The sequence below is a fragment of the Cervus elaphus genome, chromosome 12 (assembly GCF_910594005.1).
Source record: "Cervus elaphus chromosome 12, mCerEla1.1, whole genome shotgun sequence".
Lineage (NCBI taxonomy): Eukaryota > Metazoa > Chordata > Mammalia > Artiodactyla > Cervidae > Cervus > Cervus elaphus.
This window is the reverse complement of record NC_057826.1, coordinates 6,794,729-6,866,817: the sequence shown is the minus strand read 5'-3', so window position 1 is coordinate 6,866,817 and position 72,089 is coordinate 6,794,729. Positions and strand designations below refer to the sequence as shown.

Genomic DNA, 72,089 nt, shown 5'->3' with positions numbered 1-72,089 from the left:
GCTCTTCCCATCAGGTGGGCAAAGTATTGGAGTTTCAGCTTCAGCATCAGTCCTTCCAATGAACACCCAGGACTGATCTCCTTTAGGATGGACTGGTTGGATCTCCTTAAAAATCCCTTAAAGTCTTCTTCTTCACATACCACACACACACACACCCTGTTGGCTCTATTTCTCCGGAGAACCTTGACTGATGTAACTACTTATTACCACCTGCTGTATTATGTGTTCCTTTGTTTGTTATCTTTTCCTACATCGCTAGAATATAAATTTATGAGACAAGAACTTCATTTCTTTGGTGCATTATTCTTCATCTTCTACAAATGTACCAGCAACATAAAAGACCCTCATAAAATGTGTGTTGAATGAATAAGTGAATGTTATTTTGTGAATAACTTAAATCAGGGTAATCAAATCAAAATAAGAGCAAAATAGAACAGACAAGTCACCATGAAGTTACTACCGCATTACCTGTTATGTAACTTTCACAAGCATTTCCAGGAAATGATCTATGTATGTCCACATGCATAGTGTAAAAATAACCAGAAATATCACCTTGTGTATCTTCTTGTTTAGCCCCATAATCTTTAAGTATGTAGCTAATAAGTTCCAAGAATTTTCACATTTGTGACATTTAATATTCATAAACATCATACAAGGTTAGAAATTGTATTGAAATTTAAATATAAGAAAACCCAGACTCAAAATGGGTAATGAGGTGAAACATAATTTTGTTGAAGGGAGGAGTAGAACACTGCATTTAATAAAGAGTCAGATTAAAAAACATAGTTTGTTATTACAGCAAATGTAGATAATCAGAAGAAGCAAGTATTCATCACTTTTATTAAATTTCCAATGCAGTTGCATGTAGTCTGCCATGATTCATCTTGTTACAAAATAATAATAATATTATGGGCTGGGGAGGTTGTAAAGAGTTACTTCATGCAATTTATATGACAGCACCTATAATAATTTATAACAGATGTAGAATTTGAAAATTATCAAGTTTGAATCCTTCAAATTAATTCTTGAATTTAAAAGCCAAAGACATGAATTTTAAACTGACACAAGACTGAAAATGGAATACACTTATGGACATTCTGAGTTGATATACAGACAAGAGCAAAATCTGAAAAATGTTTCTTAGTAGATATCCTGATATCACTAAGAATATAACTAGCCACTGTGCCAAGGTTACTTCATTTGAGATTTATTTGTATTCTATCCTAAAAATGTAAAGTTTATATGAAGTTTTCATGTGACCATCTAACTTTACTACAATGATTTATTGTTATGTATCATTTAAAGCTAAGAAAACAGCTTTAGATATTTTATAGAAATCTCATTCATTCATTTACATTTGTTGTAGAAAGTTCAGTTTTATTCTGCTTAGCCCACTATGAATTCACTGATTATGTTATGATAAACTCAACAAGAATAAAACCTGGTAGTAATACCTATATTCTTTCATGCACCTATTTTTGGAAAAGTTAAAAGGATGATGTGACTTCCCTGCTGATCCAGTGGTTAAAACTCCATATTTCCATTGCAGGGTTTGATCCCTAGTTAGGGAACTAAGATTCCACATGCCACGAGGGGCAGCCAAAAAAGAAAAAACATATATATATTATGGCAATGACATGTCCATAGCCCACCACCAAGTTCTGACTTTTTCCTTGATTGTACCTACCACTTTATGTAGTGGATGCTCAGTAAATGTGAATTAAATGTGAATTACCTCAAAATCTAAGTTCACTGTCTCAAAGGAAAAGATTCATGGTTTAAAAAGAGTCACTTAAATTATGCTTTGTTAGCGTCTATAAAAATAGTACATATATATGAGGGTTTATCTTAATCACCCTGATAATTTTCTTCACATCAGCATTGTAATTTGGATGTGTTTTCAAAAATCCAACTATCCCACTGAAAGAACTGATAGCTTGTTTGACTAGAAATTTGATTGCTTGACATCTTACAAATGATGGTGTTTGGAGTCAGGAATTTATCAAATGGCTGCATTTTCCTCATAAGATCTGAGGATATTTGGAAAACATTTCACCATTTCCACCAATCAAAGGAAAACACTGTGTTTGCCTTTCATGACCAAAGCATTTACTTTTTTGAAAATGTTTTCACCCAAGGAAAAGGTTTTCATTTAGAAATATAAACATTTTGGCTATTAGGGTGGTACTGAATAAAAGATTCCTTGATTGCTGTAAATGAGCCATTTAGAAGTCCTTGCCAATGCAGACACAGTCAGTCAGTATGCCACAATGCGTCAGAGCAGTCCACCTTCACTGGTGCTCTGTAAATCACACCAGGGATTTGGGTAAATTAAATTGGTTTTTTCACTAGAAACCAGATGTTGCACCTCCACTGAGTTTTACTTGGGAAAACAATGCACTATTAAGTGACTATGAGCCATGCAATAAGGAAGAAATATTGCACCTGGCTGTCAAAACGTATACCAAGTTTCAACCTGCAGCTATATAAAGTCTTCAAGGCAATACTCAGTTCCCCCATTGACTGGAATCTGGCACCTAGATTCCAAATTTTCTAAATTCCAATGATGCTTGATAGACTATCAAAAGCAAGTTAGGTCAAAAGCACCCCTAGCAGAGTTAGGAAATAGATTAAAGTGTCTAACATAAAACAGGATGTGTGCATGTGTGTGTGTGTGTGTGTGTGTGTGTGTGTGTGGCAAAAAGCCCATATCAAAAAAAAAAAGAAGAAAAAAAGACTATTGAAATCAAAGATCTAACTCAGCCAGTGCATTCAGATTCTAGATGTAAAAGTAATTAAATTGTAGAATAAAAAAGAGAAAGCAAGAAAAGAAGGGAGTTAGGCAGAGGAAAGAATGAAGGAAAACAAAGATAAGAAGTAAGAGAGGAAGGGTAGGGAGGAGAGGAAAGCAGGGGAGAGAGAGCAAAGAAAGAAGGAAAAAGAACAGATTATGTAGAAGTTCAAAACATATTTATCAAGACTCACGTCAACTACAGATTGCCACTCGCCATCTCCCTATCTACCTCTGCAAGGATTAAGCCACATGCTGCTACAACTACTGACCTTCAATGCCCCTTGAAACGGGGAGCGCATACGTGACAGACTCGGTGCCCAGGGAAAAACTGGCAACACAGGTCCTCAGACACTTGGATGTTTTCATCTCTAACTGACTGTATGAGCCCAGTTCTTCTATCTCCTCAAATCTAGAAAAGTGCTAAAATCCTTCCTGGTGATGAGTGTTTCTTGTGACTAGCAGAAGCTTCATGAGACTAGCAGAAACTTTCTACAAAAAAAAATCTGTGCTTGATTGCATGTACTCCCCCTTCACCCAAATCTTCATATATACCTTTATATGATCTTTATATCTTTATATAATCTTTACGTATATACCATCTTTTCTCCCGACCTCTTTGGAGCAGTTTCTCAGAGCTATCTGAAATGCTGTCTCCCAGGCTGTAGTCTTCATTTTGCCCCAAACAAAATGTAACTTGCAGCTCTTAACGTTGTGCATTTTCTTTAAGTTGACATTAATATATGTCCCAAACCACCCACATTGTGGCTATGAATAACTGCACTTTTCACTCATCCACAGGATTCCAAATTATTTAAGAATACCCCAATTTTTCTAAGCATCCTCAAAAGAGGGTCCCATATGAGCAAATAGCTTGTCCGCTACAGTCACCACACAGCAGCCCAGAGACTGGGCCCTGTTCTTCACCTTTTACTTTTATGTCTCCTTGTCCCCTGATGTGCCTGTGAAGCCAAATGCTGGAGCCTTCCTGCCACTGCCCATTACACGTCCTCCATTTCTTTATCCTAAGGATGCTAACCCAGGTGGCATAAGGCATCTTCCATGTATCCCAAAGTACCTAGAAGTAAAAGAGATTGATGGTTTACAGGAAAGAATAGGAGAATGGCCTCTTCTCTAATTAAGTGTCCTGTTTCATGGGACTTGACACAGACACAGGTGACGATCAGCGTCGCTGACATAATCTTTCTTACATCAGCTTTTGTTCTGCCTTCTCTGCCATATGTAACTGAGCCCTACCCAAGACGGCCATAGAACACAGTTTTCCACATCTTATGCAGGGTTCCTCTACTAGCATCATCTCCCAACCCTGAACTGTTTTCCTTTCCAAATTTGAAAGGAAAACATGTCCTCACATGCCAAATGGAGATACAGGTGAAAAGATGTTCATGGGCCAGCAAGTTTGCACTAATACAACCCTAGGTCAGGTACCTCTTTACATATATGAAAGTGAAAGTGTTAGTCACTCAGTTGGTCTGACTCTTTGCCACCCCATGAACTATAGCTTACGAGGCTCCTCCACTGACGGAATTCTCCAGGCAAGAATGCTGGAGTGGGTAGCCATTCCCTTCTCCAGGGGATCTTCTTGACCAGGGATCATACCAGAGTCTCCTACATTACAGGCAGATTCTTTACTGTCTGAGCCCACCAGGGAAGCCTTTCTTACATATTTAATATATAAATACCTACATATTTTATATCTAACTGTACACGCTTTCCCTGGTGACTCTGGTAAAGAATCTGCCTACCAATGCAGGAGACATGGGTTCAATCTCTGAGTCAGGAATATCCCCTGGAGAAGGAAATGGCAACCCACTCCAGCATTCTTGTCTGGGAAATCTCATGGACAGAGGAACCTGGCAGTCCACAGTCCATAGAGTCACAAGGAGTTGGACACAACTTAGCAACTGAACAACAACAGCAGTACGTGTATTTATATAATGTGCAACCAGATCCCATTCGTTATGTTATAATCTCAGTCATACAATAAGCCTTTTTCCAAATTGCCTATATCATAAAATTTATAATTTCCCTAAAATAAATACCCTTACTACATTTTATAGATGGAAAAGAACATTACAGATGAAAAGACATTTCAGACAAACTACCCATTTTTTTTTTTTTTTAAAGGAAAGGTATTGACAATCAACATTTCAGAAATATTTTTTTTTTTGATAGCTTTACTGAGTTCATTAATTGCTTTGCTGGGTGTACTATCAACTGCTGAATTTTAAAACTGCCCTAAAATTGTACATAATAGTTTAAAATAAACATGTTTTATATTGTACTCTCTGTGTGGTTCGGGAAGTCAGAGGCAATTTTGCTGAGTGGTTGTGGCTTAGATTCTGTCATGACACTGCAGTCAAGATCTTGGTCAGAGCTGCAGTTGTCTAAGGCATGACTAGAACCAGGAGATATGCTTCCAAAATGGTCCATTCACATGGCGGTTGGCAGGAATCCTCCTTTTCTTGCCAAATGTGCTCTGCACTGGACTAGGCCAGCATCCTTGACATCCTTTCAACATGGCACCGGCTTCTCCAGGAGGAATTTAGCCGAAAAAGGACAAGAAGGAAGTCACAATGCTCCTTGTGACTTTGTCTCAGAAGTCACATACCATCATTTCTCTCTCACATCCTCTTTACTAGCTGTCAGTAAGTTACTCAGGCCAGCCTGTGTCTTAAATAGGGGAGTTAAGTTGCACCTCTTGAGAAAAGGAGTATCCAGGACTTCTGTACATGTTTAAAAATCACCTTAAGAGGAATATGTGAGACACTTAGCAAAAGCTCAAGAAAAGATACAGCCAAGATTAGATGAATCTGGGTCCCCTTAAGTGGAGATCCAGACTAAGAAGAAGCTGTTCTTTGAGAGAAAGAGGAAAACATCCTAAGGTATAACAGTATCATTTGACTAATATCTGTTTTGGATCTGTGTAGATTTGAGGCTGTTTTAAGGTCTTCCTATAATTGCAGTAGAGACAGACAGACTTCACTCTCAACCCTTCAGTCCTTTGTATTGTTGTTAATATGTCCACGATTCCTTTTCTAGTAAATGATGGGAAACTCTCTCATTTCAATAGCAGTGCCCGCACTGGCAGATGGCACTTTGGAGTGGACTGGACAAACTGCTTACAAGAGGCACGAGAACGGCAAACACGATTTTCTGATGGGGAAGCCACAACATTACAGCCCGAACCACATTGCCGTTGGCACGGCAGATCAGTACTCAGACGGACTAGAGGAACATTAGAAGACAAGTGAATATGTTACAATAAATTACATTATGATAAAAATCTGCTTCAGCATTACATTTTAGGGATCCTTCAATGTAAGGGCAACACAAAAAAAGCAATTTCATTTTTCCTTTCCTGAGCTTAGCAGTTCAATGTGTAGGTGGCAGGATGGATAATAGACATCTGGTTTAGCAGAAGCAAGCAGCAACAGTGGCAGCACAGGCAGCAAATTTTTATAATATTAGCAATTCAGCTTCAAGTATCAGATTAGCACAGGATTAGAGTCATTCATCGGAATATACTTGGAGGCCAAAACTTTTCTCAGCAAAACTCTCAATGAATTTTAAGCAAAATAATATGGTGTTTGTCACTCTATGTATCAAAATATGCCATCCAATGATATTAAAATCATCTTATGTTCAGCCATAACCCTCATGTAATTTACAAAATCAAAAATTCATTTGAGTCATGGATCAAACAGAACATTCTAAAATGGCAGTCCCACTGCTGTTATCCCAACTTTATACACTCATGGCAAATTTTGTAATGTCAGCATTTAAGAGAAACCCTGGCTTCCATCTATTCTAATTCAACTTCTAAAGTATTTAAATTGTGACCTGTTTTCCATCTGTCACTCAAATACCACCTTTGGGGTATAAAAAAAAATGATTCATTACCCAACTCAACTATACCAAAGCAATGTCTAGTCTTTCTTCTTCTGCCAAACAAGTGAGGCATCTTATTGATAGAGTTTGTAGGAATGTCCATTTTAAAATAACTTCTTTGAGTTTAATATTTATATGGAAGTGGTTATAGTAGGACTAGTTTTTATTTTTCCACAAATCCTCATTATGTTAGCTTTTGCTTTATAACAAATCACACTCAATCCTGGTGAATTAAAACTACCACTGTGTTTGACTCAGAGTTCTTTGGGTTGACTGGATGATTCTTCTGGACTGAGCCAGCTCAGCTGGTACCTCCTGACCATGACCACGTGTCTGTGGTTGCTTGACAGGTCAGCTGGAGGATGAACAATCTAGGATGGTGTCACACCTACACACCTGGCCGTTGACAGCCAGTCACTTGAGACAGCAGGGAGGAGGGTGGAGTCCCTATCTACAGGGATTTCATTTTGCACCCAAGGGAGCAGTATATTAAACACAGGGTGGGAAATGCTTATTGAGGAATATTCATATACTGTTCACCTTCCCACACACACCAGGGATGCTCCATGCACTATTAAAAGATTGTAAGAGTACTTCATGGGGTTATTTTAAGGGAGTCATGACCCATAGCAACACCCATTATATTCCTTCCTTTAAAATTAATTAATGGAAATACATCATAATACACTGTCTAGCACCATGGAAATAATGAAAGAAGGCTTTATAAAATTTAGTCCACTGGCCCCCCTCTCACTCCACTCCCTCTGAACCCTGACAGCCAATCCACCACCCTCCAACTCTCTGTTGTCTCTGGAATCCACACCTCACTATCAGAAACACAAATGTCAGCTTAATCTCTTTATGTTACACATGTGTCCAATATTTCAGGTCACACTTGCCAACATTAGTGTGAAATATCTACTTATGATTACATTTGGAAGATAGGGATTCAATCCTCCTCTGATTATCTATTACAACAGTAGTGTGACTGAAAAACTACATGCCAAGAAAAATTATCTAATTTATGGTGCACATTCAAAGGGAAAAGGAAAACGTTATTATTCCACAAGGAGGATGAGAGCACTTCTACAAAATCATAAAGATCAAAATTTTAATCTGTCTTGGGTAATTATTTTATTTGCATTTTAAAAATGGAGCATATCCCCCATTTTAATTCAGTTTGGCTTGTTTTAAGAAATTGAAAACAGCAACTTTGAGTTTATATTTATAGCCCTGTTACTTTAAGATGAATACATCTCAACGATGAATAAAGACCAGTAAATTTTTGAGCCTTGAATCTTATTTTACACTTCTTGGGAGGCAACAAATGTTCTTTGAACCAAAATTGTTGATGGGGGGAAAAAAAAAAGGAACACTTTTGTCTTCTTTTTACAGTCTCTTTCCCATTGTCTCTACTGTTGTCCCTATAACATTATTTCTTATTCTCCTCCTCACAAAATACCACAAACAAACATGGTATAGAAATTATTCATAATTACACAAACAGATCATTTCCTTCTATTTTTCTGTAGACTAAAATAATAACTCATCAAGAACAGCTTATGCAAGCAGTTCTTTGCAGGGCTCAAAGACTCATGTCTACTAAATGATGATGATTTCACTATATCATGTAGAAATCCATTTCCAATTGTGCAGTGTTGGTATATTAATTAATGGTTGTTCAGTTTTAGAAAAAAAGGAAGCAACCATCAAGTATGCCCAGAATATATTAACGATGTCTCTATGTAATATGTATTTCCATGTTTATTGGCATTTATTCATTTGACAAATATATGTAAGTAGTATTAATCTTGTGCTTAGTCACTCCATTGTGTTCAACTCTTTGTGACCCATTGGGCGGTAGCCTGCTAGGCTTCTCTGTCCATGGGGTTTTCCAAGAATACTGGAGTAGTTGCCAATGCCTTCTCCATGGACTCTTCCAAACCCATGGATTGAAGCCGCGTCTCATGCGCTGCAGGCAGACGCTTTACCTGCTGAACCATCAGGGAAGCCCTGATGTGCCTTGCAATTAATCTCACTATATTCCAAGTACTCTGCTAGAAATTTGGAATGAAACATTATATAAGATACAATAGGAGAGACAGGCTTGTTGAAGAAAACTATGAAGGCAGGAAAGACAAACCACTTTGCTAAGGCTCAGGGGCATCAAAGAAGATCCTACAGGGTGGTGAGTGTAAATAGAGAACAAACGGAAGGTTTAAGGTTTACAAAGAGAGGAATAAACAGTAAATGAAGATAGAACTGTGTCTAAACCCAAAGGTGTGAAAGGTGTTCATGCAACCTGGATCCAGTAAGTGTTTTGATTCTGCAAAATCCTAGGTCCTTGTATAGTTACAGTAGGGAATGAGGTTCAAAACATTCAGTTCAGTTCAGTTCAGTCACTCAGTCATGTCCGACTGCTTGCAACCCCGTGGGCTGCAGCACCCCAGGCTTCCCTGTCCATCACCAACTCTGGAAGCATGCTCAAATTCATGTCCATCAAGTCGGTGATGCCATCCAACCATCTCATCCGCTGTTGTCCCCTTCTCCTCCTGTCTTCAATTTTTCCCATCATCAGGATCTTTTCCAATGAGTCAGTTCTTCGAATCAGGTGGCCAAAGTATTGGAGTTTCAGCTTCAGCATCAGTCCTTCCAATAAATATTCAGGACTAATTTCCTTTAGGATGGACTGGTTGGATCTACTTGCAGTCCAAGGGACTCTCAATATCTTGGCAAGGGCCAATTGCTGAAGAACAGTTTTATGCCAGATTATGACCAACATAGACAGCATATTAAAAAGCAGAGACATTACTTTGCCAACAAAGGTCCATCTAGTCAAAGCTATGGTTTTTCCAGTGGTCATGTAAGGATGCGAGAGTTGACTATAAAGAAAGCTGAGCACCGAAGAATTGATGCTTTTGAACTGTGGTGTTGGAGAAGACTCTTGACAGTCCCTTGGACTGCAAGGAGGTCCAACAAGTCCATCCTAAAAGAGAACAGTCCTGGGTGTTCATTGGAAAGACTGATGTTGAAGGTGAAACTCCAATACTTTGGCCACCTGATACGAAGAGCTGACTCATTGGAAAACATCCTGATGCTGGGAAAGATTGAAGGCAGGAGGAGAAGGGGATGACAGAGGATGAGATGGTTGGATGGCACAATCGACTCAATGGACATGGGTTTGGGTGGACTGCAGGAGTTGGTGATGGACAGGGAGGCCTGGCGTGCTGCAGTTCATGGGGTTGCAAAGAGTCTGACACGACTGAGCAACTGAACTGAACTGAACTGAAAAAAAGAGTGAAAGTATCGAGTATCAATAAGTAGTATTAAGAGAGATGTGGATGAAGAAAATTAATTCAGAAGCAGCATAGAATCTGGACCAATCAATGAAGAGATGACATGGAAAGCTCCCCTAAGTGAACACCAGAATGAATTTTACATTGCAGGAGGGTATAATGGGCTCTACAAACACAGAAAGTAGAACAAACTATGTTCTGAAATAGGAGTCCTAAGAGTTGGACTAGGGAGACCCCTAAATTATAGGGAGACCACAGTGCAAGTTTTATCAGTTTTTACACAACTGTGCCTAAGGCAGTATTATCCAACTTTTAGTCTCCAATTCACAGTCACAAATACAGTCCTTTTAACTTATGAACCATACACAAATCTCCATGTCTCTACATTGCTAACCCCTTGCATATACCTCTATGTTCAGAAGTCTTTATAAAACCATTACCCATAGTCAATGAAATGCACTGGGACATTGCCAATTCTTTCATATCTGTTTCAATTAGAAATGATAGATAAGATCACCTAAACTGGCTGTACAGCCTTCTGCATGGTGATCAGTAATTTCAACAACACTAGTTTAGAAAAGAAGAGAGTTGAATCATTTGAGTTTATGGCTGCCTGTGTCCAGGTCCAGCCAAGTGTATGCTGACTTGAAAGACTGCTATAAAACAGCTCTGGAGCAATTAAGACAGAACTTGCCCAGTCAGCTGCACTTGATACCCAAGAAAAGCTAACAGTTTCTGAATTAATTCTATTCTATCTGTAGCTACTTTATCACCCACTACTAAGGTATCAGTGGTTGCAACAACATATTTTCTGTAACTAATAAATCTTCCCTGGGCATATCTGAGCACTGTATTTTAAAATGGGTTAGCAGTAACTATAGAGCTACTGTTGCATAAATTGGATGGAGTTCTAATTGATCTTTTATCACACACTATTTTTTATTTATATCACTTGAAAAACATCCCCAAATGCATTATATATATGATATTTTCAATACTAAGCAATATATGTCATTATCACTCCCAAAACCACAAAGATTCATTTTTACCAAGCAATCTTACTCCACTGATACTTTCTTATCCTTTTCTTTTTGAAATGTTTCAAATAACACTCTAATATGAATTACTTTCTTCTTGGACCATGAGTTATATTGGAACATTTGGAGACATTTATCCTTTATCCATAGGCTTCCCAGGTGGCGCCAATGTTAAAGAACCTGCCAGCCAATGCCAGAGACTCAAGAGATGCAGGCTGGATCCCTGAGTTGGGAAGATCCTCTGGAGAAGGAAATGGCAACCCACTCCAGTGTTCTTGCCTGGAGAATCCCGGGGACAGGGGAGCCTGGTGGGCTGCCGTCTGGGGTCGCACAGAGTCGGACACGACTGAAGTGACTTAGCAGCAGCAGCAACCCTTCTCAATCCCACCTATCCCCTCATACATATATATTTAGTTGGTTAGCCGATTTGAGAACTTAGTATTTAGATTATGTTTATGATTTAGATTATGTTTATTTCATAAACTGATTTTCTTCTTTTAATTAATATATGGTGTCTCTGTATTATAGCCCTCGTAATTCAGAATATGAATTTGTAATCAGGCCCCTGAAAACTTTATGTCCCAACTTGGCCTAACTTGCTTAGGCTAATTAGTATTAATTTTTAATTTTCTAATTAATGATAAGCTAAATTTCCTTCTTTGTTAAAAACAGAGATAATGAGAGTATCACCTTATGGAGTCATCATGAGACCTGAATAATCCAGAGTGTTACACATAGCAAGGGTTTATTAAATGTGAGCTATAATTATTTCAGCAGAAATGTGTGACCTCAGTGCTTTGACATAATAAGCATCTAACTGCATCACCTCCCATCTTTCAACCTGTGCTCTTAACTTTCCATCTCTCAACACTGAAAAGCTTGACTGAACTGCTGGAGTTCACATGAAGACTAGGGATGGGCTTCATCATTTTGTTAACCATTTGCAATACTTTTTAAGTATATTATTACCTATTGTTATGATTTATCATTGATTTCATAAGTAATTTTATAAATATATTATAGTTACTATATTAATGTTATAATCAAGATATATAATGTGTTCTCTCATCATCTTCATTCTTAATCATCCTCAGGAAGTAAAAAAGTTTCAAACCAGCAAATCCCCACCAAAATGTAATTAATTAATTAAAGCAAACTTTCCCAACATATTACTTTCCATAGCTTTGCACACTGGAAACCATTTGGACTTACACATCAGTATTTTCCGAAACAGAACAAAGATTCAAAAATGAAAATAATAATGATAAAAAAATCCATGATACTGGTTTAAATTCTTCAAGGTCTTTGATTCTGCTCTGGGTAATCACTACAAGTCCAAAACCAATACGTTTGTATAACTGCACTATCATAACAGTTTGATTTGGAATATTGTAAATTTCAGGAACACCTGCATTTTAATTTTTATCTTATATGCCTAGAAAAAAAACTGTTGTTGGGGCTAAAGGAATTTCTTAGCAAATATTCTACTCCCACCTCCTGGCCTCATGTTCTTTTCCTCTACCATCATAGGTAGTGACTCATTGGGTTAATCGTACCACAAACAGTACCTCAGTTACGGCTTAAGAGTCTCAGTTTTCAAAGCCAAAGGCTCTGCAGGTTGTTTCAGAAGCACCGGCACTGTGGTGCTGCAGAGAGGCGCTCAAGGAGAAGGCCACAGGGAGACAGCGGACAGGAGGGCGGGGCGGTGGGGGGCGTTAGTTCCACTAAATACAAACCCAGAGCCAAACTATATTAGAGGACATGGAACAAAACTGTCTAAACCTTTCCAGACTCACTTGCATTTCCTCTTTCCTATGTGGACTAGTATTTCCAAGTGAAAGTGAGGTCACTCTGTTGTGTCTGACTCTTAGACCCCATGGACTATGCAGTCCCTGGGATTCTCCAGCCAGAATACTGGAGTGGGAAGCCTTTCCCTTCTCCAGGAGATCTTCCCAACCCAGGGATTGAACCCAGGCCTCCCGCATTGCAGGCGGATTCTTTACAAGCTGAGCCACAGGGGGAGCCCAAGAATACTGGGGTGGGTAGTCTGTCCGTTCTCCAGCGGATCTTCCTGACCCAGGGATTGAACCAGGGTCTCCTGCATTGCAGGCAGATTCTTTACCAACTGAGTCATCAGGGAAGCCCAAAGGAAAAATACTTGGAAAAAGTATTTCCACGGACTTATACTTAATGTCACATACTCTCATTTTAGATTAAACTTGCAATTTTTCCCTCAGATTTTGATTTTAAAAATTTGTGAATTCAGCCAGCCTGAGTTCAAGGACTGACTAGTCCCAGGAATGTAGCCAGTTTTGCCACATCTCAGGGTCCAATCCCTGCTCCTATAAAGAGAAACAATTAGACCCTATCTTACAGGCTTGTTGGAAGACACAAATGCGGACGTAATATCTTATTTATGACCTACCAGGTAAGTCAGTGGTAAAGAATCCGCTTGCCAATTTAAGAGACACAAAAGAATTGGGTTTGATCTCTGAGTTGGGAAAATTTCCTGTAGGAAGAAATGGTAACCCACTCCAGTATTTTTGCCTGGAAAATTGCATGGACAGAGAGGTCTGGCCGGCTACAGTCCATGGGGGTCACGAAGTCGGACACGACTGAGTGACTAGCACGCAATTCTTATTTAAGAGTACACAAATAATAACTACAGAAAATTATGAAGACTTTTTTTCATGTACAATCTCAATAACTAATTATGCATGTTTAACTGTCACCTCCACAGAGTCCCTTTAATGCTGCAGAGCGGCATCCTCTTTCCCATCTTACATCCTGTGCACTGTGCACTTCTTCTGCACATCTTTCCAACGTTTTATCTTCTCAAAATGCAAAAACCAGGATTGCCCACACCATCACAGGTGTCTGCGTGTAACCCATCTCTTGCCCTGAGGGTGATGCTTGATTTGCATTCCAGTGCCTTTCCTGACAACATCTCATGCTGTGTTGTCCCATGTACATAGTTATGGGAAGATGAAAGGACTGGGAAAAAATTGTGCCCATTTTAAAACACATTCCTTGATCCACTCTGCTGGGCCAAGTGGTGTAATGATAGAGAAAGACAATATAGGTGAGAAGGCAGACTCAGCAGCTGCAAGGCAAACGCTACAAGCATGATCTACGGGCTGAGAACGAGAATCAATACCTCAGAGACCTCTTTTTACACATACAGCTGAGCTGTTTCATTCTTCACTTTACACGGCACTGGCTGACACTAAAAGTTATCAGGTACTTTTCTGCTCACTTACCCAGGTACTTAAGATATGCTTATAATCTATTCTTACATGATTGACTCTGCACTTCTGAAAAGCAGTTAAGGTCAAGTATAAACTCAGAGATTTCCTCAGTTGCCAGCCAACACACTTTTAAAAAAAAGTATTTATTAATATGTATCATCAGTGTTTATAATTGCCCTTAGAGATAAACACAATACTTTTGCTATTCTGAATCGAAATCAATTGCATCCATAAAAAAGTCAACAAATGAAAACTGTCCACTCCAGGAATATTCAATTTTTAAAATGTACCTGTAAGGAAGAACATTATAGGGCATTTTTCAAGTATGAGCCGATCATGTGTACCACTTCACCTTTGTCTGTACAGGAACACACCTACTCTAAATCTTGCAAAGTAGCTTAGATGGAAGAGCCCTCCCTTGAGGAAATGCTGTGGCCTCCTGCATGAATGAGTCATAATTACACTAGGGTTTGCAGAATTAATTGATTAAGTCGCTAAAATTGCAAGAGGGTAGGCTTTGCCATCAAATTTGCCCAGGATTGAATCTCAGCTAAGGACTTAATGTGCGTGCATGCGAGCTTAGTCATGTCCGACTCTGTCCGACCCTTTGGACTGTAACCCATCAGGCTCTTCTGTCCATAGGACTCTCCAGGCAAGAATACTGGAGTGGGTTGCCATTTCCTCCTCCAGGGTATCTTCCCAACCCAGGGACTGAACCCGCATCTCCTGTGTCTCCAGCATTGCAGGCGGATTCTTCACCCATCAAGCCATCGGGGAAGGCCCAAGGATTTATCAGATGAATAGTTTAGAAAGTCAGGAACATCCCTGGTCATTTTCCACATTAACATTACCAGATATACCATATCCTTAAAAAATTCTTGCTTAATAACTTTCTTCTCTTTTCCTATCGGTTTTTAACATTTTCTAAAAAATATTTATTTGATGTGGACCATTTTTAAAGTCTTTATTGAATTTGTTGCAATACTGCTTCTGTTTTATGTTTTGGTTTTTTCGTCACAACGTGTGTGGGATCTCAGTTCCTCCCACCAGGGATTGAACTTGCAGGCCCTGCATTGAAAGGTGAAGTCTTAACCACTGTACTGCCAGGGAAGTTTCCCGATGAGGCTTTTTTTAAGCAAGCCTGCTTATTTTCACTGTTCTTTCCCCAGCAACTCATCCATAATCATTTTCTCAGGAGTCTCTAAAGTTTGCCTTCCTGCTTGTATAGATTTTTCTCTATTCTTCAATTTGTATAGATTTTTCTCCATACTTCAATTTGTTGGCAATTTGTTAACTTGTCCCCTCTTTCGGGAGCACTTTCTGAGTCCTCAGCTTCTGTCTGCTTTGCTGCATTACTTGAAACTTGCTTTGGCAATTTCTCTGAGATGCTTGCCCTGGTGGTTGCCCTCCTACCCATAAGGACGTCCTAGACAAACCATCCTGCCCAAGCCCAGCTTAAGGACAAGCTTTTCTCTGAGTTTATTAGCACACAAGCTTCTTGAGGGATAGAGCAAAATGCAGTATCTATAGCAAAAGCCAAGAGGTGTGCCACATGGCAGCCCTGTTGAAGTCAGGGCTTGAGTCTGCAACTTATTTCTGATAGAGTCCCTGCCCTCAGTAGTGACAACTTTATGGACATAGATACATCTCTTAAGAATTCTGAGAGGAGAGTCTGGATGAACCCTGAACTTCATAGCTGATTACTTTTCTATCCTTAAAATGGTTCATTTTGATCAAATCAGACTTGACCAGGTCTCAGATTCAACTATATTTCATGTGGGTGCTAGTCCTCCTCTGAATGCTTTAGAGAAGACTGGTTTAAGTTTGTAGCAAATCTTACAGTTTGATTTCCCTCAATACTGTCCATGGCCACTCCCCCAGTGCATACATTAGTGTCCGTTTTGCCCTGCACAACTCAGGGGGCAAAATCGATTTGGCATGGCCAGGGAAGCCATTTTCTTCATGATCTGTCCTGACCTACCCCTCCAGCTTCACTGCCTCCCACTTGTCTCCAGCTTACACACTGCAGTGGTGCACAATGAATTGTTCTTTTTTCCTAAATACGCCATGCTCTAATGCTCTGTGGCCTTGGAGACATGGCCAATACTGTAGGGAACATCGCTACCATCTTATCTGCTATTTCCACTCGGTCGTTAAGTTTGAGTCCCCTCCCCTGTGAAGATTTGTGTCTGGAATTAACAGTTTTCCTCTCCTCCCTGGTCATCTTATACTTATATTTCCTTTTGGCTTAGTGGGTTTGTCTGTCTCCCCTCTGGACTTTAAGGACCTTTGGGAGCAGCCTGTGCTGTGTTCACCTCTGACCCACCGTTCCTGACAAGGATGTGGCCCAAGGAAATTCTAAAAGGTTCACATGGCAGACTCAGAAAACATGTTCCTGTAGCTTCATTGCTCATTCCAGCCTTCTGTCACTTACACACTGTGCTACGTGGTCAAATGACCTAACCTTTCTGTGCCAAACCTGTTTTCAACAGTAAATGAAGTCCGCAATAGTGTCCATCATACACGGTAACTGCAATTAGTAAAGGACTCAATACAGACAACATGCCTGTAAGGTTGTGTTAGTCACTCAGTCCAAGAGTGAATACATGTAATTAGCATGTAATACATGTAACATACCTATAAAGATGTGTGTGTCAGTCACTCAGTCAAGGACTTACTACGTGTAATACGTCTATAAAGGTGTGTATGTTAGTCACTCAGTCATGTCCAACTCTTTGTGACCCCATGGACTGTAGCCCGCCAGGCTCCTCTGTCTGTGGGATTCTCCAGGCAAGAATACTGGAGTGGGTTGCCATTCCCTTCTCCAAGGGATCTTCCCAACCCAGGAATCAAAGCCGGGTCTCCTGTGTTGCAGGCAGATTATTTACCATCTGAGCAACCAAGAAAAGTGGTAAACGATAAACACATTTGAAATATTAGATATTAGTGTTACATTGGTATAATCACTATGGTTATTGTATTATTGCCTCTTTCATAATATTGCCAAAAATTAGTTCTCAAAATTTGGGATGCTAGAGAAATGTTTTTAAAACCCAGAATGCTAGACTTCAGGGTCCTGGGCTCTACATTCTTACAAATAATTCCACATTTTTTAAACACCTTTCCAGCACTGTGATGATTCTGGAAGAGGTCATAAAATGTCGAGTAATCCTAAAATTCTAAACTGTCACATAAAGATTATGTTCGTATTCCTTATGGTGATTAATACACACACACAAAAACATACATACCATTGCCTTTAGCTACTGAAATTAAGGCAAACATTTTTTCCTAGATTATCCTCAGTGTCAGAAATGTGTATATACCTAAAATTCATTATCTTTCTTTACCATATTAGGTTGTTTAAAACTCTACTTTTGCTGTCTAGAATTTATAACATTAATGGTATCTCACATGCTTATTTGAAGCACTCTGCAATTTAAAATCCACTGCTTACTTCATGATTTTTGTACATCTTTTACAGATAAATCTAGTCATTCAAACAACAAAGCAAAATTAATTTTACAGTAGTGATGTTGAAATACACAAGGAGAGACCAATTAAAACCTGTATCTTGCAAGTTTTCTTGCACTGTAGGTCAAATAAACTATCCTTCCCAGTATCTGCATTTTAGTTGAAAGTGTAGAAAATTCTATCTTCACCATTTATTATACTCAAGGCAGGTGTTATTTGCTCTAAAAACTTGCAGATGCTGTATTACTAAGTGTGTATAAGGGAGAGTAGATTTGTAAAGCCAACAATTGTAAACTTAAGACAAAATTTCAATTGACTTTTATTTGGAATGTAAAATTCAGGATAAAACACAGCACATTCCTTCTGGAAGATATGGACAATAGCTAAACAGTATTTTATGTCAAATTTGAATGTGTCCGTTCCTGTGTTGTGTGCTTATAGGAACACTCAGTAAATAATTACTTTAATAGAAAATGGGGTAAAGAAAAAATTTAAGTTCAACATCATGACAGAGAAGTATTTTTAAAGTATGTATTTCTGTAATAAGATGCTTTTGAGTCTAAAACAACAGTCCCAGGCCATAATTTTCTTCTTTGAGACTGTCTATGATAGCCATAGGTAGAAACAATGAGAAATTAGGGAACTATAGTACATGTTAAAAGCATCCTTACTAGAAAGGGATAGTCCAGACTTAACATTAAGCTACAATTCCCTCTATTCTGTATATTCTGTACTTCACTTTTAAATTCTCTGTTTAATACCAAGAGACACATTCAAATACCCAAGAGATATGAAATGCAAGATATAATGCTTACTTGTAAGTAGGACAAGTTAACTTTCAAGATAGTTGGTTATATTATGTTTGGTATCCTGTTTTAGGTTCCATCTTATTTGGCTTTTGTTCTTAAGAGTGTATAATACAACACAATCTATAACATTCCTTTTCCTCTTAGATATGTATGTTTTCAGCGTCTACTATGTGCCCAGCACTGTTCTTGGTGCTGGGACAAGAAAGAACCAAAGGCTTTACCATCGTGGAGCTTACATTCTAGCCCTGGGAACAGACATCAATGTTAAAATAAATGAATATATGTCAGATACAGTGAAAAATGCTAGGAAGGAAACCAATTCAGGGCAATAGCATGGATGAAGGGTAGCAGCAATATGTATCTGGGAAAGATGAAACAGGACCATCCAGAGAAACTACATTTTATCAGAGACAAAAGTGAAGTGAAGGAATAGTCTTCTAACTATCTGTGATGAGCATTTTAAGCAAAGGAACAAGCAGGCACAAAGGCCAGGAAGGAGAAACAGGTTTACTAAGTTCACACTGTTGACTTTTCTATTTGCTGCCCCCAGCCACTCTACCTACTTTGAAACTTCGAAAGATTAATCACCTTCTAGCTTTTCATCCTCTGTCTCAAAGGCCTAAATTTTATTTTCTTTTTTTGTCTTGTACTAATTTTTTAAAAAATAATTACAAAAGCAGTACATGACTTCTAGTAAAATATTAAAATTGTATAACAAAAGCTTCCCTGTCCAATCTCCTGTCTTTCAAGTAACCACTTTAGCTACTTTTCATATCCCATTATTTTTCATTATGTTTTCTTTTCATTTATATGCATACTTACATATAGAGCAATCTGTGTGTGGGATTTTTATATGTATTTTGGCATATATATATACACACACACATACACCAGGGCTTCCCTGGTGGCTCAGACGGTAAACAGTTTACCCACAATATAAGATACACGGGTTCCAGTTCCTGGATCGGGAAGATTCCCTGGAAGAGGAAATGGTAACCCACTCCAGTATTCTTGCCTGGAGAATCCCATGGACAGAGGAGCCTGGTGGGTCCACGGGGTCGCAAAGTCAGACACAACTGAGCAACTAACACACGCATATACACCCTAGAATTACCACTTATCTCTATTCACAGTCAGAAAGAAAAATAAGCCCACAGCTCAACCCTAATTTTTTCTACCTTCTTTGCTTAAACACTGAATTCACCATAGTGAATGTAGTCCAAATAGGTACTGTAATTGAATTCTTAATTATAACTACCATGATGGAAATGTATTCTGAGTCTGTCACCGTTGTGATCTATCTCTGTTTATCGTAATTTTTGACTCCAGCTACTAAGTATCGATTAAAATATTTTCTTTCAGAAAATATTTGCATATTCACAATGCTGCAGGTAGCATGACCTCATGAACACATGACCTCACTGGCCAGGACTTTCTTTCTCTCTTCTAGTAAATTCTGCCCTATATTGGCACCTCTGGCTGCATTATTTCTATAATCGACCCCAAGCAGTCAGTTTTATTTTATTCTGATGGTTACAGGCCTGAGAAAAACTAAAGCAATTTTATATCTTTTGTTTGCTTGGCTCTTTGAACTGCCCAGGGCTTTGCAAAACAATTTTAAAATATAGTTATGATGGTTTTCTCAAAGTACATTTTAAAATTTCTCATAAATGGCTTTTTGGATTGTTCCACCAGACTAATACAGAGAACCAAAAATAAAAGAACCATTTTTTTTAACTTCCATGAAGCAAAAAAAAAAAAGAAAGTTTTAAGTTTTAGTAGGCCAAAGGACTCTAAAAGTTATCTGCTTTTTCTTTTTTCTTTTCATGAGCAACTTACAAAAGGGCTCCAACAATATTCACAATTATGCTTACAATTTTCTTACCACAACTAATTGAAGACACAAAACTTGCACCCACAAGCAGCCACAATGACCACAGAATGATAATGAAGTGGCCTACGGTCAGCAGTGATTCATTATGCCTGAAATGTTTGCAATTAAACTTAATGGAGGGGAAACAGACCTCTCTTTATAAGCAGTCATCTCCTTTTTCCCATTGATTCAACCACATTATTAAACACATCTAAGAATATATTGTCTCTAAAATTCACAATTTGATTGAAGTGTCTGTTAACTCAAGTTAACACAAATAAAGTCATCTGTTTTTAGCAGTATTTTGAGAAATAAATAATTGTTGTTGATTTAGATTTCCAAAATGTTAATATAGAGCAGAGTCGAGAAAATCAGAATGAAGGTATAAGGCATTAAAAAGGAAGCTATAATTATCTAAACACACTATGGCAAAAGCAAATTCCAAAATATTGTTAAAGAGCCCATAAAATATTTTTTAAAGCCTGTAAATAGAGTTGCTGTGATCAGACATTTCCCTCCCATACATTCTTTAAAGAATAGGAAATTGAAAGAAAACAAAACCAATAAAGTAAAATATACATAAACACCATCAGGAAATTATCAATTAAACTGACCCTTATAGGCTTTATACTAACAAAGATCCCATTAAACCAAAGAATAAACACATACCACATTACTGTTGCCAGTCCCTTTGCCTTTTTTATTTCCTGTCATACATAAGATAAAAAGAACACAGAATATACTTGACTATACCCTTTCTAGATTTGTTAAGTGAACAAACTTTCCTTCATACCCAGATCACACCCAAATAAAACTTCCCATTGTATTGACCCAAAAGGACAGACATGGAAAAAGTGTCAATCTCTTCATCCCATTGTTGGATTCTCACTGATACCAACCTTAAAGTCTTCTAAGAACTCAGAATGAATTTAGACTAAGTTCTTTCCAGAATGCAGAATAAGAGTCTGCCACTATTTTATTGTGGAATCAGGCTCCAAAGAACAGAATAGAATATATATTCAGAAACTGAGTTCTCTGAAAAAGCAAAAAAAAAAAAAAAAGAAAAAATAATTTGAAAGTGTTCAATTCCTCTTGCAAATATGCAAGAGTAATTTTCTGCAGTTGAATTTAGGATTCTTTAATCATTTAAGTACCTAGCATGATATTTGAAATATTTTACTCATAAAATTCTATTGGTTTTTAGAATTTTAAGTGTATATTTTTTTACTTAATGAGAACATCATGGTGTAAACAGCTTAAGATATTCAAGACACAACAGTTTATAAGGCTGAGATTTCATATAAAAGCACCACAAATTACTCTAGACAGTAGGAGGAGTCAGAATGGATCTTTAGATCTTCTAAAATTACATTTTTTTAATTCTCTCTTCTTCCTTTGCTATTTTGTTGTTCTAGTCTAACTATATTTCTACCATTTATTTGCTTTTTCAAGCAATATTCACCCAAGACACATATTTTGTGCTAAGGCATTTTTCCAGGCACTTACCTGGAAAGTTTCCCCTGTTATATTTTAATACAAACAAACGAAATATATACTGTGATATGTCCGAAGGTTCTAAGTGTCAGGCAGAAAACTAAATCAAGAGTTTGGACAGAGGGTAATTGTAATTATAATTATGAGTATGGGCACTCTTTGTCCTATGGGACCAAAGGATTGGGTAGCTCCACTAAGAGTGACTGAACATTCTCCTGTGGTCATAGGCCCAGACTCAAGCAAAATCCATTTCACCTTTACAAGCACACAGACATGGTTATTTATCCCACACAGCTGTTAATTACATGTGGCTTTTCCCATGATTAATTAAATGTGGCCTTGACCTTTGTCTTTTCTTTGCTTCAAGTTACAATCTTTGCACCAAGTCAAACCATTTTTTTTTTTTTTGGATGGATTCTTCATCTCCCTTTGGAACTCCTGGTGGTATTCAATTACATTTTTCAATTTTCTTGTTTTTCTCTTTTTTACTGTGAGACATGTAGCGCTAACATGAATTCCCTATCTGAAAAATTATCCATTTTCTTATCCAGTCTTCTGTAATTGACAGGTTGTCCCATTCTGCAATAGAACACATGGTTTTACAAAGTATACCTTGTCTACCAAGGCGTTCATAGGGCTTGAACAGAAACCAGGTATCGTCTCAGTTATTCTCAACTCTGGCTTGATTTTTGCATCACCGGGGTAACTAAAAATATTGATGCCTGGACCTGAAATGCCTACCAAAAGTTTCATTCAGTTGTCTGAGCTAGGACTCAGGCACTGGTATTGTTAAAAATCTCCCTAGGTTCTTTTACTGTTCAGTCAAGGACTACAAGAAACTGGAATGAGCCTTTTTGTTCAACCTGAGTCAGTATCACTGGCATAAAGTGAGAGACTTTTAGAAATGCAGAATCTCAGGCCCATCCCAGAACTACTGAGTCTGGGATTTTAAAAACTTTTTATTTTGTATTAGGGTATAGCCAATTAACAATATTATGATAGTTTCAAGTGAAAAACGAAGAGATTCAGCCACACATACATGAGTATTCATTCTCCTCCAAACTCCCCTCCCATACAGGCTGCCACATAACACTGAGCAGAATTCCCTCTTCTGTGCAGTAGACCTTTATTTGTTGTCCATTTTAAATATAGCAGTGTGTACATGTCCATTCCAAGCTCCATAACTATCCCTTACCCACGTCAGACTCACAGACAGAGAATGAACTTATGGTTGCTGGAGGGGAAAGGGGAGGGAAAGAATCTGCATTTTCAACAAGATCCCAGGTGATCTTTATGCATGCTAAAGTTAAAGGAGCACTGGCCTGGACACACACTTTCATTTTGCAGATAAGGTAATTAGGAGCAGAGAAATTAAGTCATTTGCCCTGCTTGCAGTTGGTATAGCAAAGTAGGGCAGGGTCGGGGTATGAAGCCAGCTGTCAGGCATCTCCACCATGAGCTGCCTCTCTTGGCTACATATGGTCCTCAGTACAAAAAACTGTCAATAGTTGTAAGTGACTGGAACCATGATGCAAATGGAAAAAAAAAATCTCTGCATGGATGGAAAAAAGAATAAGGAAAGAAGGATATACATTATTGTTAAATAAGAATTATAAAATACTTAAAAATAAATATCACTTTTTAGAGCAAAAGGACTTGAGTAATTAATACTGATAATTTGCTCCTACTTTAATGAATATATATAAATTTACTTGTCATAAATATCTGGTAGAAACCTTTAGAAATATATATATACCAGTCAAGCAAAACATTTTCTCAAGGAGATTGCCCTATGGTATTTCTTTTGCTTTGTTTTACTTGGTTAATACTTTTATCAAAAACTGAGCAAAAGTAAACTTTTTATAGATATTAAGTATCATAAATTCCAAGATAGCAAAATTAGCTTTAATGTGATTTTACCCTTCAGAAAAGCAATTTGATTGATGTTAAAACATTTAAATATGATTAGAGCACATAGAATGTTCTAAAACAAAACAAAACAAAACTTTTCTTTTTAACTAAAGAAAATGCCAAGAAGAATTTGCAACCTAATCTGTACCCATTCAGCTCCATTTATTACCAAACACAAAGATTTTTGAGCTAAAAGCACACTTTATTCATAAAGATTGGCTTGAACACTTTTTGTATGGACATTTCAGTTTCTTAGTCTTTATGGAGGAATATGGCTACATCTCTCCTATTACCATAAATATTTTCCTACCAGGAAAAATAGTCAAAAATCTATTTTCAAAGAATAGAAACTGCATATTTAAGTAAAGCAAAATCATTTAAAATGAGGTAGTTCTAACATTTATCATAATTCAAAACTACAATAAAAAGTCCTCATGTGAAGTTACAGTGTTGTGTTCTATTACACACTAGTATCTTTTCTTAAAAGAAGTTGAGTCATTATTAATTTAAGTAAGTAGTTATTTGGGTCCCTATTGAGTAAGATTTTATTCCCCTCTCAAGGAAGCCTGGGGCTTTCCGGGTGGCACAGAGGTAAAGAACTCACCTGCTGTGAAGGAGAGACAGGAGATGTGGGTTCGAGCCCTGGGTTGGGGAGATCCCCCAGAGAAGGAAATGGCAAACCCACTCCAGTATTTTGCCTGGGAGATCCTGTGAACAGAGGAGCCTGGCGGGCCACAGTCTACAGGGTGGCAGAGCTGGCCACGACTGAGCAACGAAAGAGCAGCAGCAGTGAACCTGGAGAAATAACTGTTTTCTAAGACAGTGTCATGTGCGTCTTACTTGCGCTAGTAACCATCTTTATTGATTCTGGATGAACTATCTCCTTAGCAGTTACACTTATGCCAAATTAATTTCACATCAGGAATACCTCCCTAAAAGTATATCTTTCAACCATATCCTTTACTACATGTTCATACGATTTTTATCATAATTTACTCTCCACTCAACCCTTATAAGATTTTCTTTTTCATTCTCACAAGCGGGATATATTGTACTGTCTGAATCTACAAATCCCATTAAACTATTTCTAAGTCACAGACTGCAAATCAGAACTGGCTGTGCTGAATTCAGAACGAGAATAAAATGCCCCAAAGGAAAAAAAAAAATGACACTTCAAGAGATAATGAACAGAGCTTCCTACTTAGACTAATATGTTTGAAATCCAAAACTTGAAATTGAGATCCAAATTTTGTTCCAAGCATTTTGAAAATAAAAGTGCACACAGTTTTGATATGTAAGATGTTAATTTAAAAATAACTTGAAAGGTCCTTTCCTCAAATTTGCCCTGTGCTAACTACAGAAAATAGAAAAAGAAGAAAAGGGAATCAGATCTAGAAATGGACAGAGAAAAACAGATTTCCGGAGAAAGGGAGAGAGGAGAAAGGAGGGCGTTGAGCAGGTAACATTTCAAAACTGGAAAAATTCAGCAGCAAGAAGCATACATTGACAAGGACAAATGTCCTTTGATTACTGTGAGTGAAAGAAACGGGGGTGCTTTAAACATCCCGGCTTATATATAATGACCCACACAAACTTCATTAAAAGAACATTACAGCTGTTTCAGGAAATTCACAGTTCAGGGTGAAATAGACCATATGTCCTCGACACCTACACACAGCAGGGTGCATGAAGATAGCTATTAGGCTGACTCCCCGTTGTGTCCAGGTACTGGAGGACATATGGTGCCTTTCACCCTTGACTAACATTTCCTTCCTTTCATTGTTTCCTGCCGTAAGTTGAACGTCTTCTGAATATTGTTTCCCTGACTAAGGATTGAGTTTTCATCAACAACTATCCCCCTGACAACACACATATATGCATTCATATATGTATGTTGACATCTCAAGTGTTGGCTGTCGGGGGAAGTTTACTACTATGTTGACATAAGCATTTATTAAACTTTAGTCCTCAATAAATATGGTCAAAAGATATGTTTATATTCCTTAGCATATCTTCTGTGGGGGAAAAAAAAATCACAAGGACAATGAGCTTCTCCTTGTGCAGATAGATTTTTCTCTGTGTAACCTACTGTACTTGGCAATACATCACCATGACTAATCAATCTGGGAACAAGTTTAACATAAAACGATGACAATATTGCTGTAGGTGGGCTGCAAAATGGAACAAGGTGTTATCTGTAAAGATGGAAATGTTATAGATAATGAGAGGAAACAAACAAGAAATGTGGTTAACCAAGAAGGATTCTTAGGAATGAAATACAAGAAATTTAGCATTTTCTTCACCATCTGAAGCAAATGTATTTTCTGAAGTTCATCCTAATATTCAGGGGCTTTCCTGGTGCTCAGAGGCAAAGAATTCACTTGCAGTGCAGGAGACACAGCAGATGCGAGATTCGATTCCTGGGTTGGGAAGATCCAATATACAAACACACTTTTGACCATATTTGTTGAGGACTAAAGTTTAAGATAATGCTTATGTCAAAATAATAGTCAACTTCCTACCCCTCCAACAGCCAGCATTTGATTGAAATGTCTATATTCAATGAATATTCAAGTAAGAAACATTATATAATCCTACTTGCTATCTCCAGAGTGTAAGACTAGGCTAGCACACTTTTGTTCACTATTTACATTAATTCTTTCTTTTCTTTTTTTCCCATTTGTTTAATTGAAGTATAGTTGATTTAAACATTTATATATTAGGTATTTATATATATATATATATACATTAGGTATATTAAATATTAGGTATATAGCAAAGTTATACATATACCTGTTCTTTTTTAGATTATATTTCCTTATAGGTTATTATAAATGATACTGAATATAGCTACTTGTGTTATACACTAAGTTCTTGTTATCTATTTTAAATATACTAGTATCTACCTGTTAATAAGAAGAAGGAAATGGAACCCACTCCAGTACTCTTGCCTGGAAAATTCCATGGATGGAGGATCCTGGTAGGCTACAGTCCATGGGGTCTCAAAGAGTCAGACATGACTGAGCGACTTAACTTTCTTTCTATAGTTTCTTTTGGAGAAGAAAATGGCAACCCACTCCAGTGTTCTTGCCTGGAGAATCCCGTGGACAGAGGGGCCTGGTGGGCTACAGTCTATGGCATTGCAGAGAGTCGGACACGACTAAGCAACTCACACACACACACACACCTGTTAATAGCAAATTCCTGATGTATCTCTCCCCTTCCCTTTCCTGTTTGACCCAGTAAGTTTGTTTTCTATGTCTATGAGCCTATTTCTGTTTTGTAATCAGTTCTTTTGTATCACTGCCTATAGGACTGTCCTTGTTGCTGCAAACAGCATTATTTCATTCTTTTTTATGGCTAATATTCCATTGTGTGTGCATATATACATATCATATATACGTATGGCATATTTTCTTTATCCATTCACCTGTTGATGGACATTTAGGTTGTTTCTGTGTCTTCTCTACTGTAAATCATGCTGCTATGAACACTGGGGGGCATGTTTCTTTTTGAATTAGTTTTCATCTTTTCCAGATAAATTTCCAGTACTGGGATTGCTGGGCCCTCGCCAGTGTTATTATTTATAGACTTTTTAATGATGGCCACTCTGACCACTGTGAGGTGACACCTCATGTAAGTCTTGATTTGCATTTTTCTAAAAATTAGTGATACTGATCATTTTTTCATGTGCTTGTTGGCCATATGGATGTCTTCTTTGGTGAAATGTCTACTTAGGTCTTCTTCTCATTTTTTGATTGGGTTGCTTGTTTTTTGATATTGAGCTGTGTTAAGATGATTGCATATTTGGAAATCTATCCCTTGCTGGTCATGCTATTTGAAAGTGTTTTCTCCCGCCATGTAAGTTGTCTCATTTTGTTTATGGTCTCCTTTGCTGTGCAAGAATTTTTTTAAGTTTAATCAAGTTTCACTTATTTTTTATTTTATTTCCATTATTCTAGGAGATGCATCCAAAAATATGGCTGTGATTTATGTCAGAGTGTTCTGCCTATGCTTTTCTCTGGGAGTGTTACAGGACCCAGTTTTACATTTAAATCTTGAATTCAGTTTATATGGTGTTAGAGAATGATCTAATTTAATTCTTTGACATGCATCTGTCTAGTATTCCCAGCACTATTTATTGAAGAGATTCTCTTTTCTCTGTTGGATATTCTTCCCACCAGTTTATAGATTAATTGACCATATGTGTGTGAATTTATTTCTGAACTTTCTAAATTGTTCCACTGATCTGTGTGTCTGTTTTTGTGCCAGTTATATACTTTTCTGATTGGTATAGCTTTGTAGTATAGTATGCACTCAGGGAATGTGGTTCCTCAAGCTCCATTCTTCTTTGTCAAGACTGTTTTGGTTATTTGAGTTCTTCTGTGTTTCCACACAAATTTTCATTTTCTTTGTTTCAGTTCTGTGAAAAATGCCATTGGTAAATTTACAGGCAATCTGTAGATTGCCTTGGGTAGTATGGTCATTTTAACAATATTGATTCTTCCAGTCCAAGAACTTGGTATATCTTTCCATCTGCTTGTCTTCTTCAATTTTTTTTTTTTTCAGCAGTGTCTTATGGTTTTTGGAGTACATACAGGTCTTTTGCCTCCTTTAAGCAGGCAAGCATACTTTTGCTCTCTTTTTCTCACAATCGGGAGATTTGTATAAAGAGATAAGACATAAGATGCACTTAAACTGTATTTTAAGAAAGTACATTTATTAGATTTTTAATCCCAAGGCCTTTGGAAATAACAAAAACGTACCACCAACCATATTTCACTCATTTTGGTTGGTTAAAAGGAAAAAAAAAAAAAGACCTAAAATGCTTCAGCCTTCTTCCCTCACTTACTTGTGCAATGACTTAATCCTCACTCATTTTTCTCTCACCAAATCCCCAAAACACAGTACTGAGTGGAGAAAAGTATGGAGAAAAGGGAAAAGATGGCAAGAAAAGAAATTGAAGACTAAGAAAAAACTAGACCAATGGGAGAGGTCAGAAAAGGTACCATGTCTCTTCAGGGGGATGTAAGTGCTGGGCCACTGAATTCTGTGCATGACATGCCGACCTGGGCTTGGTCACTCAGGGAAAAGGCTTGCCAACACCTAAAGCGAACTAAGAACATATCATCTGTATGTTTTAAAGCAGAGTCCTGGTGGGGAAAGAACACAAGGCAGCTCATAGCAGAACAAAGGCATGACCCCGGAGGAAAAGGAATCTGCTGGAGTTGAAATTCTGCTAATTTTGTCTCATTGTGTGGTCTTGGCCGATTACCTGACCTGACCTTCAATTGCTTATGAAGAATCCTTCATTGAAAGAATCATACTTAAGTAGAGTACTGTGGGAAGACTAAATGAGATCGCCCACATGAAAACCATATTGAGATGCATTATGCATATGTTCGGCAAGTCCTCCAATCTCGCGGCTCAGCAGCAGTGAGGTGAAAAGCTTCTGAGACACCATTTCCTATGAGCTGGTGAAGTTTTCCAGCTGGGGTGCAAAGGCTTTTGCCGGGATTGGCCCAGAGTATTTGCTGAAAGAAAGTGAAAATGAAAATAGCCTAAGTTTATTTAACTATCTTAACTTTCCAAAAAATGTATTTCTTCCATGTCATATATGATTTATTCCTAAACCACCAGGAATCTTTTAAACCAGATATTCTCCCCACTTTCTGAGCATGCCCCAGTCATGAGAAATCAGACATCCTACTTAAAACAATTTGCTTGTTGACTGAGAAAGAATTAGAGCCCCATCAGCTTATTCTCAGTCCAGAGAAGTTTCAAGCTGTATTTTTGATTGAGTGTGTGTTAGTCATTCAGTCATGTTCAACTCTATGTGCTCCCATATATCTTCCCCATTCCTAGCCTTCAATGTTCAAAAGCAATACTAAAATACAGTTATTAGCTTTGATCTTATCTGGTACCTAGAAACAACCTAAAGCATATTTGGACTCAGAAAAGCTATGATAGAATATTAAAAATTTACTTGATTTCAGAGTCCTGGTATGTACATGTATAAGTAGTCATGTACACGCAGATTTATGGAGCTAAGTCAGTTCACTTCAGTCACTCAGTCGTGTCTGATTCTTTGAGACTCCATGCACTGCAGCATGCCAGGGTTCGCTATCCATCACCAACTCCAGGAGCCTACTAAAACTAACGCTTGTCGAGTCAGTGATGCCATCCAACCATCTCATCCTCTATCATCCCCTCTCTTCCCACTTTCAATCTTTCCCAACATCAGGGTCTTTTCTAATTAGTCAGTTCTTCCCATCAGGTGGCCAAAGTATTGGAACTTCAGCATCAGTCCTTCCAGTGACTATTCAGGACTGATTTCTTTAGGATTGACTGGTTCGAACTCCTTGCAGTCCAACAGACTCTCAAGAGTCTTCTCCAAGACAACAGTTCAAAAAGCTTTTTTTATGGTTCAACTCTCACATACATGAATGACTATTGGAAAAACCATAGCTTTGACTAGATGGACCTTTGACGAGATGACTTATGGACCTTTGTTGGTAAGTAATGTCTCTGTTTTTAATACGCTGTCTAGGGTGTCATAGTTTTTCTTCCAAGGAGCAAGTGTCTTTTAATTTCATGGCTGCAGTTACCTTCTGTAGTGATTTTGGAGCCCAAGAAAATAAAGTCTCTCACTGTTACCATTGTTTCCCCATCTAGTCACCATGAAGTGATGGAACTGGATGCCATGATCTTTTTTTTTTTTTTTTTTGAATGTTGAGCTTTAAGCCAAGTTTTTCACTCTCCTCTTTCATTTTCATCAAGAGGCTCTTTAGTACCTCTTCACTTTCTGCCGAAAGGGTGGTGTCATCTGCATATCTGAGGCTATTGATATTTCTCCTGGCAATCTTGATTCCAGCTTGTTCTTCATTCAGCCAGGCATTTCACATGATGTGCTCTGCATTAAAGTTAAAAAAGCAGGGTGACAATATACAGCCTTGACGTACTCCTTTCCTAATTTGGAACCAATCCATTGTTCCATGTCCAGTTCTAACTGTTGCTTCCTGACCTGAATACAGATTTCTTTAGAGGCAGGTCAGGTGGTCTGGTATTCCCATCTTTTAAAGAATTTTCCACAGTTTGTTGTGATCCACACAGTCAAAGGCTTTGGCATAGTAGATAAAACAGAAGTAGATGTTATTCTGGAATACTCTTGCTTTTTCTGTGATCCAACAGATGTTGGCAATTTGATCTCTGGTTCATCCGCCTTTTCTAAATCCAGCTTAATCCTCTGGAAGTTCTTGATGCACGTAATGTTAAAGCCTAGGTTGGAGAATTTTGAGCATTACTTTACTAGTGTGTGAGATGAGTGTAATTGTGTGGTAGTTTGAGCATTCTTTGGGATTAGAATGATAACTGACATTTTCCAATCCTGTGGTCACTGCTGAGTTTTCTAAGTTAGCTGGCATATTGAGTACAGCACTTTCATAGCATCATCTTTTAGGATTTGAGGTAGCTCAGCTGGAATTCTATCACCTCCACTAGCTTTGTTCATAGCGATGCTTCCTAAGGCCCACTTGACTTCACACTCCAGGATGTCTGGCTCTAGATGAGTGATCACACCATCGTGGTTATCTGGGTCATTAAGATATTTTTTGTATAATCCTTCTGTATATTGTTGTCACCTCTTCTTAATATCTTCTGCTTCCGTTAGGTCCATACTGTTTCTGTCCTTTTTAGAATGTGACATTTTCTCTATAAAAAAGAGAGATGACTCTAGCTTCAGCTTGTGCCCCTTGGGGTTAGGGAGTTGTATTTGAGTCATGGGTATAGAAATTTATCAACCTCACTTTTGCCAAATTATCCATTCAATAACTGTCAAGTTCCATTTCTATCATTCACTTGAGGTGTTTAGAGGCAGGTGAGTTCTACATATCCTCTTTTTAGTATCCTGGTTATCAAAAGGTATGTAAACCTAGCCTATGCTAAAGTAAAGGATAAAACATGTGAGAGGCTAAAATAACAGTCTTATATCCATGGCATGTTGACTGAGGGGTCTGACCTTGTCCTTGTCATTTTTATTTGGGGACCAAGACTGACAGACAGCAACTAAATGGAACACTGTCAGGGCCATGGCAGAAGGCAAAAGGAAGAATCCTAGAAGTCTTATAGTGGCAATTTGATGTTCAGGCAGGAAGTGCCTCTCACAACATGCTAACCATGAACACCAAGGTGCAACGTCCCATGAAATGTGCTCTGCATCCATGAAAGATGAACAGCTAGAAGAATTTGGTACAAAGCATTAATAACCTCCTCCATATTTCACAATGAAAGCAAGCCTCAGAAAAATGTCCCATATAGGCAAACATGTATTAAAAATCAACCACAAAATCAATCATATGTTTATTTATTTCCTTATCAAATTTTTTTTGTAAAGCCCAAAATTTCATTTGGGTTTTTCTATACTTTTTGGCAAATAAGAGTCCAATCAGAAGACATAGACCTGCATGCTGTAGGAAGAACACAGGAAATGACTCTCCAGACGTGGTCAAAAGATCCTTAGTTTGCTGAGGTGGCTGGATTATCTAAGCTACAGAACCCAAATAAGTATGGTGGTAGGGCCATGACATATCTTGAACCTTATCCATTTCATCCATAAAAAGTAATTTCTAGCAAACTATATACTAATTAACAAAACATTGGTTGTCAGTTTCAATAAGGAATTTGAAAAACTTGAATAGTCACCTCTGGCAGTGGAGTTCTATTTAGTAAATCAAATGCAGACTGACTGTCCCTTGCTGCAAAACAAGTCACCTTACAACTCAATAGCATACAAAAATAAACATGCAGTTCTTATTCCTCTAGAGTGTGCAGCTCATGAGGGTGAGTTCTTCGCCAGTCTGTGAGTTGGCTCTGCTCCACACATCTCCCCTCTTTCTCCTAGGAGTAACAGACTTCCAGGAATGTTCTTCTCTGACTATAGCAGAAGCACAAGAACTCAACCATAAACATGCAAGGAGTCCTGAAATCCAAGCTCAGAACTGGTACACCTCCATCACTGGACCAAAACAAGTCCTGCAGCTAAAGTATGTAAGTCACTCAGTCATGCCCAACTCTTTGTGATTCCATGAATTGTAGCCTGTCAGGCTCCTCTGTCCATGGAATTCTCCAGGCAAGGTCAGGATCAAAAGGTAGGAAAGTTGTAGGAGGATATTACAAAGTAACATAGAATTGAGAAGGGGTACAGAATAATTACAGGGTTTCCCTGGTAGCTCAGTTGGTAAAAAATCCTCCTGCAATGCAGGAGACTCCGGTTCGATTCCTGGGTTGGGAAGATCCCCTGGAGAAGGAAAAGGCTAAGCACTCCAGCATTTTTTGACTCCCCCGGTGGTTCAGAGGGTAAAGAATCTGCCTGCAATGCGGCAGACCTTGGTTCCATCCCTGGGTTGGGAAGATCCCCTGGAGGAGGGCATGGTGACCCACTCAGTATTCTTGCCTGGAGAATCCCCATGGACAGAGTGGGCTACAGTCCCTGGGGTCACAGAGTCAGACACGACTCAGTGACTAAGCATAGCACAGCACAGAATAACTACACTGATGACTGCAATCTAATATACACTCCTACGAACAAATAAAAATTGACTCACATATTCATACATCACTTTGCTTTTCATTTGTTTTCAAGTTTCAAAATCCCACTGCCTACAGTGGGTTCTGATTTGTGCAGAACCCCAGCACGTGACTCCTAGTTGGGGTCTCTGACAATTACTGCTTTAGTAAAAGAACAGTATTTTCTGATAGCTCCAAAGTGTAGTAGGCAGAACAAAGGAAAGGAATTAGATCATTCTTCCAGCAGCTTGAAGCAGAATAAGGCATCAAGATAAAGGACTTAATTCTATAGCTATTCTGAGTTAAGATCAAAGACAGTCAATTCTCAGAACATGAAACAAAAAGGTGATATGACATTTTGTCCCCTTCATGTATAAAATTATACAGATGACTCACATTTGTTTGACCATATACCTGTAGTTTATGCTTTACAGAGCCTGGGCTAATAGAAAAGAAACACTGATTTCCTGTGAGATGTTTAAAAATCAGTGGATTGGAATGTTGCTCCAAGTACATAAATTTCACAAAGAATATAAAGGTTCTGAAGAGAATTTTAGCTTTGCTTGAAATCTGGTCATATTGTAACCATAAAAGTCTGTTTGTAGGTAGAGGGGTCTGGGGAGTGACAAGGTGCTATGTTCTCCTGATCAGGAAGTCTCAGAATAAGCTTGAATAATCCATGTGAAAGCTACAAGATGTATCGTCATTTTCTCTGAATTTTATTAAAGCAATTTTAAGGTTTATTGGCAGCAGATAAAAGCTGATATTACAACCTGGTCCGTGTTGGTTTCTGCCACATAAAGGAGATCTAACACTGATTTTGTGCAGGAAACATATGCCCCCTTAATTACACAGAGCATTAAGTTACTAACAGGAGAATCGAGACCCATATGGCTCTTTAGGATCAGAAGTCAGAAGGTAACAGAGACTAGGATTTTTGCACTTTCTAACTAACAGAGATGCTGTGCAATAGAAGTTTATTTTATAACTAGAAACCAGTGCAGAATTTCATCATTTCATTTGGCTCATTGAAAAGCTTTTTACATTGTTCTAAGAATGGCTGTGGTAATGTAACACCCACTTAGATCATTTTGACCCAGTTTGTCATATTTGTGGAATAGCACTTACTGGACTGCATCATAATGTCACTATTTATTTACTCACAGAAGCATGGGCTCTTCTAGGTCAAGGGCTCCAGCTTAGGCAGTTGAGTTTATTTGTCCTCAATTTGAACACACTCTTACTTAAGACTGAGTCATCTTTGATGTCTCTGAAGACTGGATGATGTTTATCCCAAAGCTATCATTATGTTACTATAGAGAAAGTTAACATGTAGAAATAATGAAAAAAAAAGTGACTATTATTTTCTTCTTATACATAATAGATCTTGACGACGAAAGATAACTAAGTACTGCTTTGGAGGGTGTAAATGAACCAAGTGGCTTTATTTTGAACTTGATATTTATACCAGGATAGGATTTTTGAGACCTATTTTTCAAAGATGACTTTTTTTAATAGAACATTTTAACTTCTGAGTCATGAGATTCTCAAGGGTGCAATATTGGAACATTTTTTAAATAATTTTAAAATAACTTTTATAATACCTGTGTGTTTATGGTCCTTATGAAGATGCAGCTACAAGAAAGATGACCCTTGATAGATAGGTGACAAAGTAAGGGGAGCTAAACCACTATATTCCCTATCACACACAAGTCTTTCATTTCATTCTTTAAAACTATTTCATTAAGTTCAATGAGGTATCAGAAAGACCTACTTGTGCTTTTATCTTATTTACGGTGCTTCATGGAAAAATCAAATTTTCTTTAGGTCTGAAATATCAGCAGTACATTTTCAAGTTAAGGAAAGGATTTAAAGGGATACCACTACTTCTTCAAACAAATAATAATAAAAATAATTTTAAATTATCATTTATCAAAGTTGTTATATTAGGCAGCCTTTTTCATGTCAAAATGTATCATCAGTTATTGAACATAATAATCATAATTTAATACATGTTAAGTAAGAGAATGCATGGATGTGAGAGTTGGACTGTGAAGAAAGCTGAGTGCCGAATAACTGATGCTTTTGAACTGTGGTGTTGGAGAAGACTCTTGAGAGTCCCTTGGACTGCAAGGAGATCCAACCAGTCCATCCTAAAGGAGATCAGTCCTGGGTGTTCATTGGAAGGACTGATGTGGAAGCTGAAACTCCAGTACTTTGGCCACCTCATGCAAAGAGCTGACTCACTGGAAAAGACCCTGATGCTGGGAGGAATTGGGGGCAGGAGGAGAAGGGGACGACAGAGGATGAGATGGCTGGATGGCATCACCGACTCAATGGGCATGAGTTTAAGTAAACTCCAGGAGTTGGTGATGGACAGGGAGGTCTGGTGTGTTGCGATTCATGGGGTCGCAAAGAGTCAGACACGACTGAGCGACTGAACTGAACTAAACTGAAGAGAATGGATAATGACTAAAAGTGAAATTAAATCTATAGTTCTTTGGAATAAATGTGTAATTTAATTTAAAATAAATGTGAACAGCATCGAAACATGTATATTATCTAGGGTGAAACAGATCACCAGCCCAGGTTGGATGCATGAGACAAGTGCTCAGGGCTGGTGCACTGGGAAGACCCAGAGGGATCGGGTAGAGAGGGAGGTGGGAGAAGGGATTGGGATGGGGAATACATGTAAATCCATGGCTGATTCATGTCAATGTATGGCAAAAACCACTACAATATTGTAAAGTCATTAGCCTCCAACTAATAAAAATAAATGAAAAAATAAAATAAAATAAATGTGTAATCACCATATCATTAAAATAAATGTTATGTATTTGTAAAGATAGTGTATGTGTGCCCTATATACACACAAGCAGACAATGTTTAATAGGCATATAATTTTGGAGATTGCTTATAACAATTTTGATTCTGTCTCATCTCAAGGATCCACTTATTAGGTTAGTTGAAAGTGAGATGCCTAAGAATGTAATACAAAGACATCATTTTGTTCAAATGTAGGAATTTGTTGATTACATTTTACTGACCTTTGTGAAATGTGATTACAACACTACATGGTTCCATTTCACTGAGTTTTGGGTTATGAGAAAATTTTTCTGGAACGCATTGCCGCTTTACACCAGCCACTGTGAAACAAGCCCAGGGATCTCAAGGTACACCTGCGTGTGCTGCATTTATATAGATATTGGAGAATAAAAACTTAAAGGGCAGTGCACAGCCATGGTGCCTTTGCCTGTGGTCCCCATACTGGATAAGTCCCAAGGAGTAGGAAATTAGGGGAGAAGGTAAAGAGTTACAATGAAGTACATGTGGAAACTATTTTCTCAGTTGTAAAGAAATAAGCACACTTTTAAATTATCTTCATTGTTATTTAAGGTAAGAAATATATTCCTCAGTTTTATTTTATTCTCAAATTCATTTTCTCAATTAAAACAAAAATAGGCCTTGGAAATTTAAGTAATTAAAAGACAATAATAAAATCAAATAAGCACAGAATAGAAAGTTTATGCTACATTTACCATAATAATTGAATCTTCTAGATGCTATGGAATAAATTAAAAAATATGTTGTACAAAAGTTTCCATAATCTCTTGTGATCCCAGTGCTACATTCCTGCTAATACATGCCATACCCTGCATTTTGGCTGGACTGCACCAGACTGCAAGCAGTTATCAAAACTGGTGTCCTTATTCCACCTTCACAGCGGATGTGCCTGGAATTTTCTTAGTGACTTCCTACTCATTTTCAACCTTAAATCAAATGACCCCATGGAATGAAACCCATTCAGGCTTTCCTGGGCATCAGTCCCTGCCCCTCAGCACACAGTAGCACTTGCCCCCTCTGCTATCACGACATGTAAAAGTCAAAATTATTCACCGTCCTCTTAGACTGCAAGACTTTAAATGGAAAGAAATGTTCTATTTACTTTGTAATAGACCTTTTGTTGTTGCTGTTTAGTGCCTAAATTATGTCTGACTCTCTTCCGACCCCACATACTGTGGCCAGCCAGGCTTCTCTGTTCACGGAATTTTCCAGGCAGGAGTACGGGAGTGAGTAGCCATTTCCTTCTTCAGGGGATCTTCCCGACTGACCCAGGGATCAAACCTGTATCTCTATGTCTCCTGCACTGCCGTTACCACTGAGCTACTTGGGAAGCAATAGACCCTTCAGAAGCCTCATTAAGTAACATGTTTGATACCTAATTTGACAATTTAACCATTTAAATTTTAAAAGTGCAGAAACTTTCTAACTCCTCTAGTCTAATACAAAGCCATATTTTTCAAAGGAAAGGTGTCTTTAAATCTACATACAAGTGATATAATCAGATTATTGTATTGTACTCTACAAGATCATTTTAATATACTGGAATTGATATTTATCTATCTAATGTAAAGCACTAGCTTCACTCAGCTTGTAAAATCCCGAGAATATAGTTCATACCATAGAACTATGGGACTCAACAAACCAACTCCAGTAACCAACAAAAATAAACATCAATAAATGTTTGATTATGTCGATGTTAGCAAATGTCAACTGGCATATATTCCCTAATTTTTACGTAACATAAATAATTGTATGATTTTTTTTCTCTTTTTGAGATGCCTTAATGTTCTCTAGTTTGGATAATTATCACAGAGTACTTATTCCTTTTTGTCTAAATTCCCTTCCTAGCCACTTTGTTGAGACTATTTTACATACCTTTGAAGATTCAGCTTACCCCTTCCCAAGTAAACTCTCTCAGACTATTTCCATCCCTCTACCCCAAGCTAAGTTAAACACTTCCAACTCTATGTTCCCACCAAACTTAATAAACCATAATGCAATATGTACAGCACACTGAATTATCACTGGTATCTCAAAATATGATACCTTTACTTGAAAAGAATCATGCAGTCTTCATGTGTATATCCCCACATTTCTGCACATAGTAAAGTGAAAGTGAAAGTTGCTCAGTCGTGTCCAACTCTTTGCGACCCCATGGATGATGTAGTCCATGGAATTCTCCAGGCCAGAATACTGGAGTGGGTAGCCTTTACCTTCTCCAGGGGATCTTCCCAACCCAGGGATCAAACCCAGGTTTCCCGAATTGGAGGTGGATTCTTTACCAACTGAGCCACAGAGGAAGCTCATAGTGGATTCTCAATAAATTTTTTGCACATAGTAGATTCTCAATAAAAGTGGATTTAATGAACTAATGAGTGAATGAATGATGTTAAAAACAAGCACACACACCAAATCAGTGTGCTGTGGTCCTTTCAGTAGCATGAATGTGTAAGCAGAAAACTGTGAGAAAGATCAAATGTATAAATGCTGCTTCAAAAATTACTGTTTGATCACTGCATACCGCCTGACTCTTAAGCATAAGCTGAAGTCCACTGAACACTGTAGGAACTCAATAAATAATAAAAAAGGATGAAAAGACTATTTTACTAAATTGACTACTTATTCTAAACCTTGATCTTTTTGAGAAAAACACACTCACATCAAAGTAAATACCATTGACATAATTAAAATTCAAAGATCAAAAATATATTCAGAGTTATTATACCATACATTATAAAGGATACAAATACCCTTGCTTGCATGATGTGCTATAGAAATTGGGAAGAGAGTTCACATTTGCATATCAATGTGCAAGTCACCAAAAGGAACAGTTATAGAGAGATATCTTTATCTACCATAAGAGGAAAAAGGGAAATTCTTTGAAGCCATATTGTTTGATTAGAAGTCAAGAAATAGTTGAATAAAAGTGGAATGCGGTTTCCTCTCAAATACATTTAATATAAAAAAGAAGTCTTTAAATGTGGCCCAATTGCTACCTTATCTTTAATCAACTTGTAACACAGGTCGTAACAGAAATTAAAAGAAATTCTTTACTATTGGCTTAAGTGTGAGATCTCAAATACATGGTGAGCAAACTATGAGACTTATTAGAAATACATATATCTGCTCTGTTAACATCAAGAAGTTTTAAAGAGCCCTGAAATTAGGCAGATGACAATACAAGTGGTCAAGCACCTACTGCCTTGTCATGTGTGGTTACATCTGCTCCTCCCTGACATAAATCCGATTTGTGACCACTGACTTAAACTCTACTTTTGTTTCTTTTTTTTTTTTTTCAGTAGTGATCAAAGGACTTCCCTGGTGGTCCAGTGGCCAAGACTTCATGTTCCCAATACAGTGGCCCAGGTAGCATCCCTGGTCAGGAAACTAGATCCCTTATGTCTCAACTGAGAAATCGCATGCCGCAACTAAAGATCCCACATGCTGCTGTGATGACCAAAGATCCTACGCACCATAAGCAAGATCTGGTACAGCCAAATAAATATTAAAAAAAAAAAAAAACCTGTGATCAAAGAAGAAACCTGTTTCATCTTTTCTGTTTCATCTTCTTCCTCTGCTAGACTCCCAAATGCTGCAGTTGCGCTCAGCAGTCCTGGAGGCTCTTCTCTTCTCCCTTTATACTTTTTACGTTTAAGTATCCTTTCAAAGTCAATGGCTGCAAATGGATTTCTCAGTCTAAGGCCTCTCTTTATATCTAAAAACTACATACGCTACTTCATTCTTATATCCCTTTCGGAAACCTTTTATGCATTTGGAACGTAGCATGCCTCAAATCAATATCTGGGTGTCCTTTCCTCAACTCTCCACCACCTCAGGTCTTCTTCCTTTCTGTTAAGTCCAATTCCATGGACCCAGGAGCTCCTGCCAAAACCTCTGAGTCATAAGAATCTCACTCTCCTTAAGCCCCTATACACATGAAATCTTATTTGATCAGAAACCTTCAATCAGAAAGAGAATTCACCCACTTTTTTATCTCTATCACTAGGGGTCTGTGTATTAATAGGTTTCTCCAGAGAAACAGAAATAATAAGATGGAAAGTATATGTGTGTGTGTGTGTGCAGAGAAAGAGAAAGAGAAAGAGATAAAGAAACACACGGAGAGAAAGAGAGAGAGATTTATTCTTAAGGAATTGGTTCATGTGAATGTGGGAATTGAGAAGTCCAGAATTCATGGGGCAGGCCGGCTGGCTGGAAACCCAACAAAGAGTTGATATTGCAGCTCAAGCCCCAAGTCATTCTGCTTGCAGAATGCCCTCTTCCTTGGGGAAATCAATGTTTTTTTTCTCTTAAGTTCCTTACCTGCCTGATATTACAGAGAGTAAATTGCTTTACACAAAGTCTAATAATTTAAATATGAATCTCAAATTTAAACAATTCATGTGTGTGTGTGTGTGTTTATCTTCACAAAAGTTCCTAAATCAGTGTCTAGACTTAGCCAAGCTGGAATGTGAAATTACCCACAATAGTCTCCATCCCTACCACCGTTCTAGGCAATTGGTAAACCAACCAACTAGTTACTTTACTTTCAGTCTCCTGGCCTGTAGGCCAACTTACACACTGCTGTCAGAATTACCCTTTCTAAAATACAGATTGGGTCACGTCACTCTTTCCTGCTTTATATATCAAAGTGGTTTTCAGCTGAGTTACAAAGATGTGAAGCCACCACAGGCACTTCTAGTCTCGCCCCGCCAACCTTACCAGCACTTACTCCATTTTCTCCCTTGGAATCCAAACTCTTAACTCTATTAGCCCTCTCTCAGGTCTCAGAATGCTTTATACTCCTTCCTTGCTCAAGGCCTTCACATACACCTCTTTTTCTTAGAACGTTCCCCCCTCAACACTTCAGCTGATGAATTCTTTGTCCTCCAGGAGTTGTTCAAATGTGACTTCTCCAGCCAAAAGGCTATCCTTTATATCTTTCATTATAGCATGCATGTCTCTTGCCAGCATTATCACAGCCTTTCAGAATTATATCCTTCACTAATGGAATTGCTTGAGGTCCATCACCACACAAACAGGCCTCTGTATGCCAACACCTTCCCCCACTGCTACAACACAGTCAATTCCGTGTGAAAAAAGAAAAAAATACTTTCTCTATTTGGTTCATTGTGATATACTTGGTATTTGGCACCATATCCTGCATGTAACAAACACTCAAAAATGGTCACTGAATGAATCAGCAAGTAACTAAGAGAATGAATGAACAGATATCATTGTCTTATGTGCTTAAAATCCTTGGGCAAAAATAAATGTTTTATAGGAAGCTAGTTATCCTTTTTACATAGGAGAATTCTGAAAAATACTATAATAACCATTTCTTCCCATAATGTACTACATTTGCATCTATATGTTCCATCTGTATCATACCCTCTTTTTACCATATAAGAAACTGATGTGAAAAGACTGTCCCCTGTCCAAGGCGATAGAAGCAATTCAAATAAAAAACAACAAAATCACTGAACAAAATTTTAACAGTCAACAAACAACACAGAAAGCAACCTGAAAATGGTTAATATTTATTTTAAATGATAAAACTCTAGCTAAGATATGGCCAAGTATGACAGTGGATTACTGAATTCTGGAGGGTGAAAGTCCTGAGAGGTGCATTTCTGCATGCCCATCCTTCAGATAGTCTTAGGCTCACCAGTGTTTGGCCATGTTCAAATAAAGCCCATTATCTGGCATAGAAATAGGAAGGAAACACTTCTCATTTCTATTTTAATATAACCTTTAGCAACTTTAGTAAAACTTAAAAGCACATCAATACATATTTTCCCTTGTTCATCCTGAAGTTACATATTCATTAAGCAAAAAGATCCTGTACATGTGTTTTCTCTGCACTTCTTTGTTCATGTCAATCAGGTTATATAGACTTTGACAAATTTCTCCCTCAATTCTAAACAGAATGGGTTCAAAGTTTACAAATAAATTTTATCAGGGCTCAGATTCCACTCAGGGAGACAAAAATAGGTTGTTTGACTTAGTTTGGGGCAATTACTTGCCAATGTTTATCTCAATCCATCTCTAACAGTTTAGTTAAAAGTACAGGTTTTAAATGTATAGTATATTTTATTACATCTCAAGATTGGAAGGAGCAATAATCTCAACAACAAACACAGATATTTCCAAACTAGGAATTGTTTGCTCTTTTTCGTGTTTACAAATGCTTTGCTGGCTAGTGTTGAACTTCTTATCATAAACATTCCTGAATAATGCAGTGGCAAGATCTTATTTGAGCTGTTTATCTCTGTTAAACTTTGCATTTTTCTCCTCGTCCATGACAACCAAAAGTCAACTTTTGAGTACTCCCTTGCCTCAGAGCTATAAGGAAAATAGCAGAAATTACTTATAGACATTTTTTTTTCCTTTGTAAATATCTAGTTTCACTGAAAAGAGTAATCACTCTCTCAGGAGAAGAGGTAACAAGAGAAAATCCTTTTAGAAACTGGAGAAGAGAGCAATGTCCTCCTGGTGTAGGAAGAGTTTAAGGTGCCCAGTGGTCTGAACTGTATTTTCCAAAGTCATGAGACCTCTTGTTGCAGGAAGCCTCAAACTCTGGTTGAGGCTCCAATGCCTCAGAGAAGAATGACTTTCTGGTGCCCACAGGGAGACAAAACCCAGTCCTAGAGCTTGTAGCCTGGTTAACATATCACCAAGAATGGCATATAAATTTTAAAACTTGAAAACATGAGCTGACATACTCCCACCTCAGATGTTATATTATGAAGTTGAAAGTAAAGTAACAGAAGACAGCTGTTTTAATTAATAGATGGTGGTTTAAAATCTTAAAGGAAACAATGCTACAGATCTTGGCTGTGAAGTGAAGTGAAAGTCATTCAGTCCTGTGCAACTCTTTGCGACCACACAGACTACACAGCCCATGGAATTCTCCAGGCTGGAATACTGGAGTGGGTAGCCTTTCCCTTTTTCAGATCTTCCCAACCCAGGGATTGAACCCTGGTCTCCCGCATTAGAGGAGGATTCTTTACCAGATGAGCCACAAGGGAAGCCAGAGAAAACTGGAACGGGTTGCCTATCCTTTCTCCAGGGGATCTTCCTGATCCAGGAATCGAACCGGGGTCTCCTGCACCGCAGGTGGATTCTTTACCAACTGAGCTATCATGGAAGCCCCACAGATCTTGGCTGTCTAACCACAATGACACTAAAACCCAGATTGTACCTAAATAATCCTATATTAGGCTTTCCTCATAGCTGAATCGGTAAATAATCTGCCTGCAATGCAGAAGACCTGGGTTTGACTCCTGGGTCAGGAAGATCCCCTGGAGAAGAAAATGGCAAAACATTTCAGGATTCTCTCCTGGAGAATCTCATGGTCAGAAGAGCCTGGCAGGCTACCGTTCATGGGATCACAACAGTTGGACACAACTTAGTGACTAAACCATGAAACCATGAAACATCCTATATTGGAATAAAGAGTTTGTATATATATGTTTGTATATATGTGTTATATATATATATGTTATTAGAGAGTTTGTATATATGTTGTATACATCCTGACCAGATTAGAGATTACGTATCTACAGAATAACCAATCTACAGAATTTATTTTTACTACCTCTATTGATCAAAATAAATGAAATCACCTGACTTTGAATCCATGTGACCCACAGATAGAAGACATTACAAAATTAAGTTTACTCGTGAACATGACAAATAGGTCAAATGTGACCCAAATATGATCTGCATGTCTATTTTTTCTGTGTTTTGGTTAGGGAAAATGATAAATCTTAAATTAATTATACTAAGTGAAATAGCCCTTAAGTCCCTGAACACTTTTCTTTAAGGTATATATACTTCTAGATGTATTTGGGACAGATTTTTTTTTTTTTTTGGCAAGTTCATGGTAAGCACTCAATAAATACACACTGAAAAAAAATGAATTAATAATATTGGTAGTAAATGGTCATTGTAAAATATCCAAATGCTTTGGGAATAGAGAAATTATGAAAACATTTCTTCATTCCTCTTAGAGGAAAGTGCTACTGAGTTAGTGTTCATCTTTCCAGTTCTTTCCAAACTTTCATATAAACATATAGATGTTCATGTAAACATATCTAAATGAGTTCACACTACAGATTTTCTATAACTTGTTGAATTGTATCCCCCACAAGATAAACTGAAATCCTAAATTCCAATACGTATGAAAGTCACCTTACAAAGAAATAGGGTCTCTGCAGATGTAATCAAGTTAAAATGAGGTCATCAGGGTAGGCATTAATCCAATGCTAGTGGTAAAGAAACAGAGCTACAGAGACACACAAAGAGAATGCCAAGTGATGAAAGAGGCAGAGACAAGGAAGAATTCCCCCAAAGGTGGTGAGGGAGCATGGTCATGACTACATATTGATTTTGGAGACTTCAGAACTGTGAGAAAATAAATATTTGTTCTTTTAAGCCACCTCGTTGTGTAGATTTGTTATGGTAATCCTGGAAAGCTAATGTCCTTGTTTTTTCACTAATAGCAAGTTTTAGACAGCATTTCTAGTTTCCATAATAGTGTATATAGTTATTCTCTATTTATTGTGTAATTACACTTACTGTAATGCATTTCAACAGTCTTTTGCTCAAAGTTGGTGACTGGCAAGCACTTTCTAAGGTTTCTTTGGGACACATTTCATGGTTTAAAGAAAGCATACTTTGCTTATGGTGAAAGTACTTGAATATAAAATTCTGCAAACATAAATCAAAATCCCTAAGACCCATACAGGTACAGAGACACACAGAGAGAATGCCAAAGACAGACAAAATGTCCTCCTAGACACTTATTTCAATAATGCTGTGACTTATAGTACCTGGATTTCTTTTCACCCTGAAATTTAAAATACTGCATTACATCAGCCTATCACTAGGAAGTTATTTATGGATAGAAATAATTCTTTCCCTTTCACTTTGCCTCCCTCTCTTTCCTTCTTTCATTCGTTGTATTTTTTCATTAAAGTGTAATACACAGGTCATAAGGGTACCACTGAAAGAATTTCCATGAACAAACACAGCAATATAATAAGAACGTAGATAAAGAAAAGGTATCTTATCAGCACTCCAGGAACCACTGTCTTGTTTCCCTTTACTTATTGGCCCCATCAGTCCCAATTTGGGATTTTATCTGTTGTTAATCAAAAATTGAAGAAGGAAATGGCAAGCCACTCCAGTATTCTGGAAAATCCCACAGACAGAGGAAGCAGGTGGGCTACAGTACATGGGGTCGCAAAGTAGGACAGGAGTAACAACTAAACCATCAACCAACCAAAACGTCCATGTCAACTAAGTCTCACCATAACCTCAGTATTCCTAAGTGTTTCAACTTCTAATCCACCAACCCTACTGGGTCCTGCTTAATTTTCCAACTCATTTTCTGTCCTTTGTCACCTCCTAGTCTTCACTCAAGGCACACAAAATCACCACAACCTCAGGAACCCGTCTTGCCCATCATTCTCATGAATCACCATCACTCTTGTTATTCTTTTTATCTTAAAACACCTTTTTGACTCTCAGCTCACCTCCATCCCATTCTGTCTTTTCTGTCTCACCAGATGGTACAGATCTTTAAACATCACCTCCCCCCTATCTCTTTCTATTCCTTCCCCATGATTTTGTCGGGGGCCCTTCTAAGTTCTCCTTGAGCCTACATTATCAGTGTTGTAACACTCACCGCACTTGAAGAAAACTGCCTGGTTCCTTCTGCTGACAGCTAACACTCTCAAAGGACTATCAGAATAACCTGTTGATCGAGCAAAGCCAAGGTTAACTAGCACACTGCTGTAGGGGAGAACACCAGCTTTACCTACTGCGCTTTACTTACCCGTGTATCAGAATCTTGGGGGTCCCGAGCAAATATTTATTTCGTTTTGGAATCTGCACGCAAGTAGTTAAAGGGGGAATGGGTCAGGACTGGAGAGAATTTGGGATATAATTCTTTAAGATTGGTGGACACAGAGATAGGAGGAACTACTCCCGAGTCTTAATAAGGAGATCCTTGCTTAGTAAGTGCTCTTTTTGCCTAAATGAGCAACCTGCAATTCTGAGACTGCAGGCGTATCTGCTCAAAAGTTATCTCCATCAAACAGAGGGTTTCAGGAATTTCTTGAAGCAAAGAGTAAAGTCTTATTTTGCTCTGCTTCCCTGGTGGCTAGCTGGTAAAGGATCCTCCTGCAATGCGGAAGCCCTGGGTTGGATCCCTGGGTCGGGAAGATACCCTGGAGACGGGAAAGGCTACCCACTCCAGGATTCTAGACTGGAGAATTCCACGGACTGTATAGTCCATGAGGTTGCAAAGAGTCAGACACGACTGAGTAACTTTCATTTTGCTTCACCTTCTTCAACAGCAAGACGGTTGGGGGGACTTCTCTGGGGAAGATCCCCTGGAGAAGGGACAAGCTACCCACTCCAGCATTCTGGCCTGGAGAATTCCATGAACTGTACAGTCCCTGGGGTCGCAAAGAGTCGGACACCACTGAGGACTCTCACTTTCACTAGTGTCTATCTAACCAATCCCGCCCGCGCAGCTAGTCCGGCGCCCAGGCGGTGCCGTCCCTCCAGGACCGGTATGGCCGCTCCCACGCTGTGGTCGCAGAGGCAGGCGTCCTCTCCTCAGCGCCTCTGGCGCCATGGCAGCGGCTCTGTGGGGTCTCCGCTTTTCCCGCGGGTTCTGAATTTTGCGTTGTGTCTCTCTTCTCGCAAGGTTTCCCGCGCCCTCGTTTTCCCACGATTAGTCCTTTTCTTTTCCCATCGCCGCGCGCGGTTTGTGGTAGCAGGAACCGGTGGATGCACTTTGGTTTGACTCGAAGCAGCCCATGTGTTGTTATCTCAGTGTCTTTCAACCGAGTGACTGGGAAGTGTGGGCACCAGACCACAGCACTTCCTGCCCGGAACTGCTGTCAGCCCGGTTGTTTTTGTTGTCGTGAGTCACTCAGTCGTGTCCGACTCCTTGTGACCCCAGGGACTGTAGCCCACCAGGCTCCTCTGTCCATGGGATTCTCCAGGCAAGAATCCTGGGGTGGGTTGCCATGTCCTTCTCCAGGAGATCTTCCTGACCCAGGGATCAAACCCGGGTCTCCCCCGCTTCATTGATGCCTTCCTCTGAATTCCAGTATTACTGTATACCTATACCTCCATTAGTCAGTTGTCATCTGTTTTCTAACAACTTGTGAACACATTCTACCTTGTTGGCGGTGGTGGTGCTTTAGTCACTCAATTGTGTCTGACTCTGTGACCCCAGGGACTGTAGCCCACCAGGCTCCTCTGTCTATGGGGATTCTCCAGGCAAGATTACTGGAGTGGGTTGTCATGCCATCCTCCAGGGCATCTTCCTGACCCAGGGATCGAACCCTTGTCTTCTGCAATGCAGGTGGATTCTTTACCATCTGAGCCACCAGGAAGGACTAGAGGAGGGGGCTAAAGGTTTGATTAGATTGGGTTGGCTGGGGTCAGAGGAGGGAACTAATTGGGCTGAACTTGGGATGGAAGAGGAACCACAAGATGCTGCAGGAGACTTAATGAGTTAGCTCTTTTGATTCCAACAAATGCAGATCCAGAAACTATTATTAGACGGGTTTATAGAGGTGGCCTCTGCAAGTAACACTCAAGTGGCAGGACCCAGGTTTCAGCCAGCTTCCAGGCTCCTTCTTCTTTCTTCCCTCTTTCTTTTTCCCTTCCTCCCTCCCTGGCTTCCTTCATCTCTTCCTTACTTTCTTTCTCTCCCTCTCTCTTTTTTCCTTCTTTCCTTCCTTTATTTTCTCATAAGATTAAAATAGCTAAAATTTTGGCCTCTTTATTGATTTCAGGTCCTATATTTGGCTTGAAAAATCATGCATTGTATAGTTCCAATGAAGAACTAATCATTTTCTTCCAAAGACAAAAGTAGAACAGGAAACTAAAATATTCTTCCAGTCTCTAAATGCTCATTAGAAAGTCAACTTCCATGGTGCCTGGCACAGGAACTCTGAAAAGTTGGCCCCACAGAATAGATTCATATAAGCAAAACCAAAAATATGCTATGTGTCTCTCTTACAAGAACATCCCCTGAACTCACCTAACTAACATGTCCTTGTTCAGTTGTTAAGTCATGTCTGACTCTTTGCTGCCCTATGGACTGTAGCTGGCTAGGCCCCTCTGTCCTATGGGATTTTCCAAGCAAAAATACTGGAGTGGGTTGTCATTTCTTTCTTCAAGGGGTCTTCCTGACCCAGGGATGGAACCTGGGTCTCCTGCATTGCAGGCAGATTCTTTACCACTGAGCCACCAGGGAAGCCCACCTAATTAACACACTTATTTTTTAAATCATCTGTGTGCTTCTCCTTAGAGTCATATGCAGAAAATTTAGAAATATCTCAAAATTAGAAGGTGGCCCAAGTGCTAACACTGGCTATGGCTCTTGCTACAAAATAGTTTCAGTCAAATTTGAATGTCTGAAAAGAATGGCAGAAATTAACAGGCTCTGCATGATTTGAACCAAACTTCCCAGAAGGACCTGGAGAGCCAAGAAGTCCACCTGCCTGCTTGGTGGCATGTCTCCAAGAAGCAAAGACAAGAATCTTCTGGATACTCTGCCATACTGACATAGAACAGAGGATGAGCAGGAAGGCGACGGTGTTCACAATCAAGCTGTGTTGAGGCAGGTGATCTTAGGTACCCTTCCTCCCACTTTCAATCTCATGGTCCTGGAGAGCGGGCATTCTATGTAGTCCACTATGACAGGTTTCAACTCACTGCTCATGCGAGTAACTGCCTAGAGGTTGGCATACTAAGTGAAGTAAGTCAGAGAAAGAGAAATAAGGTATGGTATGCCTTATGTGTGAAATCTAAAAAGAAGTGATACAAAATAACTTACAAAACAGAAACAGACTCACAGGCTTACAGAAGGAACATATGCTTGTCAGGGGGAAGGGATAGTTAGGGAGTTTGGGATCCACATGCACACATTGCTGTATATAAAATGGGTAACCTGGCTTCCACGGTGGCTTAGTGGTAAAGCCTCCTCCTGCCAATGCAGGAGACACGGGTTTGATCTCTGGTCTGGGAAGATCCCACATGCTACAGAGCAACTAAGCCCATGGGCCACAGCTATTGAACCTGTGCTCTAGAACCCAGGAACAGAAACAAGAGAAGCCACCACAATGAAAGGCAAACAAACCACAATGAGAGTAGCCCCTGCTTACCACAACTAAAGAAAAGCCTGTGTAGCAATGGAGACCCAGCACAGCAAAAATAAAATAAATTAAATTAAATTAAATTAATCTGTTCAGTTCAGTTCAGTTGCTCAGCCCTGTCTGACTCTTTGGAACCCCATGAACGGCAGCACGCCAGGCCTCCCTGTCCATCATCAACTCCCGGAGTCTACCCAAACCCATGTCCATTGAGGCGGTGATGCCATCCAACCATCTCATCCTCTGTCGTCCCCTTCTCCTCCTGCCTTCAATCTTTCCCAGCATCAGGGTCTTTTCAAATGAGTCAGCTCTGCATCAGGTGGTCAAAGTACTGGAGTTTCAGTTTCAGCATCAGTCCTTCCAATGAATACCCAGGACTGATTTCCTTTAGGATGGACTGGTTGGATCTCCTTGCAGTCCAAGGGACTCTCAAGAGTCTTCTCCAATCACAATTCAAAAGCATCAATTCTTCGGCGCTCAGCCTTCTTCACAGTCCAACTCTCACATCCATACATAGCCACTGGTAAATAAAAAAAAGTATATAAATTATACATTATAAAATCATATAATTTTTATTTTATTATATAAAATTATATTAAAAATAAGTAAAATTAAAATGGATAACCAACTAGGACCAACTATGTAGCACAGGAAGCTCTGTTCAATGTTATGTGGCAGTCTGCTTGCGGGAGGACTTTGGGGGAGAATGAATACATGTATATGTATGGCTGGGCACTCTGCTATGCACCTGAAACTATCACAACATTGTTATTCAAGTATACTCCAATATAAAATTTAAAAGTTAAAAAAATACAAATATTAACACTCTAAGGAAGCAGGGTATGAAGTGAGTAGAGGCTCCAATGAGCTACAAATTAACCTGAAAAGCTTTACTGAGAAGCACTGTCAGGATCTACCTCCTCCCTCAGAAATGTTGATCTCAGGGAAATGGGGTTAACGGTGACTACTGAGAAAACCAAGATTACAGCTGAGATTAAGAGTCATTGCTGTGAAGAGAGTAGATTAAAGGGAGCTGCCTAGACGTCAGAGGTCAAGAGCAAGCGTGAGTGGCAGATAAGCCAATGCCAGCAAGGAAGGATGTAGCAGCTGAGGGTCACCACCTCCTAGAAAATGCCAGAGTCACACACCTATTCAAAGGTCCAAACACAGCCACCACTCTGTGGAGAAGGGTGGACCTGGAATCTAGAGCAAACTGATCTCAATGGACAGCTTCTTTGACTTTCTCTGTTGCAGATAGTGCTCAAGCTTTAACACATTCTTGGGGCTTTGCCCTAGAAATTCACATGGCGACAGGACCACATTTGACAACTGCTAAGGACTTCAGCTTTCCCCATAAGGAAGAATTCCCCTTCTGTTCTAAATCCTTCATGATTAAAATTTTTAAAACCCAGCTGGCTACAATTCAAGCAATGAAAATTTTTGATACCCTTAAGAATTGGGATATGGAGACTGCAGAGAGAATTATTAATTTTAGGATTTGAATCATGCAGAGGAGAAATGGTTTCAAGAGTCGAAGTTCTTATTTCAAGAAACTACATATATTTGTTACTTCCCACAACAAATATGAGCAGCAAAATTTGAGCAGTGAGTAATACAGTAGAAATGGGCATGGATGAAGAACAGTTATCTGTAGTTTTATTTAAAATGTATATTAACCTGGATTAAAATTATAGAGCTATCAGTCCTCTTGTTTCAAAGAGTGTGTTGAATGCCAGCTGGGTTCAAAGAAAAAGATTACCTATTTTCCTCTCTGCTGAGCTCTAATGTTGCATTGCTTGCCAGGTGCAGAAGGGCCTTGATCTGTCCCTGAGGAATGAAGAACAGGCCACAGATGGAAGTTAGACACCCAACCTGGGTCCCAGGATGGCTCAGAGTCAACTCAAATTGTCCCCAACACTGGAAGCCAATGTTCTGCAAGTTACGGTTGTCTGTGCTCACAACTCAGTGCCCTTCTTACCTTCAGTTGGTTATAACAGAAGCAAATTAAAAAACACAATACACAAAAGCCAGAAAGCCACATGGAAGTCAGTCGACCTCATGCAGCAGAAGAGATGAAGCCAGATACTTGATGTGATTAGATAACTGTCTCAGGTAAAGAGATTTGTTTAAGCTGTTATGTCAATTACCTGACTATTTAGAAATGATTCTGTGCCAAGGAGCTCAGCCAGAGTTAACAAGACATTAATCTATTAATTCAGACTAAACATTAAGAAGACTGAGTTTGACTCTAAGACCTGATATTTTGATTTGTTCAATGAAGCAGGAGTTCTGTTTTAATTTCTTCAATAATTCTAAATTTGACTACATTAAACTAAAGGGACTAAACATTTCTAATTCAAGCAAGTCACAGTTGTAAAACTAAGATTTTAAATGTTTTTATTATTATTATTATTATTATTATTATTAAAATCCTACATAACAGCAAAATTTGAACTTCTACAATAGCAGATGTGTCATTGTCTATCCCTTATTTATGAAACTGACCTACATACACAAAATATTAGACAATTTCTCCATAAAAATTGTTCAGGCTCTATTTTGCCTGAATAAAAAGCTTAAAACTGTGTCTCAAAATTTCTCAGATATTTGGAATATCTCTGCTCTCTCAACTTTGGATTTTTAAGAATATAAAAGTAATCAAAGTATTCTTCTAGTAATACCTCATAGTGTTAATATATTTTGTACTTTGTGAGCCTTCTATAATGTCAAGAATTTTCCACAGCTTCAAATAAGTAGAATAACCCTATAGGGGGATTTTTTTTTTTAAATTCTCCAATTTAGGGGGAAGATTTTGGAAAAGAGACTATTTCTACCTAACCACACTGTAATTAAAAATTACCTTCTAGAATAACTGATAATTTTGATATTTTTACCTTTATCTCTTTCTTCCTAGTAACATAAGTAACAGTAGAAGTAGTGTAGCCATGAGGTGGAAAGTAGACTTTGAAAGTCGTCAGGTTAATGACTCTATAGTACAAATGTAAATGTGACTCCAAATTCTCCTTAAATCAAGAGGAACTTTGACCTAGACTAAATCTGTCTCTCTCTCTCTTCCCCCGCCCCCCGAGTCAAAATACAGTCTTGGGGGCTTTCTTGGTTCTCAGTTGTAAAGAATCTGACTGCCAATGCGGGAGACATTCAATCCCTGATCTGGAAAGACTTCACATTCTCAGCGGCAACTACACGCATGCACCATGGCTACTGAGGCAGCGCCCTGGGCCCCTGGGAGCTGGAACTTCCGAGTCCACACGCCACGACTACTGAAGGCCGAGTGCCCCGAGGCCTGTGCTCCACGGCAGGAGAGACCGCTGATTGGGAAGCCTGCGCACCGCAGCTGGAGAGGAGCCCCTTCTCGCCACAACTAGAGAAAAGCTTGCACGCAGCAACGAAGACCCAGCAAAGCCAAAAACAAAATAAATAAACATTTAAACATTTTTAAAAACACAGCTTGTGTCAGTTGGTGGAGCCATGATAGAAAGAGAAAATTTCAGCAGCATAACTGAAAATGACAAGTAAACAGGTAATTTTTCGAGGAGGTCATCTAGAGTATAGGACCCCTAGTATATCCGTAAGCTAAATCTGGGCAAGCCAATCAAAGGCTCCTCACCCCATTCCCTGTCCTCGGAAGGTACGTTGGGTCCACTATTTCCACAGCAGGAGCCGGACCCAGCCTTAAAAAGTAAGATGTTGTTGAGAGCATCGGGACAGAACACACGACTGAACAGAGCTAAAGCTTCCATATAAAGGTTAAGATTCTGGGTAGTAGGCCTGAGATCTACTCATTTTGTAGCTGCCTAAGACAATCTCCTATGTAAGCTCCCTTGCTTATTGAACCTCCCACCTATCAAATTGGAGTGGCTGCCTCTTTCTTTGATGTCTCCTTGCCCTCCGTGTACAGGGTCTGGTTTCACCCAGGGAACTTCCAGGGATGAGAACCAACAGTGATTAACTCCAACTTTACCTAACTGTACCTCAATACAAAAGATTTTACCATAGTGTGAGTATGTTAGTTGCTCAGTCATGTCTGACTCTTTGTGACCCTGGACAGACCAGCGTGGTGAGCTACAGTCCGTGGGATTCTCCCGGCAAGAATATTGGAGTAGGTAGCCATTCCCTTCTCCAAAGGGATCTTCCCATAAAGATCAAACCCAGGTCTCCCGCATTGCAGGCAGATTCTTTACCTTTACGGTCTGAGCCACCAGGCAAGCCCCTTTTACCATAGGTGTGAGCCTAAATAACGCATTAGTATTTGGGGAGCTTTAATGACTGCAATTAACTTTATTTGTGTTGTTTAGTCTATAAGTTGTGTCCAACTTTTTGCCACCCCATGGACTATAGCCCACCAGGTTTCTCTGTCTTTGGTATTTCCCAGGCAAGAATGCTGGAGAGGGTTGCCATTTCCTTCTCCAGGGGATCTTTGTGACCCAGGGCTCAAGCCTGTGTCTCCTGCATTGGCAGGCGGATTCTATCCCACTGAGCCACCAGGGAAGCCCACATTTAACATAAAGATATCCAAAATGACTTCTGAACATTCTTTTTCCTTTTTTTAATCTCCTCAGGAGACAGACTGATTTTAGTACACCTGTTAGATCCCAGTCTCTCACATATTTTTCTCAGATGCACTTATTATTAGTACTTGAATAATTATGGTATTGTCTGATTGATGGTACCAAAGGATATTCAGTAACACTTCATCAAACTACAATTTTTCCCTCAAAACTTCCAAGTTATTTACAACATTGCCATCCACCACTTGTGATTTAGGCAACAGCAGTCCCACAGAGAATGCCCGTGAGTGCCCCTGCTTCCATCTTTGCATAAGCGTATGCCTTGTGCTCTGGTCTCCTAAGGTCTTTAGGAAGAGCCAAATAATAATCACATACACCACCTTCCTCTTAATTAAAAATTCAGCTAATTAGTTCATCCCTAAACTAAAGAGCCAAGAAAGTGAAAGTCGCTCAGTAATGTCTGACTCGTGGCCAGAATTCTCCAGGCCAGAATACTGGAGTGGGTAGCCTTTTACTTCTCCAGGGGATCTTCCCAACTCAGGGATCAAACCCAGGTCTCCCGCATTGCAGGCAGATTCTTTACCAGCTGAGCCGCCAGGGAAGCCCTGGAAGTAGATCTTAATTCAAGACATAGACTATCATGAATTAATAAGCTTTTATATAAGCAAAATGTATAATTCACACCCACATTCACCCCCGCCACTGCGTGTTGGCACATGAGCCAATTCTCATCTAATGGAAACATGAAATATTTGACAAACTATTCTGCTTTGTCAGCCCCATTCTCATTTTGCTATGCTACAAAAATCTCAATATATTAATCCTACCCCCTCTGATTTGGAAAGGAAACATCTACTCCTAGCTAAGTGCAAAAATTTCCGAAAGCAATCCTTCAGAATGTATTTTATTATGAGTGAGTACAAACCTCTACATTTGATTAAAATAAAAGTTGAACACACTGATATAAATTATTACAGAACACAGGGAGGGGTCAAAAAAGCTAGAGAGAATCATCAGATTATAGAAATGACTTTATAAGAGAGATGATTCTCTCTTCTGCTTTAAATGTATCTTTTATATACATATATGTGAGTGTGAATATGACTTTTAAAGTTTATTGCAGGAAACATCTACTCCTCTCAGTTCTGATTTTTTTTTTTTTAATTCCTGATATTTTCACGTTTCCTTTTGCCTTTGTTCTGGCATTTCGCTCTCTGGAGCCATTACTCAAAGTAATACTTAATAGCCAAAATAAGAAAGCAACATCTTTCAGTAATGCGTATGACTGATTAATGATGCAAGATCATCCTAATTCCCTCTCCTTGGGTTTTATTTTCCTTTAGGGGGCAACAATTCTAAAGGCTTAACTCTGTCTCAGCTGGTGAAAGTTGAATGGCCCTGCTGAGTGCCGTGGCATTTTTCCTCTCTTCTGTTGGTCCGAGGAATGAAATCCCTAGTGCTCTTTTGAGAGTGAACCATTTGAAGAGTGTTAGTGGTTTGCTTCCAAAATTTTGTTGCTTGGAGAATTGAGCTAAACACAAGGGGACAGATAGGCTGCTGTTTCCAAGACCTCTTAAAAGACATAAAATCACACCAAATGATATGTCATTTTACAGATTTCTCCCTTTAACACCGTTTTCCCAAAGGCTGACCTGCTAGTTAAATCAGGAGAGAGGAAGTAGGGCTGATCACTCGGAATAGAAGAGGAAGGAGCCCACAGAGCCCTAGAGTGCTGAATTCCAGGTTTATTATCAAAGAATGAGTAATGCATGCACCGCAGCATGAGTGGCCGCAGAGTCACCTTTATATAAATATCCAAGCTGCTCAGGCTCCAAGCCCCAGGTATTATACAGTCATCCCCCCTCCTTCCCACCATGGCTCTTAGGTTCCAGATAATTCCCAAGTTCCCCAACAGTGCTTGATTCAATGCTTGCAATCACTCCACGGCTGCTGAAGCGGGGATTCTCACATGCTCACTGAGACCAGACTCAGAAAACTCAATCCTGCATCTTTTCCCCAGCGGAGTCGGGTGTCTCCAAATGCCTTATATCCTCCAGGAAATACAGAGTCGACGAGGAAAGAGGGCTAGTGCCTAAAACTCCAGTCCTCTGGTTGTTATGAATCTCTGATCAGACTTCAAGCTCTCTCCCACTCCCTGAAGAAACCTGGTGTCTTGCTTAATTGATTGTCTCCCCCACTGGTGCTGGTGATTGCTGGGGAAATGATGCTTTCTCCAGGATCATTTGGACCAAATGAAACTCTTCCTTAATCATCACCATTTTGCCCGAAGTGTGAAACAAACTCAACCGCTGAGATTAAGTTTAACTTTGCAAAAGATCATGGAAATGCTTCCTGATAAGGTCTTTCCAGGTTCCAAAGACTTAAGGGGCATCTTTTGGCTGGGTGGCTCAGATGGTAAAGAATCCATCTCCTGCAATTCAGGAGACCTGGGTTCAGTCCCTGGGTTGGAAAGATGCCCTGGAGGAGGGCTTGGCAACCCACTCCAGTATTCTTGCCTGGATAATCCCATGGACAGAGGAGCCTGGGGGCTGCAGTCCGTGGGGTCGCAGTGAGTAAGACAGGACTGAGTGACTAAGCAGGAGTATAGTGCTAAGTACCACACCCCCACACCCGCACCAGCCTTCACTACTGTTCCTCAGAGCAATTAGGTGCAGAGTGCAGTTTGAAGTTGTTATTTAGTCACTCAGTCAAGACGATTCTTTTGTGGCCCCATGGTATGTAGCCCCACCAGGCTGCTCTGTCCATGGAATTTTCCAGGCAAGAACTGAAGTGGGTTCCCATTTCCTTCTCCAGGGCATCTTCCAAACCCAGGGATTGAACCTGGTTCTCCTGCATTGCAGGCGGATTCTTTACCACCTGAGCCACCAAGGAAACCTGACTGTCTCCCAGTCTTTGCTCAAATTCATGTCCATTGGGTCAGTGATGCTTTCTAACGTCTCATCTTCAGCTGCCCCCTTCTCATATTGCCTTCAGCCTTTCCCAGCATCAGGGTCTTTTACAATGAATCAGCTCTTCACATCAGGTGGCCCAAGTATTGGAGCTTCAGTATCAGCCATCAGTCCTTCCAATGAATATTCAGGGTTGATTTCCTTTAGGATTGATTGGCTTGATCTCCTTGCAGTTCAACATAAAACTATTTTCTTTTTTCTCTGGTCTTTCTTGCTAACTGTCCTTGTGTCTTTGGTCTGCTATTAGCACCACAGGGTACCATGAAGTCACTGGGCCAGTGTAGACCCTCCCAAGCTCCCTGGACCTGGTCTTTCCTGTGATCCCAGGATGCTCAGATCAGCACACTGCTCTCAGGGTTGTTCCCACAGCTGCAGGACTGATGCTCTGGGTGGGGATGAAGCAGATCCAATCTCCCCTTCCCAGGGCTGCCATCCCAAGCTGTAGCTGAGTGACCACCAAATGGTTGCCATCTCTAGTGGGGGTATACCCTCTGATAAAAACTGATAAACAGAATCACTCTCCACCCACAGTCACTAAACACTTCCAGTCCTGGAAAAAAAAGACTATAGTCATCTCTCATTGTGAATGAGAAGGACCCTATGAGGCCTTCCTGGAACAGGGTTTCCCCACTCCCCTCATATCATCTGCTTTAACTAGTAGTATTTGATGCAAATTCTGAGTGGTTTTGCAGATGTGAATTCCTCCCCTCCTCAGATGGAAGATGTTGACTACTTGATGATCAAGAGTACAGGGCCCCAGGCCTCCTGGAGGTGAGGACAGAACAGGGAAACACTCTGTTCCCTCATCATCAGCCAGTCAGAGAATTTTGCACAATCTGATCATGTACCCTGCGAACCCACCCTCCAACCTGTCCTTTAAAAATGCTTTGCCAAAACACTTCAGGGAGTTCCTAGCTTTTTAGGGCACAAGCTACCTCATCTTTGTGCATGGCCTTGCAGTAAAACTTTCTGTGCTTCAAACTCTGACAATTTAGTTTGCTTGACCTCACTGTGCATTGGGCACATGATCTTGAGTTGACATCATCCCAAGATGTGACAGGGTACCCACGTCTGATCCAGGCCTGCCCTCCCTGTGTCTAAATCCAGGACCCTGTGGGGTGAGGCCAGGGCAACAGAGAAAGAGCTGGCCATTGAGCAGAAGCAAGGAGGGGGAAGCCAGGTGGCCAGGACTGATGAGTCCACGAGTCAAAGGATATTCCCTAAGGATGTGGGGAGACAGTGTAGGCCAAGCATACATTCAAAGATAAAATTATTTTAAATATCAGGATGGTGGTCAGAGATCACTAAATCCCAAGACAGGGCCCTTCTGAGTGTAACAGCCCAAGGTAAATGCATGGGTCCTGCGCCCTTGAAATAGGCCTCCCTTATTCTGGTGTTCTCTATCCTCTTGGCCAAACTCAGCAATGCCAGTTCAGCCTCTCTGGGACAGTCAAGGTGGGACCGAGCAGATTTGCTTTGACAATTTGGGAAATGTTAGTCATGTAGAATAGTGTTTCCATGCACCAACAGCTCAGTAAGGAATAAAAGCTGATCTGATTTTCATCTACCTGAGTTCCCTCTTGTCCTTGTTCCTGCTCCTGCTCACTCTCCCTCAATGAATTATGGACTCCATGTGTCCTTCTGAAAGCAAGACAGCCACAGGGAGTGGTTCTTCTGCCTGCTGCCCCATGGCACACATCCTTTCTGGGAATCCCCCCAGTGTAAGCAGACTGCCTCTGGCCCTAGGTTTTTTATCACCAGGAAGACCAGCGTGTCTGTTCCAGGGTCTGATTAGCTTTCACACAAAGCTGCACCCTTCATCTTAGCCTTTCTTAGTAATTACACATTTATTTTGTTGCTGTTGTTCTGTTTCTTTATAAGCAATTCACAGCTGGCCAAGGAAAAGTAGAGCTGTTTATTGGATCCTCTTAGATTCCCTCGTAGCTCAGTTGGTAAAGAATCTGCCTGCAATGCAGGAGACCCAGGTTTGATTCCTGGGTTGCAAAGATCCCTGGAGAAGGAAATGGCAACCCACTCCAGCATTCTTGCCTGGGAAATCCCATGGACAGAGATGCATGGTAGGCTACAGTCCATGGGGTCCCAAGATTCATACCCGACTTAGTGACTAAAACCAAGATACCCCAAAACACACGTGAGAGTTTCCTCAATCATTCATCCTTGACCTGACCTTCCTGTAACTTTTGACACTATTGAGGATCGGGTGCTCCCTGTGGATGGATGGAGGCTTCTCCAAAACCTGAATTTCAGAAACCTGCCTCATCTTCCTTCAATTCCTTTTCTGAGTTTTCCTTCTCATTTTCAGCCAGAACTTTTCCTTTGCTTATTTCATAAAGACTATCTTTCCCAGCATCCTCTCTTTGGCATTTTATCATTATACTCCTTCTCTTTAAGAACACTTTCCCCTCCAGTGTTTCCAGTGACCACCCATACACCAATGATTCTCCACTTTCCTTCCCTAGCTTGACAATTCCTACAAAGTTTAAAACTAATCATTTTAGTCTTTATTAAATATCTGTGTCTGGATAGGAAAATCTTCTAGAAAATCTATGGTATCAAGTGAACTAATCCTGTTTTCCTTTTTAAATTGGCTCCTTCTTTTATACCCTCAACAAGATGAAGAATTAATTCATACACACAGTGTTCCCAAGCCAGAAGTCCTAACCTCTGAGATTCCCATGTGATATTCCTTTCTACTCTTAGCACATTCACCAAATAACCAACTCTTATAAGTAGTGTATTCTACATATTTTATTTTGTTTTTCAGTATGACTCTTTCTCTCAGTTTCCCTTATCTCAGATCATCGCTATTACATAAATGTGCACTAAGAAATTTGCCTTATTTAAGAGATTTGTGTAAAGAAGTAAAAGTTTCCAGCAGAAGATATTTATTGATCAATCAGCTGCAAAATCAATATATTCTCTGTGCTTTTATCTGCTTAAACAAGTTTCTTTCTCTATAATTTATATTGTCTCCTTTGAAGAATTCATCTTTCCATGTTTACAGTAATTGCAAATATCTGGCTATACGACATAAATTATACCATGCAAATTGATTTCAAAATTATGTTGCTTAATTTGCAAAAGAAGAAAGATTCAATAGGATAAATGAAAATGTTGGAGAAGATCTCAAATGTCAATACAATCACAAGGTGTTAGGCAGGTTGTGTACTGCACAATTGTAGGCGTGGCATTCTCCATGTGATGATCATAATTATGTTTTTATTATGAGAAAACTGTGTTTAGAAAGGAATGCTTTTTCTTTTTCTTCTTTTTTTCTAATCCAACAATAGTTTCTGTGTAGTCAGGAAGCAGAACTACAAATCATACACATAGCCATTTCAAATGAGAATTGAGTAGGCTTTGATCACTTGGCAATTATGTAAAGTGAAAGTGAAAGTCGCTTAGTCTTGTCCGACTCTTTGCAACCAGAATTCCCCAGGCCAGAATACTGGAGTAGATAGCTATTCCCTTCTCCAGGGGATCTTCCCAACCCAGGGATCGAACCCAGGTCTCCAGCATTGCGGGTGGATTCTTCACCACAAGGGAAGCCCATCAATTATGTAAGATATAATCAGTAGGGATTAAGATGATGTGCATATCAAAGAATTAAGACAAATACCTTGGAAAAAGTAATAAAACTCTCAAATATATTTACAAATTTGGCCTTCTTTGAAGTTAATGATATTAAAGTCAAATATACATTTCAGGACAAAAAATATGTCATCATATAATTTTATAAGAAAAAGTATGCAGTAAGTATTAAAGCTTATAGTTTCCTTTCTACTTATAAGAATCCCCACATAGCTTAAAAATAAAACCTGACTGTGATTTAATATAAGCCAAAGTAAACTTTTTTTCACAATGTTACTTTTAGCTTTTAAGATAAAACCATCATGAAAAATTTTGTCTCATTATTTATATGACATTTAAATTACATGTTAGGTGGGTCAACACGAAATAGCAATCTGCTTAGATTATTTGTCATCAGGTGAGAAAGACTTACCATATTGATCTAGCCCCACACAATGATGTCTCTAAAAGAGAAATCCAACATAGCGCTCATTGCTTAAGTTCCCTCACTGGCTCATAAATGCTCTGTGGGTGCATTTTAAGTCCCAGTAAAGTCCTCCATTTTTTTTTTTCTTTTCACCATTCCAAGTTTATCTTATCTTCAGGCTTGTAACTTAACCTCAACCTACCTCAAAATACAACCACACCTTTTTTTTTTTCTTTTTTCACACCTCTTATTTAGTCCTCCACACCTCAACAATTGAGATCTACTCATGGCTTCTAGAATGAATCATCCTGAATCAAGCTGGCATTTAGCCATGTAATTTCTTCTTCTTTGACTACATTTTCTCACCTAAGATCATTTACTTTTCATCCTTCAAAATCATGCGGATGGTTTCACTTGCTCTGAGAAGCTTTTTTTGGCAAATTGCACCCAAACTCTTCCCTTTGTAACCACTCAAGAAGGAATGGTACTCAATCTTCACAGGAGCATCTGCACTCAGCACCTACCTCTTTTGCTGCATTCACCACCTTGTATTTCAAAGCTCTCCTTAAACAAGTGAGCATTTAGAGAAAAGAGATTGTATCTGTACACCTAGGTGCCTATACTTATTTTAATAGACCCATAAGAAAAACAATGGGGCTTCCCAGGTGGTGCTAGTGGTAAAGAACTCTCCTGCAAATGCAGGAGCGATAAGAGATGTGAGTTCAATCCCTGGGTCTGGAAGATCCCCTAGAGGAAGGCACCGAAACCCACTCCAGTACTCTTGCCTGGAGAATCTCCATGGACAGAAGAGCCTGGAGGGCTATAGTCTATGGGATCACAAACAGTCAGACACAACTGAAGTGACCTAGCATGCATACACACACACAAAAAAGAGCAAGCGACAAAAAGTTAGTCTTTCAAAATGGGTCAAAACTGGCACAGGTCAAAGGAAGGTCCTTATCATTGTTTCCCGATCAGCTCTTCAGATCCTGTGTGTGAGGCTCCCTAGAACGAGTGGACTGAGAGATTCCAAGGTCTCTATAAACATGGAACTAGGAAAGACTGCTCCTTCTTTTTGTTTGTTTTAAGTTTTTATTGGAGTTTAGTTGATTTACAGCATTGTGTTAGTTCCAGGTGTACAACAAAGTGAATCAGTTTCACATGTACCTACAACCAGTGTCCTTTTTTTTTTCCCCCATATATAGGCCATTGCAGAATATTGAGTAGAGTTCCCTGTGCTATACGGCAGATTCTTATTAGTAATCTATGTTATATGGAATAGTGTGTTACGCCAATCCAAGTCTCCTTATTTATTGCTCCCCCTTCCCCCACACCCTCTAGTAAACATAAATTTGTTTTCTACACCTGTGATTCTATTCCTTTTTGTTGCTGTTGTTGCTGCTTTTTTTTTTAAATTTTTATTGGAGTATAGTTGCTCTACAGTGTTCCCTGGCAGTACAGTGGTTGAGGCTGCTTCTTGAAATGGGATGAAAGCTTTATTTCCTGGCTACCCACAGACCACATCCTTAACAGACCACAAAACCTCCTTGTTGTTTTATTTTTGCTCTTTTAAAAGATAATAGTTAACATATTTTCCCATCCAATTTTGTGTTATCTAAACAATATAAGATTTACAAATTTGATATTTTCAATGGTAAATAAGAAAATCACAATACAAATTGCTTACATTTTTACTCATAATTTCATGACTTTATTTTTTGATATCTGTGAAATTCAAGGAAAAACTATTTCTTGCCTATTTTCTCCATCTGTGAAAGTTTGTTCCCTGTCTTTTATTATTTTAGCACAGTCACAACTGAGAATTCAATGTATAACCAATTATTTTCAAAAAAGAAAAAAAGATGTAAAACTAAAATTGGATACACCCATCACCTTGGGCAGATACCCTAAACAATAACACTTATTTCTTTGGCCTGGAGGCAGAGAAGGAGTCCGAATAATGAGTTAAGGTCAAATCTTACACTTAGTCTAAGAAAACTTTCAGAAACATAAAAGAATAAGAGACAATCCCAGAATTTCATGGCAGGTGTTAGTTGAGCTGTCTAAAAATGGAAATGAGCGTCTGAGACGGGTGATTTTAACTGGTCAAATAGGTAAGTAGTCAACCATATTATAGTTGATATGTGATAGGTCACAGACACTGCTGGGAGCCTAATAAAAGTTTCTCAATCCCTATGGAAGGCAAATATTTGAAAAACAGTAAAGCTATAGCTAAGAATGAAATTGGGCATTAAGCAACTCAATAAGACAATAATTCAGATCCAGAAATCAAAGCAAAATTCAAGTTAGGTTAAGGGTTGGGTTACTGAATATAGAATGATTTTACAGAACCAAACTAAGTTAGGGTTAGAAAAATTTCAAGAATAATGTGCTTACTTATTAGGGATGGGATATGGATGGGGGATTATAAAGCTAGTTAAATATCTTTTAAAGGGCATAAATTACTCTAAATCTTGGTCCCCTAGCTGATACTTTTAGGTATATAAGACGTGAGCTATGAAAAACTTGTGGAAGAGAAATATAAAGGAAAATTCAAAACTTAAATTTAAGGTGAATATGACATCTGACATTTTTCAAGCACAGGGAACAGGGTAGTTTAAAGCAGAGATATTAAAATTTGAAGAATATCTTAATCATCTGCAAATCATTTTCATTTAGCTCAATAAACTTTAAGCAGATTGAAATTTATTGGCTCAGCATTTCCAGACAAAGGATAAAAAAGACGTACAAAAGATGATGGATCTAGTTGGTACCCAAGAGTGAGGAGGACCAATGACTTTAACACCTCTGAGACTCTCTGCTTCCTCCATCTTTTATCTGGGGTTTCCTCCGGCTGTCAGCAGGCATACATCCCTCACTGTAGTGGGGAAACAGACCCACAGCCCCTCTTGAGTTTTGCACCTCCATCCACAGCTTCTGCTATCAGTAGACAGCATACTCTGTCAGGTTCTGACTGACTTGAAATAGCCTGGAAAATGCCTTGAATTGACTAATCTTGAGTCAGGCAATGATTCTTGGACCAATGGAAAGAGAAAGCCGAGGTAAAGCTATGATGGGCTGAATTGTCTCCACCACAAATTCACGTGTTAACATTCTAACCCTAGTTCTTGAGAGTGTGAGTGAACTTGGAAATAGGGCCCTTACAGAGGGAATTAGGTAAACATGATGTCATCAAGGTAGGTCAAAGTCCAAACATGATGAATATCCTGATAGGAAGGGGAAGTTTGGACCCAGATATGCTGAAAAAGACTGAAGGCAGGAGGAGAAGGACACAACATAGGATGAGATGGTTGGATGGCTTCACTGATTCATGGGCATGAGTTTGAGCAAACTCCAGGAGATGGTGAAGGACAGGGAGGCCTAGAGTGCTGCAGTCCATGGGAACGCAAAGAGTTAGACATGACTGAGCGACTGAACAAAAAACAACAACAAAAAATACAGAAAGAAGGCGGTATGAGGACACAGGGAGAAGACAGCCATCTACAGGCCAAGAAGAGAAGTCCCAGGAGAAACCGACCCTTCTCACACCTTGATCTCAGACTTTAGCCTCCAAAACTGTGTGAAAATGAAAGGAAAAAAAAAAAAGTTAAGCCACGCAGCCTGTAGTACTTTGTTATGGCAGCCCGAGGTAAGTGAATTCAGAAACAGGTCCTCTAGGGCATCAGAGCCTCACTGTAGCTCCTGCCATCAGTACAGACTATACTCGGCCATGTCCTGGCAAAGGCTTCCAGATGACCACACCTGAGTCAGTTAATAATCTTGGGCTAACAGAGAGGTAGAGGCAAGGTGTTGTTTGGGCTGGTTGCCTTCACCTGGATGAGTCAACTGTGGTTAAAGAACTACAGACAAACAGGAAGTCAACTTCCACTGGATTGATGGAGTTGTGTTTGTAGAATAATTCAGAGGAAAAGTGGTACTGCTTCAAGAGGAATAAGGGTTTGGAATGTTAAAGAAAAAATGTAAATTCATTGTAACAGTTTTCCAAAAATTCTAAGACTAGACAGTCGAGTTTCTGATTCTTTACATGGATACATCTAAATATTTAAAAGTTATACAGATGATTCTGGTAATAAACTAGTTTATGAATCACTAATTTTTAGTCAAGATAGAGAGTGTTTTTATGACCTTTGGATTACAAAGCAGTCTTTAACATTATTTTCCTTTTTTTGGCATGACTAGCCAAGAATATAAAATTCTAGGTTAACAATGATAGGTTAATTCCCAGTCAGGAAGGTAAAAATGATGAAGTTTCACAATGAAATATGTAAGACACCTTTGAAAATGGCTCTACATGGTTGGTGTTGGGACGTGTAGAAAAAACGCCTTGATTTTTCTTTGAATTTGACTGTACCTGACTTCTACCTTTGACAGGAATCTAAGTTGGACAGGCATTGGGCAAACTATCATAAGAAAAAGAAAACAGGTAAACAAAAGCATACAAAAACAATTTTTTCCGCATCACAGAATGTAAAAGATAGTCATAGATTGTGATAAAGCACCAACAAATGGATTTAAATGAAGCTATTGCTAAAATTTAAGCTAAAATTGCTGGAATATATGTCTTGGGCATTTCACAACTTAATAATAGCTGAATTGAGTTTCTGGATAAATTCATGCAGAGCACTATAATCATTTGTTTTTAGTAAGAAAACATGTTTGATTGAACTATTTTTACATATGTTGAGCAGATATATTTTTTCTCTTTTCATGCTGAGTTTAATCATTCATTTTATTCCTACCTTTTTACTTGTGAATATTTTATGCATTTACGATAAGAAAATTTTAGGGATGTAAACACTGAGAACAAAATAAATGAAAAGAACTTCACGTTAAGATATAAAGCAAGTTAAATAATCATCCAGTTAGACTACAAAGTGCTAAATGTTACCTAATTTCTGCATCTGGGTAATAAGCATGAAGGTAGAATGGAATACCTAGTCACTTGAGTTACAGCTTAGGGGGATGCTCGGTGTCTGTGACCCTGTAGCAGGCGTGTGGCAGCACTGGAGGCAGCAGATTTTGTGCTACAATGCATGGAGTCCAGATTTTCTCAGCCTGGAACTCTGGCAGAGGTGGGCTGGACAGGGAAGTTGACTGCAGTCTATTTGCTCTGGTGAAGCTGCACGATGGGTATGCAGTGGCACTCAAACAATGCAGCAGCTGAGGACAACGCCGTGCTGCGTGTAGTCACTCAGTCCTGTCTGACTCTCTGTGACCCCGCGGACTGCAGCCCTCCAGGCTCCTCTGTCCACAGATATTCTCCAGGCAAGAATACTGGAGGGGGTTGCTATGTCCTTCTCCAGAGGATCTTCTCAACCAGGAATTGAGCCAGGTTCTCTTCCATTCCACAAGGTTTCTTTACCAGATGAGTTACCAGGGAGGCCCAAGGACAATGCTAATCCAAAATAAAAAATGAGTAATGGGGGGCAATGACAAAGAAGAGATGCAGAAATTCTGCATTAGTGGACAGGCACTGCTATAAAGTGGTATGAGAACCTTTCTTACAGCTAGTGAGATGTGAGTCATGAAGGAATACAGAAGACTGATGAGCTATACTCCCCAACTATGTGAAGCAACTAGCTATTAGCTATAGGAAAGAAAGATGAATCTAAGGTCATTTGCATTATGTTGAATGTTTAGTGATGTCTGCTTCCCAGGTGGCTCAGTGGTAAAGAATCTGCCTGCCAATGCAGGAAACGCAGGAGACACAGGTTTGATCCCTGGGTCGGGCAGATCCCCTGGAGGAGGACATGGCAACCCTCTCCAGTACTCTTGCCTGGAGAATCCCATGGACAGATGGGCCTGATGGGCTACAGGCCATGAGGTCACAAAGAGTCCAATACAATTGAGCAACTGAGCATGCTCACAAGTGATGTTAGCCTGCATGTGTACCTGCTCAGTTGCCTCAGTCATGCCCGACTCTTTGTGACACCATGGACCATAGCCCACCAAGTTCCTCTGTCCATGGGATTCTCCAGGCGAGAATACTGGAGTGGGTTGCCATGACCTCCTCCAGGGGCTTTCCCTGACCTAGGGATCAAACCCCCAACTCCTGTATCACCTGCATTGCAGGCAGGTTCTTTACTCACTGAGCCACCTGGGAAGCCCCAACATAAGCCACTAAGGCAAAATGGCTTTTCATTCATTCTTGGTGCCAGTAAGAGGGAGATATAAGGTTTTATAAATGTGCTCTCTACTATCAGTTCAATTCAGTTGCTCAGTCGTGTCTAACTCTTTGCAACCCCATGAATCGCAGCATGCCAGGTCTCCCTGTCCATCACCAACTCCCGGAGTTTACTCAAACCCATGCCTATTGAGTCGGTGATGCCATCCAACCATCTCATCCTCTGTTGTCCCCTTCTCCTCCTGCCCCCAATCCCTCCCAACATCAGGGTCTTTTCCAATGAGTCAGCTCTTCGCATCAGCTGGCCAAAGTATTGGAGTTTCAGCTTCAGCATCAGTCCTTCCAATGAATATTCAGGACTGATCTCCTTTAGGATGGATTGGTTGGATCTCCATGCAGTCCAAGGGACTCTCAAGAGTCTTCTCCAACACCACAGTTCAAAAGCATCAATTCTTCAGCACTCAGCTTTCTTTATAGTCCAACTCTCACATCCATACATGACCACTGGAAAAACCATAGCCGTGACTAGACAGACATTTGTTGACAAAGTGATGTCTCTGCTTTTCTATATACTGTCTAGGTTGGTCATAACTTTTCTTCCAAGGAGTAAGCATCTTTTAATTTCATTGCTGCAATCACCATCTGCAGTGATTTTGGAGCCCAGAAAAATAAAGTCAGCCACTGTTTCCACTGTTTTCCCATCTATTTGCCATGAGTGATGGGACCAGATGCCATGATCTTAGTTTTCTGAATGTTGAACTTTAAGCCAACTTTTTCACTCTCCTCTTCCACCTTCATTAAGAGGCTTTTTAGTTCTTCTTCAAGTTCTGCCATAAGGGTGGTGTCATCAGCATATCTGAGGTTATTGATATTTCTCCCAGCAATCTTGATTCCAGCCAGTACTTCCTCCAGCCCAGCATTTCTCATGATGTACTCTGCATATAAGTTAAATAAGCAGGGCGACAATATACAGCCTTGATGTACTCCTTTTCCTATTTGGAACCAGTCAGTTGTTCCATGTCCAGTTCTAATGGTTGCTTCGTGACCTGCATACAGGTTTCTCAAGAGGCAGGTCAGGCGGTCTGGTATTCCCATCTCTTTCAGAATTTTCCACAGTTTATTGTGATCCACACAGTCAAAGGCTTATAGATACTCACAATTTTAGATGGGAAGGAACACCTTGGCCTGAAGCAAAGTCCATGTTATGGAAGAAAGGATGGCAACTGTATGCCCCAGTCTTCCCTGATTTTTAACAGGATGCCAGCAAACTTTGGGGGCTCTGAATGTAGTGGCTTCAATTATCAACTCATAAGTGAATCAATGAATGATAAATGAATGAATGGATAAATTTGTAAGCATCAAATCAGATTATGAAGACTTAGGCAGCAATCTTGAAATCATAGGAGGAAAGAGATAGTTCAGCTTCTCTTTTAAAGAGTAGTGAACAGCTGGCTGAACAGATGTTCTCTGAAGAATCAGATTTGGATTTCTAGTCCAAGCATAAGCTGAGGATTGGAATAACAGGCTCTTGGCAAAGTAAAGCTCAAGAGAATGTGGTTAAGCATGTTTATCCAAAAACTAGCTGCCTTACTCAACAGGGCACTGTCCAGAGGGGAAGTCTGTCCTGATAAAAGAGTACAAACCATCATGTTAGACCATTATCATGCTCAGACTTCTTATCCATGGTTCAGTTATAACAAAGTCACAGACAAGCCTACACCTTGCAGAGGTTTTGCATATTGTTGGAGGTACAGATTTGAAATAATAGCCCTTTAAGTTGCTGAGCACTTATCCTATGAGTGAATCTAGATCCCTTTGGAGCCAGCATCTCAAAAGGACTTCATTTCCCTACTTCCAGGAAGCAGAAAACATTGCGTTCTCATCCCTTATTCATGGATTCACAGTCTAGGGAATAAGAGTCCAAATGTTCTCCCTTCATATGCCATCAAGTCTTGAAGGAAATTTACCATTATTTTTCTTCAGATACTTATGAAGTGCCTGTATGCATCTGTTCATACTATGTCGCTTCAGTCTTGTCTGACTCTTTGTGAGCCTAAGGACTGTAGCCCATCAGGCTCCTCTGCCCATGGGATTCTTCAGGCAGGAAGACTGGAGTGGGTTGCCATGCCCTCCTTCAGCGTATCTGTCTGACCCAGGGATTGAACACATGTCTCTTTACATCTCCTGCATTAGCTGGCAAGTTGTTTACCACTAGAGCCAACTGGGAAGCCTATGAAGTGCATAATGTTGTAGGAATTATGGAGGATATAAGATGATAAAACTTGATATATTCCTGCATGGAAATTTTGGCTCTAATACATGCTACTGTTGTTAAGTTGCTAAGTCGTGTTAAACTCTTTTGCGACCCCATTGACTGCAGCCCACCAGGCTCATCTGCCCATGGGATTTCCCAGGCAAGAATACTGGAGTGGGTTGTCATTTCCTCCTCCAGGGAGGGTTCCCAACCCAGGGATCAAACCTGCGTCTCCTGCATGGGCAGGCAGATTCTTTACCACTGAGCTACCTGGAAAGCCCAATGGTGTGCTATATACAGGTTAACATAAGTGTAGCAGACATTTAATTAAAGGACTATTAAAGACAGATAAAATACTGCACTTCTGGAATCTGTCTATTATTTTTGGGGGGGAACAATAAGAAAGACCAGATAATGAAAATAACATTCAAGAACAGGTAAAATTTCACCTCGTGGAAACAATAATAATGGGAGCGGTTATTTACTGAGCTATCACTGCATGGCAATTATTGTTCTAGACAGTGAGGTAGATACTTGCATTATTTAGGAAAAGCTAAGATGCTGTAATAAGGAGAATACACATATTCACTTTCCTAAAGACTAAGAATTTTCTACCACTTTGCTATATCACATGGTTTGCATCATTACATTAGCCATGACATCTCAGTAATAACCCTAAAATCTGTACGTGGTCCAGTTACTCTGCTTGTGCTGGTTTTTCTATGTGGGAAAAATCTTTACTTATCATGTCTGTTTCTCCATGTAACGAGATGAACTCTTTCATTAAGGTGGCACTGTAAGAATGGAGAGTTGGACAAGGTATAGTTTCATCCTCTTTTTAAAATCCAAATCTGAAAAAATAAAATAAAATCCAAATCTGAGGCTAAATACAATGAAGGGGATGAAGAAGACAGAGAAGAAATATGATTGCAATGTCTTAGAACATTACAGATATGTTGACAAGACTGTCAAAAAATAAGCAAGCACAGAAGACCTTTTTTTAATACATAATATTTTCTTAGTAAATAAAAACTAAGTTGTGGATAACCGAACAAATATAAATGGATAATTGGAGAGGGTTTATAGATTAGTGACAAAGATAAAAGAACTTTAAAAAGATGAAAATGAAGTGCTAGGTAGTTATGCACTTTCAAATGTGGTATTCCTCTATTAAGAAAAGATTCTAAAAAATTCCAAAAAGAAGAGGATATATGTATACCCAGAGCTGATTCACTCTGTTATGAGTAGAGATGAATACAACACCAGAGCAGCTATCCTGCAATAAAAGTAATTTTAAAAATTAAGAAAAGAAAAAAAAATGATTCTAAGTAAAAATTAACATAAATTGCCCAAGACATTAAAGTTTCCCTTACAATTTTTCTAATTCAGTATTGCCAGAACTTCATCAACTTTCTTCACTAAAACTAGAGCATCAACCCTAAATAAACTGCTTTTAATTTTTGTAGTTTTGAATGCATCCTTTTAGAGTGGAGCCAACTTTATCAAATAGCTGAGAACTTTGGTCCTAATTAATTAGCTGAAATGGAACACTTTAGAAGTCTGTATTTAATAGTCTCTTAGTGGCTATGTAGGGATCGAAAATAAAACATAACTGAAGCAAGCAAATCACTACAAAATTAGAACCCAGTAGTGATATTTCTAAACTACAAAATAGCTCAAGGAAGAATAAAAGAGGGAAAAACATATAAGCCTCAAATTCTGTATTTTTAATGTCAAAAGTTATTTAAGTCATCTTCCCACTGCCCTTTCAAGAAGCAGTCAAAAATTGACATCAGACTCTGGGAAATTTAGAGAATCTAAAGTGACTCTTAATTCTACAATTTACAGTTTTCATTGCTTTAAGACTATCTTCTTTAACAACAGTTATTGAACTGATGGATTTAGTTCCAAAGGATCATGACATAAGACTAGCTGTTTTGTAATTTTTCAGAAAGTTTGACAGAGTCACTTTTAGCAACTTCTAACAGATCCTAAAAATCAGCAATATATGTCAGTATTGAATTTAGAGTTCTGAATGATTAAATTTAGGTAAAGCACTTATGCCTTAACTTCAGGAGGCCACTGACTGGGGGAGGGGGGAAACAATGAAAAGGGATTTTAAAACCAAAGCAAAAAGCATGTTAGATGAAAGAGCAGGGATTCAACGTTAAATGTTATTTCCCTGGTCCCTATCCCCGGGGGCGAAGCAAATGTGTTTCCATAGTTTCAAAACAACTAGTTGAAAAGTGAATAACTGATTTTCTTTGCAAATATGCAGGTAAAATCATTTTAACTAAAGTTTAGTCCTCCAATTCTTTTACCTTTAAATAGGTAAATAATGTATAAAAGTAGACTTCCCTGGTGGCTCAGATGGTAAAGCGTCTGTCTACAATTCGGGAGACCCAGGTTCGATCCCTGGGTCAGGAAGATCCCCTGGAGAAGGAAATGGCAACCCACTCCAGTACTATTGCCTGGAAAATCCCATGGACAGGGGAGCCTGGAGGGCTACACTCCATGGGGTCGCAAACAGTCTGACATGACTGAGTGACTTTACTTTCACTTTCTTTCCCTTTGTATAAAAGTAGAGACAGAGAAATTAAAATGATGATACAGGCATATAAGACTAAACAATGAATTAATGAAATTGAGAACTGAGGAAGAAAGACAGAAGTTCAAAAGCATGCCTGAGAAAGGTAGACAGAGAGCCAAGAAAAACAGGGCACATAAAATTACAGCT

General features: G+C 39.2%; 1 long non-coding RNA gene across 1 annotated transcript; it reads right to left on the bottom strand.

Annotated features, from left to right (window-relative positions):
• Positions 1 to 29,934: 29,934 nt before the first annotated feature.
• Positions 29,935 to 57,072, bottom strand: LOC122705595. The gene is made up of 3 exons (XR_006344149.1): positions 56,862 to 57,072; positions 32,590 to 32,594; positions 29,935 to 29,968 (listed from the first exon to the last, which is right to left on the bottom strand). It is a non-coding gene; the product is annotated as an uncharacterized LOC122705595 (long non-coding RNA).
• Between the last annotated feature and the right edge of the window lie 15,017 nt (positions 57,073 to 72,089).